Raw genomic sequence first — 72089 nt, forward strand, 5'->3', positions numbered from 1 at the left:
CTCTCACACAGCTCTAACATAGCTCTAACATAGCTCTCACACAGCTCTAACATAGCTCTAACATAGCTCTCACACAGCTCTCACACAGCTCTCACACAGCTCTAACATAGCTCTCACACAGCTCTAACACAGCTCTAACATAGCTCTAACATAGCTCTCACACAACTCTAACATAGCTCTCACATTGCTCTAACACAGCTCTAACATAGCTCTCACAGAGCTCTGACATAGCTCTAACATAGCTCTCACACAGCTCTAACATAGCTCTAACACAGCTCTAACATAGCTCTAACATAGCTCTCACACAGCTCTAACACAGCTCTCACATAGCTCTAACATAGCTCTCACACAGCTCTAACATAGCTCTAACACAGCTCTAACATAGCTCTCACACAGCTCTAACACAGGTCTAACATTCCTCTCACACAGCTTTAACATAGCTCTAACATAGCTCTAACATAGCTCTCACACAGCTCTAACATAGCTCTAACACAGCTCTAACATAGCTCTAACACAGCTCTAACATAGCTCTTACACAGGTCTAACACAGCTCTAACATAGCTCTCACACAGCTCTAACATAGCTCTAACAAAGCTCTAACGTAGCTCTCACACAGCTCTAACACAGGTCTAACATTCCTCTCACACAGCTTTAACATAGCTCTAACGTAGCTCTCACACAGGTCTAACACAGCTCTAACATAGCTCTCACACAGCTCTAACATAGCTCTAACAAAGCTCTAACGTAGCTCTCACACAGCTCTAACACAGGTCTAACATTCCTCTCACATAGCTCTAACATAGCTCTCACACAGCTCTAACATAGCTCTAACACAGCTCTAACACAGCTCGAACATAGCTCTCACACCGCTCTAACATTGCTCTCACACAGCTCTAACATAGCTCTCACACAGCTCTAACAAAGCTCTAACATAGCTCTTACACAGGTCTAACACAGCTCTAACATGGCTCTCACACAGCTCTAACATAGCTCTAACATAGCTCTCACACAGCTCTCACATAGCTCTAACATAGCTCTCACACAGGTCTAACACAGCTCTAACATAGCTCTCACAAAGCTCTAACATAGCTCTCACACAGGTCTAACACAGCTCTAACATAGCTCTAACATAGCTCTCACACAGCTCTAACATAGCTCTAACATAGCTCTAACATAGCTCTCACACAGCTCTAACATAGCTCTAACATAGCTCTCACACAGCTCTAACACAGCTCTCACACAGCTCTCACACAGCTCTAACATAGCTCTAACATAGCTCTCACACAGCTCTAACACAGCTCTCACACAGCTCTAACATAGCTCTAACATAGCTCTCACACAGCTCTAACACAGCTCTAACATAGCTCTAACATAGCTCTCACACAGCTCTAACATAGCTCTAACATAGCTCTAACATAGCTCTCACACAGCTCTAACATAGCTCTCACATAGCTCTAACACAGCTCTAACATAGCTCTAACACAGCTCTCACACAGCTCTAACATAGCTCTAACATAGCTCTCACACAGCTCTCACACAGCTCTCACATAGCTCTAACATAGCTCTCACACAGCTCTAACACAGCTCTAACATAGCTCTAACATAGCTCTCACACAGCTCTAACACAGGTCTAACATTCCTCTCACACAGCTTTAACATAGCTCTAACGTAGCTCTCACACAGGTCTAACACAGCTCTAACATAGCTCTAACATAGCTCTAACATAGCTCTCACACAGCTCTCACACAGCTCTCACATAGCTCTAACATAGCTCTCACACAGCTCTAACATAGCTCTAACATAGCTCTAACATAGCTCTCACACAGCTCTAACATAGCTCTCACACAGCTCTAACATAGCTCTAACACAGCTCTAACATAGCTCTCACACAGCTCTAACACAGGTCTAACATTCCTCTCACACAGCTTTAACATAGCTCTAACATAGCTCTAACATAGCTCTCACACAGCTCTAACATAGCTCTAACACAGCTCTAACATAGCTCTAACACAGCTCTAACATAGCTCTTACACAGGTCTAACACAGCTCTAACATAGCTCTCACACAGCTCTAACATAGCTCTAACAAAGCTCTAACGTAGCTCTCACACAGCTCTAACACAGGTCTAACATTCCTCTCACACAGCTTTAACATAGCTCTAACGTAGCTCTCACACAGGTCTAACACAGCTCTAACATAGCTCTCAAACAGCTCTAACATAGCTCTAACAAAGCTCTAACGTAGCTCTCACACAGCTCTAACACAGGTCTAACATTCCTCTCACACAGCTTTAACATAGCTCTAACGTAGCTCTCACATAGCTCTAACACAGCTCTAACACAGCTCTAACACAGCTCTCACACAGCTCTCACACAGCTCTAACATAGCTCTAACATAGCTCTAACATAGCTCTAACATAGCTCTCACACAGGTCTAACACAGCTCTCACACAGCTCTAACATAGCTCTAACACAGCTCTAACATAGCTCTAACATAGCTCTCACACAGCTCTCACACAGCTCTCACATAGCTCTAACATAGCTCTCACACAGCTCTAACATAGCTCTAACATAGCTCTCACACAGCTCTCACACAGCTCTCACACAGCTCTAACATAGCTCTAACATAGCTCTCACACAGCTCTAACATAGCTCTAACATAGCTCTAACATAGCTCTCACACAGCTCTAACATAGCTCTCACACAGCTCTAACATAGCTCTAACATAGCTCTCACACAGCTCTAACACAGCTCTCACACAGCTCTAACATAGCTCTAACATAGCTCTCACACAGCTCTAACATAGCTCTAACATAGCTCTAACACAGCTCTAACATAGCTCTCACACAGCTCTCACACAGCTCTAACATAGCTCTCACACAGCTCTAACATAGCTCTAACATAGCTCTAACATAGCTCTCACACAGCTCTAACACAGCTCTCACACAGCTCTAACACAGCTCTAACATAGCTCTTACACAGGTCTAACACAGCTCTAACATGGCTCTCACACAGCTCTAACATAGCTCTAACATAGCTCTCACACAGCTCTCACATAGCTCTAACATAGCTCTCACACAGGTCTAACACAGCTCTAACATAGCTCTCACATAGCTCTAACATAGCTCTCACACAGCTCTAACATAGCTCGAACATAGCTCTCACACCGCTCTAACATAGCTCTCACACAGCTCTAACATAGCTCTCACACAGCTCTAACATAGCTCTAACATAGCTCTAACATAGCTCTCACACAGCTCTAACATAGCTCTAACATAGCTCTCACACAGCTCTAACACAGCTCTAACATAGCTCTAACATAGCTCTCACACAGCTCTAACATAGCTCTAACATAGCTCTCACACAGCTCTAACATAGCTCTAACATAGCTCTAACACAGCTCTCACACAGCTCTCACACAGCTCTAACACAGCTCTCACACAGCTCTAACATAGCTCTAACATAGCTCTAACATAGCTCTCACACAGCTCTCACACAGCTCTAACATAGCTCTCACACAGCTCTAACACAGCTCTAACATAGCTCTAACATAGCTCTCACACAGCTCTAACATAGCTCTAACATAGCTCTAACACAGCTCTAACATAGCTCTCACACAGGTCTAACACAGCTCTCACACAGCTCTAACATAGCTCTAACATAGCTCTAACATAGCTCTCACACAGCTCTCACACAGCTCTCACATAGCTCTAACATAGCTCTCACACAGCTCTAACATAGCTCTAACATAGCTCTAACATAGCTCTCACACAGGTCTAACATAGCTCTAACATAGCTCTAACATAGCTCTCACACAGCTCTCACACAGCTCTAACACAGCTCTCACACAGCTCTCACGTAGCTCTAACATAGCTCTCACACAGCTCTAACATAGCTCTAACATAGCTCTAACATAGCTCTCACACAGGTCTAACACAGCTCTAACATAGCTCTAACACAGCTCTAACATAGCTCTAACACAGCTCTAACATAGCTCTCACACAGCTCTAACACAGCTCTAACGTAGCTCTCACACAGGTCTAACACAGCTCTAACATAGCTCTAACACAGCTCTCACACAGGTCTAACACAGCTCTAACATAGCTCTCACACAGCTCTAACATAGCTCTAACACAGCTCTAACATAGCTCTAACACAGCTCTAACATAGCTCTCACACAGCTCTAACACAGCTCTAACGTAGCTCTCACACAGGTCTAACACAGCTCTAACATAGCTCTAACACAGCTCTCACACAGGTCTAACACAGCTCTAACATAGCTCTCACACAGCTCTAACATAGCTCTAACATAGCTCTCACACAGCTCTAACATAGCTCTCACACAGGTCTAACACAGCTCTCACACAGCTCTAACATAGCTCTAACATAGCTCTAAGATAGCTCTAACACAGCTCTCACACAGCTCTCACATAGCTCTAACATAGCTCTCACACAGCTCTAACATAGCTCTAACACAGCTCTAACATAGCTCTAACATAGCTCTAACATAGCTCTCACACAGCTCTCACACAGCTCTAACATAGCTCTAACATAGCTCTCACACAGCTCTAACATAGCTCTAACATAGCTCTAACATAGCTCTCACACAGCTCTAACATAGCTCTCACACAGCTCTAACATAGCTCTCACACAGCTCTAACACAGCTCTCACACAGCTCTAACATAGCTCTAACATAGCTCTAACATAGCTCTAACATAGCTCTCACACAGCTCTCACACAGCTCTAACATAGCTCTAACATAGCTCTCACATAGCTCTAACATAGCTCTCACACAGCTCTAACATAGCTCTAACATAGCTCTCACATAGCTCTAACATAGCTCTCACACAGCTCTAACATAGCTCTCACACAGCTCTCACACAGCTCTAACATAGCTCTAACATAGCTCTCACACAGCTCTAACATAGCTCTAACATAGCTCTCACACAGCTCTCACACAGCTCTCACACAGCTCTAACATAGCTCTCACACAGCTCTAACACAGCTCTAACATAGCTCTAACATAGCTCTCACACAACTCTAACATAGCTCTCACATTGCTCTAACACAGCTCTAACATAGCTCTCACAGAGCTCTGACATAGCTCTAACATAGCTCTCACACAGCTCTAACATAGCTCTAACACAGCTCTAACATAGCTCTAACATAGCTCTCACACTGCTCTAACACAGCTCTCACATAGCTCTAACATAGCTCTCACACAGCTCTAACACAGCTCTAACATAGCTCTCACACAGCTCTAACATAGCTCTAACACAGCTTTAACATAGCTCTTAAGTCCCTCTCATATATTTTTATTTGCCAAATAAAAACAGTTGCATTAGATGAGTTTTCCCCAGTGGTTGCTGGGTAATTTCCTAGTGTGATGTCATCAATTACAACCAGGAAGTGAAATTCTAAATAATATTTATCTTTGGTGCATTTTAGTGTGGTGCGACCTGTCAGAGGGGAGGAGCCTGTTACCTGTCTGAGGGGAGGAGCCTGTTACCCGTCAGAGGGGAGGAGCCTGTTACCTGTCTGAGGGGAGGAGCCTGTTACCTGTCTGAGGGGAGGAGCCTGTTACCTGTCAGAGGGGAGGAGCCTGTTACCTGTCAGAGGGGAGGAGCCTGTTACCTGTCAGAGGGGAGGAGCCTGTTACCTGTCAGAGGGGAGGAGCCTGTTACCTGTCTGAGGGGAGGAGCCTGTTACCTGTCTGAGGGGAGGAGCCTGTTACCTGTCTGAGGGGAGGAGCCTGTTACCCGTCAGAGGGGAGGAGCCTGTTACCTGTCTGAGGGGAGGAGCCTGTTACCTGTCTGAGGGGAGGAGCCTGTTACCTGTCAGAGGGGAGGAGCCTGTTACCTGTCAGAGGGGAGGAGCCTGTTACCTGTCAGAGGGGAGGAGCCTGTTACCTGTCAGAGGGGAGGAGCCTGTTACCTGTCTGAGGGGAGGAGCCTGTTACCTGTCTGAGGGGAGGAGCCTGTTACCTGTCTGAGGGGAGGAGCCTGTTACCTGTCAGAGGGGAGGAGCCTGTTACCTGTCAGAGGGGAGGAGCCTGTTACCTGTCAGAGGGGAGGAGCCTGTTACCTGTCAGAGGGGAGGAGCCTGTTACCTGTCTGAGGGGAGGAGCCTGTTACCTGTCTGAGGGGAGGAGCCTGTTACCTGTCTGAGGGGAGGAGCCTGTTACCTGTCAGAGGGGAGGAGCCTGTTACCTGTCTGAGGGGAGGAGCCTGTTACCTGTCAGAGGGGAGGAGCCTGTTACCTGTCAGAGGAGAGGAGCCTGTTACCTGTCTGAGGGGAGGAGCCTGTTCTACATGTTATCAGTGGCAGGACCATGAGGAGAACATGCAAACTCCGCACAGAAGGGCCACGCAAATAAAAGAAACATTAATAAGCTAAATGTGTCCATTTGTCTAAAAAAACATTAGTCCTAAAGTGTTAGCATAAACTACACTGCAAAACAACCCGTGATAACGCTCGATCATGTGATTAGAATACGTTTGTGAGCTTTATGCTTCTGAGCCACTGCTTCTCGACAGCGCCTCAGTTTTCGCAGTTTTCGCCTTTTATATTAATAATACTTCTTTATTTGGACTCTAATCATCAAAAATACTCTCAGCATCGAGTTTCCTCCCCGGGGCAGCTGGCCACGCCCCTTTGAGCGCGAGAACAATCAACAACACGCCCATGATCAGCAACACGCACATGATCAACAACACGCCCATGATCAACAACACGCCCATGATCAACAACACTCCCAAGATCAATAACATGCCTGTGATCAACAACACGCCCATGATCAGCAACTGATCGACAACACGCCCGTGATCAACAACACGCCCGTGATCAACAACACTCCCAAGATCAACAACATGCCTGTGATCAACAACACGCCCATGATCAGCAACACGCCCATGATCAACAACACGCCCGTGATCAACAACACTCCCAAGATCAATAACATGCCTGTGATCAACAACACGCCCATGATCAGCAACTGATCGACAACACGCCCGTGATCAACAACACGCCCGTGATCAACAACACGCCCATGATCAACAACACGCCCGTGATCAACAACACTCCCAAGATCAACAACATGCCTGTGATCAACAACACGCCCATGATCAACAACACGCCCATGATCAACAACACGCCCATGATCAACAACACGCCCGTGATCAACAACACTCCCAAGATCAACAACATGCCTGTGATCAACAACACGCCCATGATCAACAACACGCCCATGATCAGCAACACGCCCATGATCAGCAACACTCCCAAGATCAACAACATGCCTGTGATCAACAACACGCCCATGATCAGCAACACGCCCATGATCAGCAACTGATCAACAACACACCCATGACCCCAAAACATCCAACTAGGCCCCGCCCACAGTAATAAAGTATCAAATAAACATATAATATTCCACATTTAACACTTTAGCAAAGGTTTCAGCCTCGTTTACTCGTATTTTCTCCTGGAATCGTTTCTCTAAAAGTCAAAAGTATCAAAAGTCAGCTCCAGATACAAATATGAACAAATATTTATTCTTAAAAATATCAAGTCATAAATTTGAACCTGAGCAGTTTTAGACCGTTAAAGACACAGCGACAGAAGAAGCTTTTTACATTCTGTTCTTTTCTTTTTTATTGTGGCACAAACTTTGATCAAATCATTCACTGATGAGTTGTTATGGGGCTGATTCCACGGCAACAGCCTAAACATGATTATAACTATTTAAAGATTCAGCTAAAGAACCACAAAGTCATCTCCAACACAACTGTGGTTTACAACGACGCAAACGTCAAGGCTGTTGTCATAGAAACAGTGTAGTTTGTGTCGTTGTTGTGGTAGAAAAAGTGTAGTTTGTGTGTTGTTGTGGTAGAAACTGTGTAGTTTGTGTTGTTGTGGTAGAAAAAGTGTAGTTTGTGTCGTTGTTATGGTAGAAACGGTGTAGTTTGTGTCGTGGTAGAAACTGGTAGAAACAGTGTAGTTTGTGTCGTTGTTGTGGTAGAAAAAGTGTAGTTTGTGTCATTGTTGTGGTAGAAAAAGTGTAGTTTGTGTCGTTGTTGTGGTAGAAAAAGTGTAGTTTGTGTCGTTGTTGTGGTAGAAAAAGTGTAGTTTGTGTCATTGTTGTGGTAGAAAAAGTGTAGTTTGTTGTTGTGGTAGAAAAAGTGTAGTTTGTGTTGTTGTGGTAGAAAAAGTCTAGTTTGTGTCGTTGTTATAGTAGAAACAATATAGTTTGTCGTTGTCGTGGTAGAAACTGGTAGAAACGGTGTAGTTTGTGTCGTTGTTTTGGTAGAAAAAGTGTAGTTTGTGTCGTTGTTGTGGTAGAAACAGTGTAGTTTGTGTCGTTGTCGTGGTAGAAACAGTAGTTTGTGTCGTTGTGGTAGAAACAGTGTAGTTTGTGTCGTTGTCGTGGTAGAAACAGTGTAGTTTGTGTCGTTGTCGTGGTAGAAACAGTAGTTTGTGTCGTTGTGGTAGAAACAGTGTAGTTTATGTCGTTGTCGTGGTAGAAACAGTGTAGTCTGTGTCGTTGTTGTGGTAAAAACAGTGTAGGTGTTGTTGTGGTGGTGGTGGTGGTGGTGGTGGTAGAAACAGGGTCCAGGTGCTTTTTAAGGTGAATAAATAGAGTTTGTTTGGAGCTTTGGTCTCAGTCGGGCTTGTCCTCTGGGATCTTGGCCCCTTGCACAGCGCCCTCTGCTGGGATCCTGGCCCCTCGCACAGCGCCCTCTGCTGGGATCCTGGCCCCTGCTGGGATCATGGCCCCTCGCACAGCGCCCTCTGCTGGGCTCTGAAACAAGAAAAGAGGAGAAAACAATGCACCTCAAATCCACGAGGGGGCGCCAGAGCTTCGTGTGTAGAACGTGTGCAGTTTGTCAGAAGCAGGTCTTTGCCCGGGCTTTGGACTGACACAACTGTCAACTTTGACCAAGATATTATCATGTTGTTTATATCACGTGTCATATTTATCTCTGTTATTGTTACGTCATCATCTGAAAACATCTGAGTCTCTAAAAGTACTGTAGGAGGTAGAACGTTTAGCGACCAAGCGCCTGTGTTATGGAATCAGCTCCCGACCCATGTTAAATATGCTGACACAGTCTCTTCATTTAAGTCCAGGCTTAAAACGTTCCTCTTCGAAATCGCTTATGGTCAGACTAGTTAGGAACAGAAACATAAACCCACAGCTTTAGCTACGCTGCCCTAGGAGTAACTATGCTGGGGGAAGTATGACAGCTTGAGCACTATCCTCTTCTTCTGACTACTTATGCTATCAAACAATATTTATTTTTTAATTCCACTTGCAAACTGTTCACCGCCTTCTTTTTCTTTCTCTCACTCCTGAGGACCTGTGGACCCAGATGCCCCTCCCCTGGTGAAGTGGTCCCTGCCCCGTGTGGACGGTCCCTCATCTGCTTGAAGAGTGGGTCCAGCTCCAGTCTCCCTCGTGTCCGTCTGTGAGAGTCGGATCTCTCCTTCACTGGAACTCCTCCAGGTTTCTACACTTTTTTCCCAAAGAGGTTTTTTTTGTAGTTTTTCCTGGCCGAGAAGGAGGGTCTAAGGACAGAGGACCCTGGGACATCGTCCCTCGCCACCACAGACATTGTTGATTCGGCCCTCAGAGGCGACTGTTGTCGTGATTTTGGGCCTTACAAAAATAAATTGATTTGATTTGATTTGAAACTGGAACAAATCCCCTCAGACACAGATAAAGAGAGAGAAAAGACTCGAGCTCGAGACCTTCAGAACATCAGAAGAAGAAACATCCTCTTTAGAGTTGAGCTCTAAAAGACTCACCTGGGGCCCCTCGCGCCCCGGGCCGGTCCCAGGCCGGAACAGCACGCGCAGATTGACCAACACAAAGCGTGACAGCGGTGACGTCATAGACACGCGGTCAGAGGGGTCCAGCCGCGTGCGTCCTCCGTCACTGTCACAAACAAACACAACTTTGGCCCGATGCGCGCGCACGGAGATCCGCGTGCACAGCGGCGGGCGCGCGTGCCCGTCAGTGCGTGCGCGTCTCTTCCACGGCACGTGACAGGTCAGAGCCAGGCGTCCCAGGACGAGCCGCTCTCCGCGCGTCAAAGCGTCCCAGAGCGAGGCCGTCTGCACCGGGAGGTCCCGCGCGGTGCTCCCGGTCAGGCGCGCGCTCGGGGCCGTCCAGAGGTTCCGACGACAGCGGAGCACCGCGGATAGAGCCGAGGCGGAGGGCGCGGACGCCATGAGTCCAGCCTGATCCCGCCTGGTCCCGCGAAGCTCTGCGGGGCTGAGACCGGCTCGTGCGCAGAGCAGGGGGTCACGAGGGTCCCCGTGAGGAGGGGTCCGAGGGGGGTCCGAGCCATATTTGCCTCGGGCCCGTCCCACGTCCCACGAGTCCCGAGAGCTGATGAAACAGTGAGCAACAGCACTTTGTCTGAGTTTTAGAGTCTTTTAGAGTCTCTTAGAGTCTTTTAGAGTCTCTTAGAGTCTCTATTAGAGTCTTTTAGAGTCTCTTAGAGTCTTTTAGAGTCTTTTAGAGTCTCTTAGAGTCTTTTAGAGTCTCTTAGAGTCTTTTAGAGTCTTTTAGAGTCTCTTAGAGTCTCTATTAGAGTCTTTTAGAGTCTCTTAGAGTCTTTTAGAGTCTTTTAGAGTCTCTTAGAGTCTTTTAGAGTCTCTTTTAGAGTCTTTTAGAGTCTCTTAGAGTCTCTTTTAGAGTCTTTTAGAGTCTCTTAGAGTCTTTTAGAGTCTTTTAGAGTCTCTTTTAGAGTCTTTTAGAGTCTCTTAGAGTCTCTTTTAGAGTCTTTTAGAGTCTCTTAGAGTCTTTTAGAGTCTCTTTTAGAGTCTTTTAGAGTCTCTTAGTCTTTTAGAGTCTTTTAGAGTCTCTTTTAGAGTCTCTTAGAGTCTCTTAGAGTCTTTTAGAGTCTTTTAGAGTCTCTTAGAGTCTTTTAGAGTCTTAAGAGCCTCGGCCTGACAGTGCAGTACCTGAAGTGGCCACAGGGAGTCCTCAGCACACTGGGGAAAAGCAAAAAATGCAGACTCTGTATTTATCCCAGAAGAGTTTAGTGAGAATAAAAGTTTTGTTCTATAAAAATAATAAAAATAATACGTTGTCTCAGAGAAAAAATGTGGTTGAACCTGTTTTCTGTGCTTCCTCTGACACTCGAGACACTGGAGACACTGGAGACACACTGAAGACACTGGAGACACACTGAAGACACTGGAGACACACTGGAGACACACTGAAGACACTGGAGACACACTGAAGACACTGGAGACACTGGAGACACACTGGAGACACACTGAAGACACTGGAGACACACTGAAGACACTGGAGACACTGGAGGGACACTGGAGACACACTGAAGACACTGGAGACACTGGAGACACACTGAAGACACTGGAGACACACTGAAGACACACTGAAGACACTGGAGACACACTGAAGATACTGGAGACACTGGAGAGATACTGGAGACACAGAAGATACTGGAGGGACACTGGAGACAGAAGATACTGGAGGGACACTGGAGACAGAAGATACTGGAGGGACACTGGAGACACAGAAGATACTGGAGGGACACTGGAGACACTGGAGGGACAGAAGATACTAGAGGGACACTGGAGACACTGGAGAGACACTGGAGGGACAGAAGATACTGGAGGGACACTGGAGCGACACTGGGGACACTGGAGAGACAGAAGATACTGGAGGGACACTGGAGACACAGAAGATACTGGAGGGACACTGGAGACACAGAAGATACTGGAGAGACAGAAGATACTGGAGGGACACTGGAGACACAGAAGATACTGGTGGGACACTGGAGAGACAGAAGACACTGGAGAGACAGAAGATACTGGAGGGACACTGGAGACACAGAAGATACTGGAGAGACAGAAGATACTGGAGGGACACTGGAGACACAGAAGATACTGGAGGGACACTGGAGACACAGAAGATACTGGAGGGACACTGGAGACACAGAAGATACTGGTGGGACACTGGAGAGACAGAAGACACTGGAGAGACAGAAGATACTGGAGGGACACTGGAGACACAGAAGATACTGGTGGGACACTGGAGAGACAGAAGACACTGGAGAGACAGAAGATACTGGAGGGACACTGGAGACACAGAAGATACTGGAGGGACACTGGAGGGGCACTGGAGAGATAGAAGACACTGGAGAGACAGAAGACACTGGAGAGACAGAAGATACTGGTGGGACACTGGAGAGACAGAAGATACTGGAGAGACAGAAGACACTGGAGAGACAGAAGACACTGGAGAGACAGAAGACACTGGAGAGACAGAAGATACTGGTGGGACACTGGAGAGACAGAAGATACTGGAGAGACAGAAGACACTGGAGAGACAGAAGACACTGGAGAGACAGAAGACACTGGAGGGACACTGGAGGGACACTGGAGAGACAGAAGACACTGGAGAGACAGAAGACACTGGAGAGACAGAAGACACTGGAGGGACACTGGAGAGACACTGGTAATAGATGTATATTCTGAAGTAACTGGACAGTGTGAGCAGATGAATAAATCTTAAACTCATGAGTCATAACGACGTAACTAAGACAGTTTATAACAATAAATGATTTAAAGAAGAAAAAAGATGAGTCACAAACTGGAACAAAAATATGTTTATCATAATAAGACGTGAAGTAAGTTCTTAACAAAGTCTTGAACACGACGACAAAGTTCAACTCGACTTAAGGCAGTTTTTTACAGTTTTATTGAAGCAGAAAAATGAAATCACAAGTGGAAATAACTGTCACATTTATGATTTAAACATGTTTGTGACTCCACCTTTTGTCTTTTACAGTTACATTTAAGTACTTTATCACTCGACTTGTGTAAGTATGTAAACTCAAAGTATTTACTCGTAGTGACTCAGTATTACATTTGTTCATGTACTGTGGTTAAAGCGCCACGAAACACGTAGAATATGCAAATGGAGGTAATATATAGTGTATCGTGACAACAGCGCCACCATCAGGCTGCAGAGTGCCGACATCTCCATGGAGACGAGCAGGAAGAGGCTCTCCCGGGCCAAGTATGAGTCAGGTTTGTGATCCGAGGCCGCTCACGTGAAGGACACATGTTTTTAATTTTAATTTTTAAATTATTTTTTATTTTTTTTAAACTTATTCAGTATTGTGTAGTAGTACGAGTATTGTGAGTATTCTCCCCCGCACAGAAAAAATACTATCACTGTCATAAAATAAACGATAGAAACTCACTTGGACAAAAGAGTAAATGATTCACTTTATCCACGTTACAAATATAAATCTCATATTTGATATTTACAGTGATGAATACAAACAAATACAGCGCATACATTTCTCCTTCAGGTTTAAATACTCAAAGACCAAAAGTGCACTCAGGAAAAGGAAGTGGGTGGAGGATTTCACGGTTAGCGTTAGCGTTAGCGTTAGCGTGCAGTGCCGTCAGTTCTCCCGTCACCTCAGAATCATTTCATTTTTACATCACATTTAATACAAAGAGCAATAGAATAACTTTAGTTTCCTTCACAAAATACTTTCACATTTATGGCACTGTGTATTTTAAGGATTGATTGACAGTTCCGGTGGACGGAATTAGCATGGAGACATAAACAAAAGCTAGCTTGCCCTGAAGAACGAACCAGTCTGGTGCTGGTTTATGGTCTTAAAGGGGCAGTACCGGATATTTCATGTCATAAAGTAAAATCTGAGTGTTTTATTCTCTACAAAGCAGGAAGTGCACTGTTAACATGCTGTTTTTTGTTAGCATGCTGTTTTTTGTTAGCATGTCGTTTTTTGTTAGCATGCTGGTTTTTGTTAGCATCCTGCTTTTTGTTAGCATGCTGCTTTTTGTTAGCATGCTGCTTTTTGTTAGGATGCTGTTTTTTGTTAGCATGCTGTTTTTTGTTAGCATGCCTGTTTTTTGTTAGTATGCTGTTTTTGTTAGCATGCTGGTTTTTGTTAACATGCAGGTCTTTGTTAGCATGCTGGTTTTTGTTAGCATGCTGGTTTTGTTAGCATGCTGCTTTTTGTTAGCATGCTGGTCTTTGTTAGCATGCTGGTTTTGTTAGCATGCTGCTTTTTGTTAGCATGCTGGTCTTTGTTAGCTTTACAAAAACTGGCTCTTGCCTGAGAGAGTTGGGGAAAACTCTAAACTCCTTGTGGTGGATCCTTAGGATGCGAGAAAGGCGTTAAAACGGTCAAGCCCTTTTTGAGTAAAAACCAGGCGCTAACTCTAGATCTCTGCATTTGACGTCACAAATCGGAGTTATCTGTATGTTTCTTACTCAACAAGTGTGAAAGAAGCACATTTTTCACTGAGGGAACAATGTTAGAACAGAAAAGCAAACGTAATATGTGTCCTTTAATCCCAGCCATCGTCCTGTCAATACTTGGAACAGTCTGGACAAAGCAGGCGAAGGCCACGCCCCCAGAAGAGCGAAACAGTCACACCGTCGCGCGCGCCGTTACACAAACTTCAGGGCGAGGTCTCTTCCCCCGAGGTCTCTTCCGACGAGGTGTGCGAGGTGTGGTTTCCGTTGGGACCGCCCGGCAGCCTGTGCACGTTGGGGACGATGATGAACGCCAGGATCCCGATGAGCATTAAAATCACCGTGATGGTTATGATCGTCACCACCACCGCGTAGTAACAGCGGTCCGAGCGGAACAGCCGCCGGAGCCGCCTGCGCACCCTGCTCGGCGGCCGGCCCACGTCCACGACCGTCCGCGCCCCATGCTCCAAGTCCACCGGGGCGGCGACCTGCGCGTCCGGGTCCGGCGGTGGCTTTTTCGTGGACAGCGACTTGAGCTTGGTCGGAGTGGTGGGCGCGCCCGGCGGCTGCTTCTTCAGCAGGAGCTTGCCCTTGCTGCGCTTGAACCGTATGGACAGTATTCGCTGCATTTGCGGCGGCAGCTTCTGCAGAATGTCCTGGTTGGTCCCAAGGCGTGGCAGATCTTGCCCGTGCGGGATCTCCGTGACTTCGCGGCAGACGGGGCACGGCAAGCTCTTGACCTCCGCCGACGTGACGTTGATCCGCGCCAGGCACTCCAGGCAAAAGGTGTGTCCGCAGGAGAGCAGCTTGGGCGTCTTGAAATTGTTGTCGTACGAGCAGAAGCAAATGGCGCACTCGGTGTCGTCGATGTCGTTTTCGGGCACGTAGCGCTTCCGCTTCTCGCCGTCGCCGTGCTTGCCGTCCCGCCTCCCGGCCTCCTCGCTGCGCCCCCGCCGTCGCCGGTCTCCTCCGCCACGGCTGCGCTCTCGTCCGCGGCCGCGATCGCCGACGGAATCGATGCTGCGCGACCGGCGGACTTTGGGTTTGTCCTTGCCGCGCGGCGCGTCCCTCCGGTGGTTGGGGTGGGTACTGCTTTTACTGTCGCCGGGCATTTTGGGCTTGACGTTCGGCTGAGGAGCGCACCTGCCGTCGCCCAATCGGTCTCTGGAGTCGCTCATGGTCGATCACAACACCTGGGAAAGAAAGACAAAAGCTCGGTTAGAAAGTGGTATGAACAATATATCGGAAAAGTAGTGATATCACAACATTTCATTCACGCTTTTCCTTTTTACTCTAAATTAGCCTTGATATCGTCTTGTTTTGTCTCGGTCAAAGTCTTAAACTGTTTGCATTGGTCCAGAGTCATGGCTCACGTACTTAACGCAGTCTTAACGTCCCAAATATTCACCGTGATGAGTTTATTCAAGCGCTTTTCACGACTTTTCGAGGCCAAACTTTGCAGATTATGCTTTACTACATGAAATCAATCGCGTGCAACATCTTTGAGTTTTTATTTTGACTCAGTTTGCAAACGTATTAAAGCGGGGACAAAAACGATACTCAAATAACATGGATGTGGCAGGAGGAGCGCATCAGGGCTCGTCCGGTCCCTTTTGCTCTTTTGGAAACGACTTGAAGAGAAGAACATTTGATGGAAAGTGCGATACAAAACCCTGTTTCGTGAGGCGTTTGGCTTCGGCCCGACATATTTGACATACTTTTTCAGAACAGGTGACATTTAAAGGGCCGGTACGTGACGGCGAAAGTGCTGATTCACGACGTCTCTGCGATATTTTCATTCAGGGCGTGTCATGTTTCGTGTTTGTTTTAGCGTGTTTGAGTGACAAAGAGACATTCATGAGTCCATTTTCCAGAGTCACACTTTTAATAACGTTAAGTTGTGACGTTATTGTAGTTGTATTTGTAGTTTACAAAGGTGGAAAGTAACTACGTACAAAAAACACTGTAATTGTGTACATTTTTGGAGTAATTCTGTTTGGAGTTCATTTTTCAACACGTGCTTGTACTGTGTGATTGTGATTAGTTTACATTCAAACATAATGAGTGAGTAGTGAGCGCATCACATCACGCATCGCCCGCTCTGATTGGCCAGCGCTCAGAGAATATGAAGAATATGCAAATTACTGGTTAAAATGACTAAATTCACTTCAAACTCGTACATTAGAAAAAATAAAATACGCAAAATGCAACTAAACCACTATTTTAGCATGCTACTATTCTTTTGCGTCGTTGGTGCCGCAAAACGCAGCAGAAAACATGGACGCACGGGAAGAAGGCGGTCGCGCGGGAAGAAGGCGGTCGCGCGGGAAGAAGGCGGTCGCGCGGGAAGAAGGCGGTCGCGCTGGAAGAAGGCGGTCGCGCGGGAAGAAGGCGGTCGCGCGGGAAGAAGGCGGTCGCGGGGAAGAAGGCGGTCGCGGGGAAGAAGGCGGTCGCGGGGAAGAAGGCGGTCGCGGGGAAGAAGGCGGTCGCGGGGAAGAAGGCGGTCGCGCGGGAAGAAGGCGGTCGCGGGGAAGAAGGCGGTCGCGCGGGAAGAAGGCGGTCGCACAGGAAGGCTGAATATTTTTCAACAAATATTGAAAATTTTCAACAACACATGTAGTACTCTGACATACATGTGTTACACACATGCAGTACTTTCACACACATGCAGTACTTTCACACACATGCAGTACTTTCACACACATGCAGTACTTTCACACACATGCAGTACTTTCACACACATGCAGTACTTTCACACACATGCAGTACTTTCACACACATGCAGTACTTTCACACACATGCAGTACTTTCACACACAAGCAGTACTTTCACACAAATCCAGTACTTTCACACACAAGCAGTACTTTCACACACATGCAGTACTTTCACACACATGCAGTACTTTCACACACATGCAGTACTTTCACACACATGCAGTACTTTCACACAAATCCAGTACTTTCACACACAAGCAGTACTTTCACACAAATCCAGTACTTTCACACACAAGCAGTACTTTCACACACATGCAGTACTTTCACACACATGCAGTACTTTCACACACAAGCAGTACTTTCACACAAATCCAGTACTTTCACACACAAGCAGTACTTTCACACACAAGCAGTACTTTCACACACATACAGTACCTTTTCCACAAATGTTGCACATTACACTTCTTTACACAACTAAACTACATGTCGTTGTTGTTGTTGTTGTTGTTTTATGACGGTTGGTATCCAAGTGTTACATTGCCGCCAGACTTTATTAGAAGTTCTTCTTCCAGTACTTTGGTGTTTCAAAGCCCATGAGTTCAAAGCTCGTTAGAACATGCTCTTCCTCCTCATCCTCGGAGGATGAAGGTGTACATGTGTGTAAAAGTACTACATGTGTGTAGTAAAGACTTTTACTACACCTCCAACCTCTGAGGGTTAGGGTTGATATCCATGTGTAATGTAACACTTGGATATCAACCGCCATAAAACACCAAAGAAGAAGAAGAAGACTTTATTCCTGTTTGGCTTGAGCCATGGAATGGAATGTTCATTCCATGGAATGCTCGAGTCTATTGTTCTTGCCCTGGAGTGCCGGGCCCTGGGGGCCGTGTGGATCCATAAGCTCCATTTTATTGGCGTTGGGGCCGTGTGTGTCCCATGTGTGACTTTCATCCACGTTCAGGGTTCAGAGTCTGAACATGAAGACCAGGAATAAGAAACCAGGGGAAGAACAATAGACTCCAGCATTCCATGGAATGAACATTCCATTCCATGGCTCGAGCTTAACAAGAACAAAGTCTTTACTACACACATGTAGTACTTTTACACACATGTAGTACTTTTACACACATGTAGTACTTTTACACACATGTAGTACTTTTACACACATGTAGTACTTTTACACACATGTAGTACTTTTACGCAAGAATGCAGACACTCACATTATCTAGTTTTTTAATTCTCTGAGTTTCCGCAATGAGCTTCTTTCTAACGTCACGCTTGTGTTTTTGTTTCGGCTCAAATCATTGAACACGTTTAAAACCTTCAAAGAAACAAAACACAACTTAAACAATGTGTGGATTTATTCATATTTTCTTCAAACCCGTGAAGAGGTCGTTGTTCTCCTGAGCCATTCTGTGGTTTGTTCTGTGCGACTTCAACCTGTCGGACCGGTGTTTGTTTGGAGACGTGCACATTCCGACGCCGCGGGGACGAACGCACCGGCGACACTCGAACGCACCGGCGACACTCAAACACACCGGCGACGCCCAAACGAACGCACCGGCGACACTCGAACGCACCTGCGACACTCGAACGCACCTGCGACACTCGAACGCACCTGCGACACTCGAACGCACCGGCGACACTCGAACGCACCTGCGACACTCGAACGCACCGGCGACACTCGAACGCACCTGCGACACTCGAACGCACCGGCGACACTCGAACGCACCGGCGACACTCAAACACACCGACGCCGCGGGGACGAACGCACCTGCGACACTCGAACGCACCGGCGACACTCGAACGCACCTGCGACACTCGAACGCACCGGCGACACTCGAACGCACCGGCGACACTCGAACGCACCGGCGACACTCGAACGCACCGGCGACACTCAAACACACCGGCGACGCCCAAACGAACGCACCTGCGACACTCGAACGCACCGGCGACACTCGAACGCACCTGCGACACTCGAACGCACCGGCGACACTCGAACGCACCTGCGACACTCGAACGCACCTGCGACACTCGAACGCACCGGCGACACTCGAACGCACCAGCGACACTCGAACGCACCGGCGACACTCGAACGCACCTGCGACACTCGAACGCACCTGCGATACTCGAACGCACCTGCGACACTCGAACGCACCTGCGACACTCGAACGCACCGGCGACACTCGAACGCACCTGCGACACTCGAACGCACCTGCGACACTCGTACGCACCGGCGACACTCGAACGCACCTGCGACACTCGAACGCACCTGCGACACTCGAACGCACCGGCGACACTCGAACGCACCTGCGACACTCGAACGCACCTGCGACACTCGAACGCACCTGCGACACTCGAACGCACCTGCGACACTCGAACGCACCTGCGACACTCGAACGCACCGGCGACACTCGAACGCACCGGCGACACTCAAACACACCGGCGACACTCGAACGCACCTGCGACACTCGAACGCACCTGCGACACTCGAACGCACCTGCGACACTCGAACGCACCGGCGACACTCGAACGCACCTGCGACACTCGAACGCACCTGCGACACTCGAACGCACCTGCGACACTCGAACGCACCTGCGACACTCGAACGCACCTGCGACACTCGAACGCACCTGCGACACTCGAACGCACCTGCGACACTCGAACGCACCTGCGACACTCGAACGCACCGGCGACACTCGAACGCACCTGCGACACTCGAACGCACCTGCGACACTCGAACGCACCTGCGACACTCGAACGCACCTGCGACACTCGAACGCACCGGCGACACTTGAACGCACCGGCGACACTTGAACGCACCGGCGACATTCGAACGCACCGGCGACACTCAAACACACCGGCGACACTCAAACACACCGGCGACACTCAAACACACCGGCGACGCCCAAACGAACGCACCTGCGACACTCGAACGCACCTGCGACACTCGAACGCACCTGCGACACTCGAACGCACCTGCGACACTCGAACGCACCTGCGACACTCGAACGCACCTGCGACACTCGAACGCACCTGCGACACTCGAACGCACCGGCGACACTCGAACGCACCTGCGACACTCGAACGCACCTGCGACACTCGAACGCACCTGCGACACTCGAACGCACCTGCGACACTCGAACGCACCGGCGACACTTGAACGCACCGGCGACACTTGAACGCACCGGCGACATTCGAACGCACCGGCGACACTCAAACACACCGGCGACACTCAAACACACCGGCGACGCCCAAACGAACGCACCAGCGACACTCGAACGCACCTGATGAGTCTTTTTTTTCCTAATGTGGCGCAAATCTGTCTTCTCTGTTTTGTGACAGAAAAGCTCTTTGAGGGGCGAGTGCTATGATGCAGTTAGTGTTTTTGTCTCTGTCCTTATTCAAATAAACCAGTCAAATAAATAGTAAAGGCGCTGCAGACAGCGAGTGACGTGAGGTTAAACCATCTCTTATATTATCAGGTTAAACACAGCGACGTGCAGCAGAAAAGAGCAAAAGTGAACGGTTTGAGAACATTTTGCTTCATCATTTCAGGCTACGTTTTCTCCAGGTTTGATCGAGCTTAGGGTCAAACTTAGGGTCAAACTTAGGGTCAAACTTAGGGTCAAACTTACGGTCAAACTTACGGTCAAACTTACGGTCAAACTTACGGTCAAACTTAGGGTGAATGTTAAAGTATAATAGATCATTTTATGACTTGAATCCATATTAGCTTCTTGTGTTTTGTAGCGTCAGTAGTGTCAAAAAGAATCTGAACTAGAACGATACAATTCACGTTTTAATAACGTTTACATATTGTTTTTATACAAATACGCAGGATATCGTGGTATTTTATTTAATGCTATGTGTATTTTGTCCATTTGTTTTCACGGGACCGGCCCAGCGAGTTACAGGTAAAAAAAAAACAGCTCCACTTCCTGCTCCGCCCGTCCTTCTGGGAATTAAACAAGTCTCGTTCAAATAAATCTGGAATTGATGAAAACAATGAGGGAGTTCCAGATGATAATCACAAAGCGTGAGGACATCGGTATGAATATAAAGGTTTAAGGGTCTTTAGAGAGTCTTAAGAGAGTCTTTAGAGGGTCTTTCGGGAGTCTTATGGTCAAACTTACGGTCAAACTTCAGAGAGTCTTTGGGGAGTCTTTGGACGGTCTTTGGAGAGTCTTTGGGGAGTCTAGAGAGTCTTTGGAGAGTATTTGAAGAGTCTTTGGAGAGTCTTTGGAGAGTCTTTGGGGAGTCTTTGGAGGGTCTTTGGAGAGTCTTTAGATAATCCTTAGAGTCTTTGGAGAGTCTTTGGAGAGTCTTTGGGGAGTCTTTGAAAGGTCTTTGGGGAGTCTTTGGGGAGTATTTGTGGAGTATTTGTGGTATCTTTGGAGAGTCATTGGAGAGTCTTTGGAGAGTATTTGGGGAGTCTTTGGGGAGTCTAGAGAGTCTTTGGAGAGTCTTTGGAGAGTCTTTGGGGAGTTTTTAGAGAGTCTTTGGACAGTCTTTGGAGAGTATTTGAAGAGTCTTTGGAGAGTCTTTGGAGAGTCTTTGGGGAGTCTTTGAAAGGTCTTTGGGGAGTCTTTGGAGAGTATTTGGGGAGTCTTTGGAGAGTATTTGGAGGGTCTTTGGGGAGTCTTTGGAGAGTCTTTAGAGGGTCTTTGGGGAGTCTTTGGAGAGTATTTGGAGGGTCTTTGGGGTCTTTGGAGAGTATTTGGAGGGTCTTTGGGGTCTTTGGAGAGTCTTTAGAGGGTCTTTGGGGAGTCTTTGGAGAGTATTTGGAGGGTCTTTGGGGTCTTTGGAGAGTATTTGGAGGGTCTTTGGGGTCTTTGGAGAGTCTTTAGAGGGTCTTTGGGGAGTCTTTGGAGAGTATTTGGAGGGTCTTTGGAGTCTTTGGAGAGTATTTGGAGGGTCTTTGGGGTCTTTGGAGAGTATTTGGAGGGTCTTTGGGGTCTTTGGAGAGTCTTTAGAGGGTCTTTGGGGAGTCTTTGGAGAGTATTTGGAGGGTCTTTGGGGTCTTTGGAGAGTATTTGGAGGGTCTTTGGGGTCTTTGGAGAGTATTTGGAGGGTCTTTGGGGTCTTTGGAGAGTATTTGGAGGGTCTTTGGGGTCTTTGGAGAGTATTTGGAGGGTCTTTAAGTTATGTTAAAAATGTCTTGTTTTGTCATTGAGACGTTCAGGCTTTGTCTAGAATGTTTCACGGCATTAAGCCTAACATACACCTCTATCTCCACGGAAACCCAGGTCCCACAGGTCAGATCTGTGGAGAGGCGAGTCAAGAACAAAGTTTTTAAATGTATTCAAGCAATAACAGCAGGATAGGTTTAATGCCACACTGTGAAACCGTCTCCATGGAGACAAACTCACCTCGCACCTTTAAGAAACGACACTTCTAAAGTATTCGATCACTTTTACAAATAAGGTTCAGAAATCACAAATAGGTTTAAAGCTGCCGGTTTCCATGGCGACGTTATTGTTTTACCTGGAATGTTCCACAGTGCAGCATTAAATCTATATGTTTAGCACAGCGGCAAAATGTTTGAATATTTAACAAACATTTTTCACAATTTAAAAAGTTACAAATGAATTGTTGATTGAGCCGATGGAATCTTATCTGTGCAGAACATGTGACACGTGAAACCGGCTAAACCGGCTCAAAACCTGCAGCACATTTGTCTCAGTTTAGTCTTTTCTAACGACGCAAATGTTTAACACTTTGAAGAATATTTGTGTTTTAAGAGGTTTGTAAAAAGAGGATTTGTGGAACTCGACCCTCGCTCCTGATGTTGCCGTGACAACGTGCGTTTATGGCCCAAAACATGAAGAGTTTACGTTAAAATGAGTTTGTAAAAGTTCTAAATTGAAGCTTAAAGTCGCCTCCACTTTTGTTTATCTAAGGAAGAAAGTCAAACAGACTTTAATGTCTGAATGAGCAAAAGCAGACAATGGACTAAACCAGGACTAAACCAGGACTAAACCAGATCTAAACCAGGACTAAACCAGGACTAAACCAGGACTAAACCAGGACTAAACCAGGACTAAACCAGGACTAAACCAGGACTAAACCAGATCTAAACCAGGACTAAACCAGGACTAAACCAGGACTAAACCAGGACTAAACCAGGTCTAAACCAGGACTAAACCAGGACTAAACCAGGACTAAACCAGATCTAAACCAGGACTAAACCAGGACTAAACCAGGACTAAACCAGGACTAAACCAGGTCTAAACCAGGACTAAACCAGATCTAAACCAGGACTAAACCAGGACTAAACCAGGACTAAACCAGGACTAAACCAGGTCTAAACCAGGACTAAACCAGGTCTAAACCAGGACTAAACCAGATCTAAACCAGGACTAAACCAGGTCTAAACCAGGTCTAAACCAGGACTAAACCAGGACTAAACCAGGACTAAACCAGGTCTAAACCAGGACTAAACCAGGACTAAACCAGGACTAAAACAGGACTAAACCAGGACTAAACCAGATCTAAACCAGGACTAAACCAGGACTAAACCAGGACTAAACCAGATCTAAACCAGGACTAAACCAGGACTAAACCAGAACTAAACCAGAACTAAACCAGGACTAAAACAGGACTAAACCAGGTCTAAACCAGGTCTAAACCAGGACTAAACCAGGTCTAAACCAGGTCTAAACAAGGTCTAAACCAGGACTAAACCAGGACTAAACCAGGACTAAACCAGGTCTAAACCAGGACTAAACCAGATCTAAACCAGGACTAAACCAGGTCTAAACCAGGTCTAAACCAGGACTAAACCAGGACTAAACCAGGACTAAACCAGGACTAAACCAGGTCTAAACCAGGACTAAACCAGGTCTAAACCAGGACTGAACCAGGAATAAACCAGGACTAAACAAGGACTAAACCAGGTCTAAACCAGGACTGAACCAGAACTAAACCAGGTCTAAACAAGGACTAAACCAGGTCTAAACCAGGTCCAAACCAGGTCCAAACCAGGACTAAACCAGATCTAAACCAGGACTAAACCAGGACTAAACCAGGACTAATTCTACAAATAAACAAGGACTGAATAAGGGCTAAACCAGGACTAAACCAGGATTGAACCAGGACTAAACCAGGACTAAACCAGGACTAAACCAGGACTAAACCAGAACTAAACCAGGACTAAACCAGGTCTAAACCAGGACTAAACCAGGTCTAAACCAGGACTAAACAGGAACTAAACCAGGACTAAACAAGGACTAAACCAGGTATAAACCAGGTCTAAACCAGGACTAAACCAGATCTAAACCAGGACTAAACCAGATCTAAACCAGGACTAAACCAGGTCTAAACCAGGACTAAACCAGGACTAAACCAGGACTAAACCAGATCTAAACCAGGACTAAACCTGATCCAAACCAGGACTAAACCAGGTCTAAACCAGGACTAAACCAGGACTAAACCAGATCTAAACCAGGACTAAACCAGGACTAAACCAGGACTAAACCAGGACTAAACCAGATATAAACCAGGACTAAACCTGATCCAAACCAGGACTAAACCAGGTCTAAACCAGGTCTAAACCAGGACTAAACAAGGACTAAACAAGGACTAAACCAGAACTAAACCAGGTCTAAACCAGGACTGAACCAGAACTAAACCAGGTCTAAACAAGGACTAAACCAGGTCTAAACCAGGTCCAAACCAGGTCCAAACCAGGACTAAACCAGATCTAAACCAGGACTAAACCAGGACTAAACCAGGACTAATTCTACAAATAAACAAGGACTGAATAAGGGCTAAACCAGGACTAAACCAGGATTGAACCAGGACTTAACCAGGACTAAACCAGGACTAAACCAGGACTAAACCAGAACTAAACCAGGACTAAACCAGGTCTAAACCAGGTCTAAACCAGGACTAAACCAGGACTAAACCAGAACTAAACCAGGTCTAAACAAGGACTAAAATAGGACTAAAATACAATAGAAAAAGACATTCATTCATAAATCATGATAGAAATCTTGACTGGTTCAAATTTAAATCCTAATCGACTTTCAAACAACGTGAGCCGGTCCAGTTTCAAACATGCACAAACAAACAAACAAACACACACACACACACACACACACACACACACACACACACATACACACACACTCACACACACACACACACACTCACACACACACACACTCACATACACACTCACACACACACACACACACACACACACACACACACACACACACACACACACACACACACACACACACTCTCACCTTCTCTCACCTTCTCTCACCTTCTCTCACCTTCTCTCACCTTCTCTCACCTTCTCTCACCTTCTCTCACCTTCTCTCACCTTCTCTCACTCTGTTGTTGTTGTTGGAGAGTTTATCACAAGAAACTTAAGCCCCGCCCACCCTCGCACGCCCCGCTGCATGTGGCATTTGTCCCTCTCTCTCTTCTCTTTCTTTCTCACTTCAAAACATTATTATCGACCTCAATCACGTCCATAATCTTTTGTTTTAATGTGTCGTTTGTTGCAGCCGTCGCCATGACGCGCTGGACAAAGAGACGCTGCGGGTTAAATCAAGTGTCCACCTTCTTTTAGTTCTAGTTTAGTCTTAAAGTCCACGTGACACATTAAACTGCACTTTTCACTCAGACAAAGGGAACATGATTATATTTCAGATTTGACCAAACATTTTACCTGTTTCTATCCAATTTGGCCATTTCTGTGACGTTTATAATGTCACTTCCTGGTTTGACCAGTGTCAGTAAATGTGACATAGAGGTCATTCTGCAACTGTTACTTAGCAACCATATCGTAAACAAGAACCAGAGTCAATTTAAATCACACAATGTTTATGATTTGACAAATAATTATACAAAGTTTCTCAGCGTTTTTGTTGGAGCGGCTCTTTTTGATGACATCACAGAGGGATTCTGTCACTTCCTGTCATTTTCAACTTTATTAAACTGCAGCTCGACGGATGTGAAACTCTGATCATTCTTTACCTGAAGAACAAACTCACCAAACGACGTCGTCATTAGAAAAACACATTTCAAACAGACTTAAATCAAATAACATCTAAATTGCTCTATTTTCCTTTTTCTCCTTCTCTCTATCCTATGTCCACTCCTCCCTCCTTCTTCTCTCCTCCCCCTCCCCTATCATCCTTTCCTCTCCCCTCCTCCTCTCCCCTCCTCTCTCTTCCCCTCCCCTATCTTCCTCTCCCCCCTCTCCTCCCCTCTCCAGCTCACTCCCCCCCTCCCCTCCTCTCTCCTCCCCCTTCCCCTATCATCCTTTCCCCTCCCTTCCTCTCTCCTCCCCTCCCCTAACTTCCTCTCTCCCTCCTCCCCTTCTCTCTTCCCCTCCCCTCCCACCCTCCCCCTCCTCCCTCTCTTCTTCTGGATGAACAGGTTCGCCCGGTGCAGCTTCTGTCACAACAAAACTCTCGCTGCTCCCGTGACGTCACTCGCCCAGAACCAGTCGTGCGTCTTGTGTTTGCGTGGGACTCGCTGCTGCCGCCTTCAGGTTCACGGGTGAAACTGCTGCGCTGCAAAACCCGCTGTGCGAGTTTGTTTAAAGTCACAGGAGCCGAAAAGAAGAAGAAAATCGATGATGTCACTGAATCCAGAGCTCCAGAAGTGAGGCCCAGAAGTGAGGCCCAGAAGTGAGGCTCAGAAGTGAGGCTCAGAAGTGAGGCCCAGAAGTGAGGCCCAGAAGTGAGGCCCAGAAGTGAGGCTCAGAAGTGAGGCTCAGAAGTGAGGCCCAGAAGTGAGGCCCAGAAGTGAGGCCCAGAAGTGAGGCCCAGAAGTGAGGCCCAGAAGTGAGGCCCAGAAGTGAGGCTCAGAAGTGAGGCCCAGAAGTGAGGCTCAGAAGTGAGGTCCAGAAGTGAGGTCCAGAAGTGAGGTCCAGAAGTGAGGTCCAGAAGTGAGGTCCAGAAGTGAGGTCCAGAAGTGAGGCTCAGAAGTGAGGTCCAGAAGTGAGGTCCAGAAGTGAGGCTCAGAAGTGAGGCTCAGAAGTGAGGCCCAGAAGTGAGGCCCAGAAGTGAGGCCCAGAAGTGAGGCTCAGAAGTGAGGCCCAGAAGTGAGGCCCAGAAGTGAGGCCCAGAAGTGAGGCCCAGAAGTGAGGCCCAGAAGTGAGGCCCAGAAGTGAGGTCCAGAAGTGAGGTCCAGAAGTGAGGTCCAGAAGTGAGGCTCAGAAGTGAGGCTCAGAAGTGAGGTCCAGAAGTGAGGTCCAGAAGTGAGGTCCAGAAGTGAGGTCCAGAAGTGAGGCTCAGAAGTGAGGTCCAGAAGTGAGGTCCAGAAATGTCCATTGTGACGTTTCCTTCAGTTCCAGTTGGAAAGTGTCTTTGGTGGTACAGATTGTAAAGTGTTTCCAGAAAAGGCTCAATGTTGTATTCTCCTTAAGATTAACAGACAATTCAATTAAAACAAATATTAATGTAGATATTTCAGGATTGTTCAATTGGCTGGAGCCCCACAAAACTCAAATATGATTCATAAACATAGCCACGCCCTGAAATATCAGCTTTAAACCTGGAGCTGAAGCAGAAATACTTCACACAAACTAAGATTTTGTGTTTTTTCAAACTGATCAAAAAACAAAGACATCAAATACAAACGAAAAGCCAGAAGTTTTTATTGAAATGAACTTGAACGTTACAAAATCAGAATGAGTGTGTGCAGCGCCCCCTCAGGCAGAAGTGTGCGGTGCATCAGCCGAGCTCGTCTTTGCTCTTGCCCTGTTTGCGTGGCATCTTCTTACTGCTGCTGTCCTCCAGCTCGCGGCTCTTATAATAGTGAGGAGCCACCTCCAGGAGCCAGCTGCTGTCGATCTCTATCACCTGAACACAGCGTTAAGTAAGAGCGTTAAGCACCAGCGGTTATCGGCAGTGTTCAGGCTGAACACAGCGGTCATCGGCAGTGTTCAGGCTGAACACAGCGGTCATCGGCAGTGTTCAGGCTGAACACAGCGGTCATCGGCAGTGTTCAGGCTGAACACAGCGGTCATCGGCAGTGTTCAGGCTGAACACAGCGGTCATCGGCAGTGTTCAGGCTGAACACAGCGGTCATCGGCAGTGTTCAGGCTGAACACAGCGGTCATCGGCAGTGGTCAGGCTGAACACAGCGGTCATCAGCAGTGTTCAGGCTGAACACAGCGGTCATCAGCAGTGTTCAGGCTGAACACAGCGGTCATCAGCAGTGTTCAGTACCTGTCTCATGAACTCTTTGGTGGTGAACACCAGCTCGTGGTAGATCAACCATCTGGGCTGCTCCTCGAACAAGCAGCTGTTTGGATGGACATAGACCGTCTGCTGGTGCTTCACCGTCTTGTATCCTCCTTTACTGAGGCGCGCCGTGTGGTAGAAGTATCCGGCTGTGACCGCCTGTAACCATGACAACCACCACACATTAGAGACGTTTAGACGGCATGTCGCACACTGATGACATCACAGAGCTACACTTCCTGTCGTTTTAAACTAACAAACTGCAGCTTAACAGAAGTGAAACTGTGATATTTACCACAGATGCCCTCCCACTAAACGGAGTGAGCAGTAGAGGAACAGCAGAACCTTCAGAGGGACTTCTGAGCGGACCTTTGGTCATATTTATCATGTGTACAAACAGGAGCTTTTATTCAGGTCAAACTGTGAGAAGTGTAAACAGGATGATCTCCTCGACAGCTCGACTCCTCGTGTTGTGGACGCGTGGCCGGCTCCAGTTGCTCGGGACAAACCTCCACGCGACATGTGATCCGGGACGCGCTCGGCCTTTTGTGAAACGCTCGGTGAGAACACAAAATGTGACACAACGAGCCGAGTGTGAGGAACAGAAGAAGAACAGAAGAAGACGACGCGGCCGCGGCGATGAGTCAGAGTGAAGCTCAAACGTGGCAGAGATCGAGTTCAGGCTGCACCACGTCAACAAACAAACAAACAAACAAACTGCAGCTTATTCATTATATGTTTGTTTGTTTGTTTTGTGATCTAAAACGCTCAAATTAGATTAGAGATAAAGATAGATTTTTAAAATTATTCAGCTTCTTATGGTAAATCTTCAGTTTTTTCATAATGATGAGAAACATTATATAAATCAGTGGAAAATTTAAGCTTTTAAATTAAACATTTTGACAAGGAGAGAGTCAATTGTGGTGTTCTCACTCTCTAAAGGCTGATTAAACTGAGAAACAAATGGAGTAATAAAGTAAATAAATAAAGTAATTTCATATAAGGGCCAGTTTAGGAAGTGGAGCTCTGGTGCTCGACAGGGATTCATTTATGCCAATTTTAATACTTTATCATGTTGGATATTGTTAAATTATCTATATATTAAATAAAGATAGTTTTCAAATGAAATGAACTCACTCTGGACTTTAAAGGACAAATATTCTGTATTGCAGAACTACACACCCTGCATATGTTTGGTGCCCTCTCCTGGCGGCAGAGGGAACTACACACCTTGCGTATGGGCCCCGAGTCGTCGAGCGCGCTCACCACCTCCACCTCGATGCGCTCCATCAGGCCCTCCAGCTGATCGCGCACGTCTCTCGCTCGTCGCATCGATCGGAACTGGATGAAGTTCTCGTAGCACCACTGAGTCGAGAAGCCGCTCTCCACCCACTGCACAAAAACCACACAAACACACACATTAACACACAGACACACACAGACACACACACGCAGACAGACACAAACACACACACACACGCACACGCAGACAGACAAACACACACAGACGCACACGCAGACAGACACAAACACACACACACGCAGACAAACATACACACACGCACACGCAGACAGACAAACACACAGACGCACACGCAGACAGACAAACACACACAGACGCACACGCAGACAGACACAAACACACACACGCACACGCAGACAGACAAACACACACAGACGCACACGCAGACAGACACAAACACACACACGCACACGCAGACAGACAAACACACACAGACGCACACGCAGACAGACACAAACACACACGCACACGCAGACAGACACAAACACACACACACGCAGACAGACAAACACACACAGACGCAGACAGACAAACACACACAGACGCACACGCAGACAGACACAAACACACACACACGCAGACAGACAAACACACACAGACGCAGACAGACAAACACACACAGACGCACACGCAGACAGACACAAACACACACACACACGCACACGCAGACAGACAAACACACACAGACGCACACGCAGACAGACACACGCAGACAGACACAAACACACACACACGCAGACAGACACAAACACACACACACGCAGACAAACATACACACACGCACACGCAGACAGACAAACACACAGACGCACACGCAGACAGACACAAACACACACACACACGCACACGCAGACAGACAAACACACACAGACGCACACGCAGACAGACACAAACACACACACGCACACGCAGACAGACAAACACACACAGACGCACACGCAGACAGACACAAACACACACGCACACGCAGACAGACACAAACACACACACACGCAGACAGACAAACACACACAGACGCAGACAGACAAACACACACAGACACAGACAGACAAACACACGCACACGCAGACAGACACAAACACACACACACGCAGACAGACACAAACACACACACACGCAGACAGACACAAACACACGCACACGCAGACAGACACAAACACACACACACGCAGACAGACACAAACACACACACACGCAGACAGACACAAACACACACACACGCAGACAGACAAACACACACAGACGCACACGCAGACAGACACAAACACGAACACACACACACGCACGCACACGCACACGCACACGCACTATTAAACTCTTAGGCAGGTTTAGGGTCAGTCTGTTTCCTGGAGGCGATGGCATGTGGACCATGTAAGGTTTACGGTTCAACCTACCAAACGTTTACAATAGTGTGTTGGAGCCATGATGTGGGAGGAGCCCTGGACATGTTCATCAGGTACTCATCAGTACAATAGGATGTAAATAGCCCGGTACAGGGCCGTTAGGTACAAAGAAGAGTACTCTCAAGTGAAACTGTAAACCGCCATTATCAGGAGGCTCCGCCCGGTGGGTGGGGCTTACACAGTCGATAAAGTCAACCGAAGCTTTTTCTACAATGGAACCCCCTCCTGGACAAATGAGGGATTACACAGACTAGTAATAGTAGTAGTAATAGAAATAGAAGTAGTGACAGTAATAGTAGTAGCAGTAATAGTAATAGTAGTAATAGTACTATTAGTAGCACAGCAGCAGCTCAGACCTGGTTGTACACGTTGAGCAGTACCAGGTGGTCTCCTCCGGGGACAGTGAAGTTCATTCTGGCGTTGTCGGCATGAACCACTTTGTCTTTGGGTCGATAGAAGATGGAGTTATTCACAGACAACATGGCAGCGATGGACAAGATCTCCTCTGAGCATTTGTACCTGGAACACACCAAGCACACGGGTCACACAAGTCAGAGCGCACGGGTCAGGACACGGAGCGCGGGGGGCGGGACGCGGAACGCGGGGGGCGGGACGCGGAGCGCGGGGGTCGGAGCGCGGGGGTCGGGACGCGGAGCGCGGGGGTCGGGACGCGGAGCGCGGGGGTCGGGACGCGGAGCGCGGGGGTCGGGACGCGGAGCGCGGGGGTCGGGACGCGGAACGCGGGGGTCGGGACACGGAGCGCGGGGGTCGGGACGCAGAGCGCGGGGGTCGGGACGCAGAGCGCGGGGGTCGGGACGCGGAACGCAGGGGTCGGGACACGGAGCGCGGGGGTCGGGACACGGAGCGCGGGGGTCGGGACACGGAGCGCGGGGGTCGGGACACGGAGCGCGGGGGTCGGGACACGGAGCGCGGGGGTCGGGACACGGAGCGCGGGGGTCGGGACACTGAGCGCGGGGGTCGGGACGCGGAGCGCGGGGGTCGGGACGCGGAGCGCGGGGGTCGGGACACGGAGCGCGGGGGTCGGGACGCGGAGCGCGGGGGTCGGGACGCGGAGCGCGGGGGTCGGGACGCGGAGCGCGGGGGTCGGGACGCGGGGGTCGGGACGCGGAACGCGGGGGTCGGGACGCGGAGCGCGGGGGTCGGGACGCGGAGCGCGGGGGTCGGGACGCGGAGCGCGGGGGTCGGGACGCGGAGCGCGGGGGTCGGGACGCGGAGCGCGGGGGTCGGGACGCGGAGCGCGGGGGTCGGGACGCGGAACGCGGGGGTCGGGACACGGAGCGCGGGGGTCGGGACGCAGAGCGCGGGGGTCGGGACGCAGAGCGCGGGGGTCGGGACGCGGAACGCAGGGGTCGGGACACGGAGCGCGGGGGTCGGGACACGGAGCGCGGGGGTCGGGACACGGAGCGCGGGGGTCGGGACACGGAGCGCGGGGGTCGGGACACGGAGCGCGGGGGTCGGGACACGGAGCGCGGGGGTCGGGACACTGAGCGCGGGGGTCGGGACGCGGAGCGCGGGGGTCGGGACGCGGAGCGCGGGGGTCGGGACACGGAGCGCGGGGGTCGGGACGCGGAGCGCGGGGGTCGGGACACGGAGCGCGGGGGTTGGGACGCGGAGCGCGGGGGTCGGGACGCGGGGGTCGGGACGCGGAACGCGGGGGTCGGGACGCGGAGCGCGGGGGTCGGGACGCGGAGCGCGGGGGTCGGGACGCGGAGCGCAGGGGTCGGGACGCGGGGGTCGGGACACGGGAGTCGGGACACGGGAGTCGGGACACGGAACGCGGGTCAGTATGTTTGTGCTGGACTCACTGCTCTGAGGCCAGGATCATCTTGCTGAGCATGGGGTCGACGGGCAGCTCGGCCATTCGACGGCCCAACTGAAAACAAGAACACGGCCCTGCGTCAGTGTAAAGGTGAGCGCCCCCTGGTGGTGGTGTCGTGACACAAACGTCGTAAACTCAGAACAATAAGACGGGTCAAATGCAGCGGACAAACTACACTCTAAACTTAAGGCTTGACATAAAGTCTGGCTCCAGAAGAACATTCTTTTCATAAGGTAACATAACTTTGTCCATCATAGTGGACATCACACGACACAACAATCAGTAAATATGTATTATCTTTGTTTAATATCATCCACATTTTAATTACTGTACATGACATTCTCAATCTCACAGTCTTAACGATGCTTTAATTGTGCTTTGAACTGACATGTTCTAAAAGTACTCAGAAAAGTACAAATAAATACAATACATGTTTTGTGTTTTTTTTGGCGCATCGAAACTTCAAATGTGTATCTAGATTTTAGAGTCTGCTTAAAGTCTTGTTTGACATCGGTGTGAATTACTTTTGGACAGCCCTGCCCCCTGGTGGTCGAGGGCCCTCACTGTGAAAATGTGACCATCCTGATGTCTCTTCTTACCTTGGTGAGCTCCCCCAGGTGGTTGAGGGCCCCGAGCGCGTAGAGCTGCTCCAGAGCCAGGACCAGCGTCTCGTGAGGAGGAGGATCCATGAAGTCAAAATGAATCAGGTCATTTATACCTAAAACAAATGACCACAAGAATATTCAGTGGTTATTACACAGTTATTACATTGTTATTGACTGTCACAGACTTAAGAAAATCCACTTAGTTCTACTGGCAGCAGAGGGAATTACACACACTTCCAAGACGTCCTAATGAAGCAGTGGATGAAGGATTTCTCTGTTTGGCGTCAATCACTGTGATGCTTCTCCTCACAACAATCGTAACTCTACAATTTCATACTGTGCTGTACCGTTACACACTGTACCGTTACACACTGTACCGTTACACACTGTACCGTTACACACTGTACCGTACCGTTACACACTGTACCGTTACACACTGTACCGTACCGTTACACTGTACCGTTACACACTGTACCGTACCGTTACACACTGTACCGTTACACACTGTGCCGTACCGTTACACACTGTACCGTTACACACTGTACCGTACCGTTACACTGTACCGTTACACACTGTGCCGTTACACACTGTACCGTTACACACTGTACCGTTACACACTGTACCGTACCGTTACACACTGTACCGTTACACACTGTACCGTACCGTTACACTGTACCGTTACACACTGTACCGTACCGTTACACACTGTACCGTTACACACTGTACCGTTACACACTGTGCCGTACCGTTACACACTGTACCGTTACACACTGTACCGTACCGTTACACACTGTACCGTTACACACTGTACCGTACCGTTACACTGTACCGTTACACACTGTACCGTACCGTTACACACTGTACCGTTACACACTGTACCGTTACACACTGTGCCGTACCGTTACACACTGTACCGTTACACACTGTACCGTACCGTTACACTGTACCGTTACACACTGTGCCGTTACACACTGTACCGTTACACACTGTACCGTTACACACTGTGCCGTACCGTTACACACTGTACCGTTACATACTATAACTAAAGTCACTCTCTGCAGGAGCTTGTGGCACGAGGCTGCTGGACCTTCACTGACCTAAGCTCTTGAGCAGTAGCACCACGTTGCCCAGGTTGGTCCTCTGTATCTCTGGGACTGTCGTTTCCTCCATCTCGTGTTTGAAGGCCCAGGCCGTGTACAGCCTGAAGCACTTTCCTGCAGCCACGCGGCCCGCACGGCCCGCTCGCTGGTTTGCAGACGCCTGGAGGAAAAGAGACGCACAGCACAAGGTTAGCACCGGCCAACATGGCGTGCGCTTGACCCGTGAACATGGCGTGCGTTTGACCCCCGTGAACATGGCGTGCGCGTGACCCGTGAACATGGCGTGCGCGTGACCCGTGAACATGGCGTGCGCGTGACCCGTGAACATGGCGTGCGTGTGACCCGTGAACATGGCGTGCGTGTGACCCGTGAACATGGCGTGCGCGTGACCCGTGAACATGGTGTGCGCGTGACCCGTGAACATGGCGTGCGTGTGACCCGTGAACATGGCGTGCGTGTGACCCGTGAACATGGCGTGCGTTTTACCCGTGAACATGGCGTGCGCTTTACCCGTGAACATGGCGTGCGCTTTACCCGTGAACATGGCGTGCGCGTGACCCGTGAACATGGCGTGCGTTTTACCCGTGAACATGGCGCGCGCGTGACCCGTGAACATGGCGTGCGTTTTACCCGTGAACATGGCGCGCGCGTGACCCGTGAACATGGCGTGCGTTTTACCCGTGAACATGGCGCGCGCGTGACCCGTGAACATGGCGTGCGTTTTACCCGTGAACATGGCGCGCGCGTGACCCGTGAACATGGCGTGCGTTTTACCCGTGAACATGGCGCGCGCGTGACCCGTGAACATGGCGTGCGTTTTACCCGTGAACATGGCGCGCGCGTGACCCGTGAACATGGCGTGCGTTTTACCCGTGAACATGGCGTGACGATGAGCGACTCCATCCCCGTTCGCGCGTTGTAGCTCTTCTGTTTACAAAAGCCCGGGTCGATCACGTAAATTATGCCGTCGATGGTCAGCGACGTCTCGGCGATGTTGGTTGCCACGACGACCTAAAGGACGACAGCAAAGAAAAGATTGTGAATTAAAATCATTATGACGGCCGCGGATACGAGCTCGCGGCGGGGTCATGGTTCAACTGCCTCCTGCACAGTTTGGTTTTGGGGTTTCCAGATAACAATGTCCAGACGATGTTATGTCGTTACCGTTGAAGTGACCGCGTGAACGTTTCTCAAGCCGTCGTACCTTGCGGGCGCCCGGAGGAGTCGGGGAGAAGATCTTGGCCTGCATGTCCGAGGGGAGGTTGGCGTAGATGGGCAGAATGACCAGCTCGGCGATCTTGGAGCCCAGACGGCGACATCGCTCCTGCAGCAGCTCGCAGCACGTTTCGATCTCCTCCTGAAGAGCACAGAAGGTGGAAATATGAAATATGACGACGACTGAATGCTTCAAAATATAGAAGAGAGATGCACCGATCAATCGGCCGCCGATTAAAAAGCCGGTTTTATGTCCAATTGGCGACCGGCCGGTCACTGTCGTAATTTCCGGTTTTCGGCCGATCCAAACTGACCCGCATGCTCAACGCGCCCAGAGCTAAACAACATTTTGGGCGTTTTCCACTCTAGACGCTTTGACAGGCGTATAAGCTTCAAGGCGTTTTTTTTTTGGCGCAGCAGCCAATCAGAGATGACGCTCCTTTTTGTTCCTGTTCTGTATCTAACTATATTAATATATATATATAAATAAATATATAATATATAATTAGATACAGAACAGGAACAAAAAGGAACTTTTTATAAATAGTCATTTACTTTTCTATTTTTCCACAAAATAAATTACATTTTAGATTATAAAACGTGTGTACTGTTTACATGCACCTTTTTCATATATATAATACTGGGTAGTTTGCGGGAAAATCAGTGGCTAGATAGAAAATCGGTATCGGCCAAGAATTTCGCAATCGGTGCATGTCTAATACAGAATATTGTGTAAAAGTGACCTGTCCAGTGAGGAAGACCAGAACGTCCCCTGGAGACTGAGTGACGTGGATCTGAAGGACGGACACAACGCAGGCCTCGAGGTAATCGGCCTCTGGAGCCTGGAACACAGAGAGGAGTCAAACCCACAACCTCCCAAACACACACACACACACACAGAGAAGGAGTCAAATCCACAACCTCCCACACACACACACACAGAGAGAGAAGGAGTCAAACCCACAACCTCCCACACACACACACACAGAGAAGGAGTCAAACCCACAACCTCCCACACACACACACACACACAGAGAGAAGGAGTCAAACCCACAACCTCCCACACACACACACACACACAGAGAGAAGGAGTCAAACCCACACACACACAGAGAGAAGGAGTCACACACACACACACACACACACACACACACACACACACACACACACACACACACACACACACACACACACACACACACACACACACACACACACACACACACACACACACACACACACACACACACACACACACACACACACACACACACACACACACACACACACACAGAGAGGAGTCAAACCCACACACACACACACACACAGAGAGAGAGAAGGAGTCAAACCCACACACACACACACACACACAGAGAGAAGGAGTCAAACCCACACACACACACACACACACAGAGAGAAGGAGTCAAACCCACAACCTCCCACACACACACACACACACAGAGAAGGAGTCAAACCCACAACCTCCCACACACACACACACAGAGAGAGAAGGAGTCAAACCCACAACCTCCCAAACACACACACACAGAGAGAGAAGGAGTCAAACCCACAACCTCCCACACACACACACACACAGAGAGAGAAGGAGTCAAACCCACAACCTCCCACACACACACACACAGAGAGAGAAGGAGTCAAACCCACAACCTCCCACACACACACACACACAGAGAGAGAAGGAGTCAATCCCACAACCTCCCACACACACACACACAGAGAGAGAAGGAGTCAAACCCACAACCTCCCACACACACACACACACACACACACAGAGAGAGAAGGAGTCAAACCCACAACCTCCCACACACACACACAGAGAGAGAAGGAGTCAAACCCACAACCTCCCACACACACACACACAGAGAGAGAAGGAGTCAAACCCACAACCTCCCACACACACACACAGAGAGAGGAGTCAAACCCACAACCTCCCACACACACACAGAGAGAGAAGGAGTCAAACCCACAACCTCCCACACACACACACACACACACACACACAGAGAGAAGGAGTCAAACCCACAACCTCCCACACACAGAGAGAAGGAGTCAAACCCACACACACACACACACACACACACACACACACAGAGAGAGAAGGAGTCAAACCCACACACACACACACACACACACACACAGAGAGAGGAGTCAAACCCACACACACACACAGAGAGAGAAGGAGTCAAACCCACACACACACACACACACAGAGAGAGAGAAGGAGTCAAACCCACACACACACACACACACACAGAGAGAAGGAGTCAAACCCACAACCTCCCACACACACACACACACAGAGAGAAGGAGTCAAACCCACAACCTCCCACACACACACACACAGAGAAGGAGTCAAACCCACAACCTCCCACACACACACACACAGAGAGAGAAGGAGTCAAACCCACAACCTCCCACACACACACACACACAGAGAGAGAAGGAGTCAAACCCACAACCTCCCACACACACACACACAGAGAGAGAAGGAGTCAAACCCACAACCTCCCACACACACACACACACACACACACACAGAGAGAGAAGGAGTCAAACCCACAACCTCCCACACACACACACAGAGAGAGAAGGAGTCAAACCCACAACCTCCCACACACACACACACAGAGAGAGAAGGAGTCAAACCCACAACCTCCCACACACACACACAGAGAGGAGTCAAACCCACAACCTCCCACACACACACAGAGAGAGAAGGAGTCAAACCCACAACCTCCCACACACACACAGAGAGAAGGAGTCAAACCCACAACCTCCCACACACACACAGAGAGAGAAGGAGTCAAACCCACAACCTCCCACACACACACAGAGAGAGAAGGAGTCAAACCCACAACCTCCCACACACACACAGAGAGGGAGTCAAACCCACAACCACACACACAGAGAAGGAGTCAAACCCACAACCACACACACAGAGAAGGAGTCAAACCCACAACCACACACACAGAGAAGGAGTCAAACCCACAACCACACACACAGAGAAGGAGTCAAACCCACAACCACACACACACACACACACACACACACACACACACAGAGAGAGAGAAGGAGTCAAACCCACAACCACACACACACACACAGAGAGAGAAGGAGTCAAACCCACAACCACACACAGAGAGAGAGGAGTCAAACCCACAACCACACACACACACACACACACACACACACACACACACACAGAGAGAGAGAGAAGGAGTCAAACCCACAACCACACACACACACACACACACACAGAGAGAGAAGGAGTCAAACCCACAACCACACACACACACACACAGAGAGAAGGAGTCAAACCCACAACCACACACACACACACACACAGAGAGAGAGAGAAGGAGTCAAACCCACAACCACACACACACACAGAGAGAGAAGGAGTCAAACCCACAACCACACACACACACACAGAGAGAGAAGGAGTCAAACCCACAACCACACACACACACACACACACACAGAGAGAAGGAGTCAAACCCACAACCACACACACACACAGAGAGAAGGAGTCAAACCCACAACCACACACACACACACAGAGAAGGAGTCAAACCCACAACCACACACACACACAGAGAGAAGGAGTCAAACCCACAACCACACACACACACACACACAGAGAGAAGGAGTCAAACCCACAACCACACACACACACAGAGAGAAGGAGTCAAACCCACAACCACACACACACAGAAGGAGTCAAACCCACAACCACACACACACACAGAGAGAAGGAGTCAAACCCACAACCACACACACACACACACACACACACACACACACAGAGAAGGAGTCAAACCCACAACCACACACACACACACACACACACACACACACACAGAGAGAAGGAGTCAAACCCACAACCTCCCACACACACACACACACACACACACAGAGAGAAGGAGTCAAACCCACAACCTCCCACACACACACACACAGAGAGAAGGAGTCAAACCCACAACCTCCCACACACACACACACACACACACACAGAGAGAAGGAGTCAAACCCACAACCTCCCACACACACACACACACACAGAGAGAAGGAGTCAAACCCACAACCTCCCACACACACACAGAGAGAGAAGGAGTCAAACCCACAACCTCCCACACACACACAGAGAGGGAGTCAAACCCACAACCACACACACAGAGAGAGAAGGAGTCAAACCCACAACCACACACACAGAGAGAGAAGGAGTCAAACCCACAACCACACACACAGAGAGAGAAGGAGTCAAACCCACAACCACACACACACACACAGAGAGAAGGAGTCAAACCCACAACCACACACACACACACACACACAGAGAAGGAGTCAAACCCACAACCACACACACACACAGAGAGAAGGAGTCAAACCCACAACCACACACACACACACAGAGAAGGAGTCAAACCCACAACCACACACACACACAGAGAAGGAGTCAAACCCACAACCACACACACACACACACACACACACACACAGAGAGAAGGAGTCAAACCCACAACCACACACACACACACACACACACACACACAGAGAGAAGGAGTCAAACCCACAACCACACACACACACACACACACACACACACACACACACACACACACACACACACACACACACAGAGAGAAGGAGTCAAACCCACAACCACACACACACACACACACACACACACACACACACACACACACACACACACACACACACACACACACACACACACACACACACACACACACACACACACACACACACACACACACACACACACACACACCTTGGTGTAGAAGATGTCGACAGGAAAGCGTCGTCCTGGGATCCTGAAGACCGGAGCGTCGTCGAAGAAGCAGGAGAAGCGCTCCGTGTCCAGAGTGGCACTGGCCACCAGGACTTTGAGGTCAGATCTGAAGCGAGCGATGTCTTTGATCAAACCGAACAGAATGTCTGTGTGGAGTGTGCGCTCGTGTGCCTCATCGATGATCACCACACTGCAGAGGTCAAAGGAGGTCAGATCATTACAGGACTGTGCCACAGCCGCCCCGGGGCAGACTGAGCCTACACACGTCACAATGACATCACCTGTAGCTGGCCAGGTCGGGCTCCGTGAGGAACTCCCTCAGTAACATCCCGTCAGTCATGTATTTAAGCACCGTCCTCTCCGACGTGCAGTCCTCAAAACGAATACTGTAGCCCACCTGAGAGGGGGAGGACGAGAGGAGAGGGGGAGGACGAGAGGAGAGGGGGAGGACGAGAGGAGAGGGGGAGGACGAGAGGAGAGGGGGAGGACGAGAGGAGAGGGGGAGGACGAGAGGAGAGAGGGAGGACGAGAGGAGAGAGGGAGGACGAGAGGAGAGAGGGAGGACGAGAGGAGAGAGGGAGGACGAGAGGAGAGAGGGAGGACGAGAGGAGAGAGAGAAGAGAGGGAAGGGAACGAGAATAAAAAAGTGAAAAAGACAAAGAGATACATACACACATGGTCTTATAATCCAGACCTCGTTTCCTAGTTTGACGCTGGTTTCCTCGGCGACGCGCGCTGCCACAGACATGGCTGCCACTCTGCGCGGCTGAGTGCAGCCGATCTTCATCCCTCCTTTAGTGTAGCCCTGGACACAAAGTGTTAAACTCTCAGAGCAGGACGGGGCCACACAGAGCAGGACGGGGCCACACAGAGCAGGACGGGGCCACACAGAGCAGGACGGGGCCACACAGAGCAGGACGGGGCCACACAGAGCAGGACGGGGCCACACAGAGCAGGACGGGGCCACACAGAGCAGGACGGGGCCACACAGAGCAGGACGGGGCCACACAGAGCAGGACGGGGCCACACAGAGCAGGACGGGGCCACACAGAGCAGGACGGGGCCACACAGAGCAGGACGGGGCCACACAGAGCAGGACGGGGCCACACAGAGCAGGACGGGGCCACACAGAGCAGGACGGGGCCACACAGAGCAGGACGGGGCCACACAGTGTCATACATGTCATTTCTCTGCCTTACTTTGTTCACATTTATCTCATGATCACATTTATCTCATGAGAGGCGTTTGCAGTGTGGGTCCAGCAGGGGTCACTCACGTCCTCTATGAGGTACTGATAGTGATGCAGACCTAAACCCACGTTCAGGTTCAAGTCCGGATTCGAATCCAGAGGTTTAGGTTCAGGTCCGGACCTAATGAATCCGGCTGAACTCATGCCATATTTGCATAATGTTATAACAGCATAACACAAGACACTTGGCTAAATTAAGTTGAAGACACATGAACGAGGACGACTATCAAAACACAAGGCTTAACTGCAGACTGGAATAAACTCAATTTATCTGGTTTATTCACTGTTTATTAACAGAAGTTACAACTTACAAATCACAAGCTGCTAACTAGCTAACACACATTCATGTGTTTTACTAGAGGAACAAGAGCAAGTTGAGTATTGGTATTGGAGCAGCTGTTTCAGCCGATACTATGTTTGTCCAGTGTGTTACTGGTTTGACTGGGCTGTTCCCACACCTGAAGTTTAATGCTTTAGATACATTTACACTCTTTAATTTTGCAGATCCATTGGCATCAAAGTCATGTAAAAACCTTCAAAAACTAGCATAACAGTCAACTAGAACCACTATAAATCAATCAACTTAGCTGTATCAAAAATAGAATATGAAAATATTTTACACTACACACAATACATCATATTAACAGCATTAAACACAAGACCATATTTAACAACTGTAGAATATAAATACTATTACAAAATATAAGCTCCAATTAATGAACCCAGCAATTAAACAATATTACTTTGACTTAGTATTTACTTAGATGTATAAATAAGTATATTGCACATTAACCCACTGAAATAAATGCTACATCACAACATAACAGTTATTTTATTCAATATCGTAGCGTCTCTAGTCTGCGTGCGCGGTCTCTGGGGCGGAGCTAAGAGCGGCTCAGGAGACCAGGTAGTGTTTGATGTTCCTGTTCCATCACCATGGTAACGGCCAACAGTAACCAACTCTGTTCAAGAAATAAAGTGACAACTTGTGAGCACTAAACCAGCATTACTGACCTGAGCGAGAAGTTACAATATTTACACCCAAACCAAAGCACAACCCGCTCCTAACGTCTTAAACTAACTCACGGAGCGGCACAAGCGGCGACGGTTCAATTAAGCCAGCGATCTTCCCGAATGTTCGGTCTCTCGCGTCTTTAAACTCATTGCGCCGGCTTCAACTTCTGCCGCGGGGAAGACGCGTGCGTCGCTGATGCTCCGGGTCATTGACAGCGATGTCAGTGTTTACGTCTTTTCCAGCGCAAATTTCGCGATCTATGGAAGGTTTAGGATGGTTTAGATTCTAGAACGTAAAGGATATAGAATGAGTGGTGGTTTTAATGAGTCCAGAACCGAATCACCGGGGTTTCGGTTTTTTTGGACCTGAACCGAAACGTTTTTACAAGTCCGGATCCGGTCCGTCGTAGCGGTACGCATCCCTAGGTACTGAGCAGGGGTCACTCACGTCCTCTATGAGGTACTGAGCAGGGGTCACTCACGTCCTCTATGAGGTACTGAGCAGGGGTCACTCACGTCCTCTATGAGGTACTGAGCAGGGGTCACTCACGTCCTCTATGAGGTACTGAGCAGGGGTCACTCACGTCCTCTATGAGGTACTGAGCAGGGGTCACTCACGTCCTCTATGAGGTACTGAGCAGGGGTCACTCACGTCCTCTATGAGGTACTGAGCAGGGGTCACTCACGTCCTCTATGAGGTACTGGGGGATCTGGGTGGTCTTCCCTGAGCCCGTCTCGCCCTCGATCACCAGGATCTGGTGCTGGGTGATGGCTCGCAGCAGGTCCTCTCTGTAGGGGAAGATGGGCAGGCTGCGGCGGACCTCCTGCATCGACAGCTTCTTCAGGTCGGACTGGGACTGACTGGGCTCCTCCTCCTGCACATGACACACACACAAACAACACACCTTTAGCTTTATTATTATGTGTCTAGAACAGCTCAGTGATGACAATGTGAATACAACATGGAAACTGAAGTGTACTTTACTTTGAACCCTGTGGTCATTACAACGGTGCAGTGTGTAGTGTGTAGTGCAGTGTGTAGTGTGTAGTGTAGTGTGTAGTGCAGTGTGTAGTGTGTAGTGCAGTGTGTAGAGCAGTGTGTAGAGCAGTGTGTAGTGTGTAGTGTAGTGTGTAGTGCAGTGTGTAGTGCAGTGTGTAGTGTGTAGTGTAGTGTGTAGTGCAGTGTGTAGTGCAGTGTGTAGTGCAGTGTGTAGTGCAGTGTGTAGTGTGTAGTGTAGTGTGTAGTGTAGTGTGTAGTGCAGTGTGTAGTGCAGTGTGTAGTGTGTAGTGTAGTGTGTAGTGCAGTGTGTAGAGCAGTGTGTAGAGCAGTGTGTAGTGTGTAGTGTAGTGTGTAGTGCAGTGTGTAGTGCAGTGTGTAGTGCAGTGTGTAGTGTGTAGTGCAGTGTGTAGTGTGTAGTGCAGTGTGTAGTGTGTAGTGCAGTGTGTAGTGTGTAGTGCAGTGTGTAGTGTGCAGTGTGTAGAGCAGTGTGTAGAGCAGTGTGTAGTGTGTAGTGTAGTGTGTAGTGCAGTGTGTAGTGTGTAGTGTAGTGTGTAGTGCAGTGTGTAGTGCAGTGTGTAGTGTGTAGTGCAGTGTGTAGTGCAGTGTGTAGTGTGCAGTGCAGTGTGTAGTGTGTAGTGCAGTGTGTAGTGTGCAGTGTGTAGAGCAGTGTGTAGTGTGTAGAGCAGTGTGTAGTGTAGTGTGTAGTGTAGTGTGTAGTGCAGTGTGTAGTGTGTAGTGCAGTGTGTAGAGCAGTGTGTAGTGTGTAGTGTGTAGTGTAGTGTGTAGTGTAGTGTGTAGTGCAGTGTGTAGTGTGTAGTGTGTAGTGTGTAGTGCAGTGTGTAGTGTGTAGTGCAGTGTGTAGTGTGTAGTGCAGTGTGTAGTGTGTAGTGCAGTGTGTAGTGTGTAGTGCAGTGTGTAGTGTGTAGTGCAGTGTGTAGAGCAGTGTGTAGTGTGTAGAGCAGTGTGTAGTGTGTAGTGTAGTGTGTAGTGCAGTGTGTAGTGCAGTGTGTAGTGTGTAGTGCAGTGTGTAGTGTAGTGTGTAGTGCAGTGTGTAGTGTGTAGTGCAGTGTGTAGTGTAGTGTGTAGAGCAGTGTGTAGAGCAGTGTGTAGTGTGTAGTGTAGTGTGTAGTGCAGTGTGTAGTGCAGTGTGTAGTGTGTAGTGCAGTGTGTAGTGTGTAGTGCAGTGTGTAGTGTAGTGTGTAGTGCAGTGTGTAGTGTGTAGTGCAGTGTGTAGTGTAGTGTGTAGAGCAGTGTGTAGAGCAGTGTGTAGTGTAGTGTGTAGTGCAGTGTGTAGTGCAGTGTGTAGTGCGTAGTGTGTAGTGCAGTGTGTAGTGCAGTGTGTAGTGCAGTGTGTGTAGTGCAGTGTGTGTAGTGCAGTGTGTGTAGTGCAGTGTGTGTAGTGCAGTGTGTAGCGTGTAGCGTGTAGTGTGTAGTATGTAGTGTGTGGTGCAGTGTGTAGCGAGCAGTGTGTAGCGAGCAGTGTGTAGCATGTAGTGTGTAGAGCAGTGTGTAGCATGTAGTGTGTAGCATGTAGTGTGTAGCATGTAGTGTGTAGAGCAGTGTGTAGCATGTAGTGTGTAGCATGTAGTGTGTAGCATGTAGTGTGTAGAGCAGTGTGTAGCATGTAGTGTGTAGCATGTAGTGTGTAGCATGTAGTGTGTGGCGTGTTCCCCGGGGTCCTGGCGTTTACCCTGTCGGTGAGCGTCCCCTTCATGGTGATGGCGTTGCTGACAAAGTCGATCATCTCGTCCTCCTCCAGGAGGAGCTGGTACCGCTCCTGCTCCTGCCGGACCCCCAGCTCGCGCTCCCGCTTCGCCCCGAAGCTCAGCGCCGCCGTCCGGAGCCGCTCTTCCTCCCACTTGCCCTGCTCGCCGCCCAGCTCCAGCGGCGTCTCCTCCAGCTCCAGGTCTCTCTGAGGGACGTCCTGAGGGAGCGAGAGGGGGGAGAACCGTCACGTACATACCAAAGAAGACGAGCGACTAATACGCGGCGCTCCCGAAGCCCACCTTGCTCCTTTTCTCCTCGGGCATGTAGTACCGGTTCTTCCGCTCCTCCTGCTCCCGCGCTCCGGCCGTCTTGTAATCCTTGGCCAGGTCCCGCAGCGTGCGCTTGTACTCCAGCTCCTTCCTCTCGCGCTCCGTCAGGTTGTCGGAGGAGAACAGGTACTCCTCGTCCTTGATCTCCGCCTCCAGGTCCTCCAGCTTCTCCTCCTCGCGCTTCTTCAGGTAGTCCCAACGCGAGCGCTTCCTCAACTCCGGCAGCTGGAAGGCAAAAAGGTCTGTTTAGTTTGGGGACGAGATTAAAAAAGAGATGTAAAAGTGAGAGGGGGATGAGCGAGGACATGTACGGAGGAGATCGACATGTTGAGGTCGTGGATAGAGGTGTCCTCGTTTAACCCAAGAACCCTCAGGAAATGCTTCACTGAGGGAAAACATTTGGACAGGTTAATTTGAGCTTTATTTCCAAATACTTGTAATACACAATCGCGCCACCAGAGAGCGTGTAAGTGCTCCCGTCGCACACAAGACTGCTCAGAGTGAAAAAACTCTCGCTATAAGTGTAATAATGAGGGATTTCTCTCATTAAGACCGAGACTGTTCAGATCTTTGTCACTTTCCTGGGAAGAGACGGATATTTTATCAGCTCAAGCTTAGTAACTTTACACTTCGGGTCTTTAGAGTAAAACGTTGCAACTAGGGATGCGTACCGCTACGACGGACCGGATCTGGACTTAAAAACTTAAAAACGTTTCGGTTCAGGTCCAAAAAAACCGAAACCCCGGTGATTCGGTTCTGGACTCAAATACTATATCCTTTTTGTTCTAGAATCTAGACCATCTTAGACCTTCCATTGATCGCGAAATTCGCGCCGCAAAAGACGTTAACACTGCCATGCGCCGCCGTCAATTGCGCACACAGACCCTAATTAGTGACGCACGAGTCTTCCGGGCATAAGTTGAAGCCAGCGAAATAAGTTTAAAGATGCGAGAGACGGGAGAGACGGGAACACCTCGTACGTGTCGAGCTGTGCAGAACCGTGTGTCCACATGTGAACATTGAAGTGAAGCCGGTGAGATCGCTGGCTTTATCTGAACTGTTTTAAGCTGTGGCCGCCGCGTGCGATGTTGTGATGGTTAATGTGCTGCGTGCGTGGCGTGTTAAAGGGGCGGGGCCAGCGTGGGGTCTTGTCTGGGTCTTTGGTCTGGGTGTAAATATGAATGAAATAACTTAAGTGTTATGTTGTGGTATGATGTATTTGGCATTAAGTAAATACAAAGTAAAGTCAAGTAATATTGCTTAATTGCTGCATTCATTAATTGGACTTCATATTTTGTAATAGTATTTGTATTCTACAGTTGTTAAATATGGTCTGGTATTTAATGCTGCTAATATGATTATTTTGATTTAAATATTTTTGACTTTTATGCTAGTTTTTGTTATTTTATACTGTGACTTAATTATTTACACTGGTGTATTGTCTGTTTGAAGGTTTTTACCTGACTTTTGATGCCAATGGATCTGTAACATTAAAGAGTGGAAATGTGTCTAAAGGCAAAACATTGTATCAGATGAAACAGCTGCTTTGACCCTTGACCCAGACTGACCCTGTCAACAATACTCAACATGCTTTTGTTGTTGAGTTGAGTCTTGAGTTGTTCCTCAAGTACTGTGTGTTAACTATTAAGTTATAGTTTAGCAGCTAGCTAGTAGCTTGAGATTTGTATGTTGTAACTTCTGTTAAAAAACAGTGAATAAAGCAATCAAAAAAAAAAGTGGCTTTCAATCTGCAGTTAAGCCTTGTGTTTGATAGTCATCCTTGTTCAAGGGTCTTCAACTTAATTTAGCCAAGTAGCTTGTGTTATGCTGTTATAACATTATGCATTATGGTTTAGGTCCGGACCTAATGAGTCCGGACCTGAACCTAAACCTGTGGATTCGAATCCAGACTTGAACCTGAACATGGGTTTAGGTATGTATCCCTAGTTGCAACGCATGATTATGATCCGACTGATTTATGGTTAAAAAAATGTTTTGCAGCGTTGGCGGTGAAGGCAGAAGATGAAGAGGAGGGAAAACATTTGGACAGGTCAATTTGCGCATTTTTTCCACTACTTGTAATACACAATCGCGCCACCAGAGAGCGTGTAAGCGCTCCCCTCGCACAACAAGACTGCTCAGAGTGAAAAGAATCTAGCTAAAACTGTAATAATAATAAAGACCGAGACTGTTCAGATCTTTGTCACTTTCCTGGGAAACGACAGATATTTTAACAGGTCAGACTAAGGCAAGTGGCTAACGTTAGCGACTTTACACTTGCAATGCATGACTATGATTCGACTGAATATTTCGTGGAGTTAGCGGTGAACCAAGAAGATGAAGAGGAGGGAAATGGACCCACCATGTTCCTCTGGTCGTCTTCAGCCATCTTCAGCCTCTTCTGAGCCTCTTCGTACGCCTGAAACGGACGAAATAAAACGATGAGTGAAACCTGCAATATTTGTATTGTTGTTGCACTTGATAAGGGCCGGGCGATGTTACAGTACGATATTAAAGGAGAACCAGGTAACGTTTCACCTTATTTAACGTCTTTCTAAATCCCTGTGGTGGTTAAATATGTATTTAGGGGCATTTGAAGCGTCTGTCGTCGCCACCCCGGCTGTCTCGAGGCAGAAAACCAGCTTTCAACTCTCCTGAGAAACCCTGGCCCTTTTTTTATATTTGACAATGTTTAATGATTTCATATCTGATTACACAGATCAAAAAACAAGATGTTGCGTCCGTTCTCTGACACTGTAATTCCACAAGAAAGCTGCAGAGGGAGCTCTATCACCAAAGTTATTGTAGTTCTGCTTCCAATTAGCACCTTGTGATTTGGTTTTCGCCAAAAAAGCCACCGCGATCAGATCACGATGCGACGTTTAGCCTCACCAGCGCCACCTAGTTATTCACACATGTAGTTGCCACTCTCGTCACTAATACCGTATTTTCCGGAGTATAAGTCGCACCAGCCATAAAATGCATAATAGAGGAGAAACAAACATATATAAGTCGCACTGGAGTATGAAATACGGTTGCAAGTATAAAATACCATCACATAAAAGTCGCTCCGGAGTATGAGTATAAGTACAAGTATTTAAGTATAAGTCGCACCCCGGCCAAAACTATGAAAAAAAGGTGCAACTTATAGTCTATTACTTATAGAAAAACTGATCTTAATCTCTTCGTGCTCTGACCTTCTTGTCCGTGCGCTCGCCGATGTTCCGCGTCTTGTCTTTATCCTTCTGCCTCATCCTCTCGGCGAAGGCGTCCCTCTCCTCCAGGTCGTGCAGCCGCTCCCTCTCCTCCTTCTCCCACTCCTCCTCTTCCTCCTCCTCTTTGTCCTGCTTCATGCTCTTCTGATCTGACGAGCTCCTGCGGGAACAGAGAGGAAGAGTTCATCTCGTGTGTGTGAACCTGCTGCATAAACGCCGGCGCTCTGATAACTGCAGTACTTCTTAGGCTGCTCCTCTTCGCTGGACGACTCGCTGTCCTTCTTCTGCCGGATGTTCCTCCTCTTCTTCCCTCCTCCTCGCTCCTTCGCTCTGTCGCGTTTGTTCTTCCGGGCAGCGGCCTCCCTCGCTCCGTCGTTGTCGCCGTCGCTGTCTTCCAGGAGGGTGTACGTCTGGTTCTTCCTGTCCATCTCCAGCGCCTCTCGCTCCAGAGCCCGAGCCGGCTTCTCCACCACCACCTTCTGAGGGATCTACGGCCGGAACAGAGGAGAAGAAGAAGCGATCGTTTGGTTTATCGGTTATTCGGGTTCTGTGAAGAGGATGAAGAGGAAGACGAAAAGAAGAAGAAGAGTAAGAAGAAGGACTCAATTTGTTTCATCAGTTACTCGGGTTCTGTGAAGAGGAAGGAGAAGAGGAAAAGAAGAAGTGGCAGAAGAAGACGTAGATGTGTTAGATTAGTTTTATTTTTGTCCTTAGGGTTAGAGTCGATTCATTTAGGACATAAAACTGTGGGTTTTTGAAAACGATATATGCAGGGGAGACGAGGAGAGGAGGAGACGAGGAGAGGAGGAGACGAGGAGAGGAGGAGACAAGGAGAGGAGGAGACAAGGAGAGGAGGAGACAAGGAGAGGGGAAGACAAGGAGAGGGGAAGATGAGGCGACGGTAAGACGAGGAGACAAGGAGAGGAGAAAGGAGGAGGAGGAAACAAGGAGAGGGGACAGGAAGACGAGGAGACAAGGAGAGGAGGAGAAAGGAGGAGGAGGAGACAAGGAGACGGGGATACTGGAAGACGAGGAGACAAGGAGAGGAGGAGCCGGGGAGACAAGGAGAGGAGGAAACAAGGAGAGGAGGAAACAAGGAGAGGAGGAAACAAGGAGAGGAGGAAACAAGGAGAGGAGGAGACAAGGAGGGGAGGAGACAAGGAGAGAAGGAGACGGGAAGACGAGGAGACAAGGAGAGCAGAAGACGAGGAGACAAGGAGAGGAGGAGACGGGGAGACAAGGAGAGGGGAGATGAGGAGACAAGGAGACGAGGAGAGGAGGAGACGGGAAGACAAGGAGAGGAGGAGACGAGAGGACAAGGAAAGGAGGAGACGGGTAGACGAGGAGACAAGGAGAGGAGAGGACGGGGAGAGGAGGAGACAAGGAGAGGAGGAGACGGGGAGAAAAGGAGACGATGAGACGGGGAGACAAGCAGAGGAGGAGACGGGAAGACGAGGAGACAAGGAGAGGAGGAGAAAGGGAGACGAGGAGAGGAGGAGACGAGCAGACGGGGACATTAGGAGACAGGCTGAGTACCTTGGCGTAGAGCTCGTGGGCGAAGCCCGTCACGCTCGGGTCGATGTCGATGGTTCCCGTCTGCTGGAGTCGGTTCACGAAGTCGTCGGCGCAGGACGACTTCCGGGCGAGACCGATCATGAACTGAGACACGTAGCGGTCGCTGAGGCCCAGGAGGTCGTGGAGCCGGTCGCTCACCCACTGCTCCAGCGCCGCCATCGCTCTGAGGAGAACACACACCATCACACTCAACGTCGTCACGGCAACGCACATCACGCTCAATGTTGTCACGGCAACGTAGCTGTGTAACTCGATGTCAGGGTTGTGTTCAGTGATATTAAGTCACAATATAATCGACGAAACAATGAAGAACGTGGCATTTCAAGAAACATGATGTTGTTTTTATTTAATTTGGAAAAAAAAAATATAGTATAGTGTTTTATAGTTCAGTAAAAATAAATAAATAAATAACCCTAAACCTCCATGTTTGTTCTCACGATCATCTTTAAACTAAAAGTGGGACTCGTGACGTGCCTGTCCAGAAGTGGCACCGACACTTGGCTGGTTGCTGTGGTTACAATGCCCTGTCTTTTTTTAGGGTGAAAAGTGACACATTCGAAAGATGAACTAAACTAATGCCACTTTTAAAGACTTGTAACCAGAGTTTTTAAAGGTTCACTGCGTAATTTCTACCTCCGGCTCGTTACTTTCCCTGAAAATTTGACACAATACAACAGTGAACGTAGTAAATTTATTGTAATTGAAACACGGATGTTTCTTTTGCTCAAGAATCCCTGGAAATACACGCATTCTTACAGCGAGCGTGATCGCCTCTGCGCAGATCTGACTTGTAACTCGCCAGCTCGTCTCAATGGACAGTTATATATATATGGCTTATATATAAGCCAGAATGTGAAATATTTCAGAAAGCAAAGATACTACACAATATAATATACCAGCCCCGGACTTAGCATCGTGTGCATAACTTTTGCGCCCTTTTCTAATCCTCTGCAAACAATATTATACAAATCGTGCGAATATTTATGCACTTTGAATAGTTAAATTACAAAGTACAAGACTCTCACAGAACGCGGCCGTAGAGGGAGGATAAATGATGGAATAAAAGTCATATTTCTTACAGTTTTGTGCTTTGTTGTTGTGGTAGAGGGGCGTTAGCTCCGGAGGCTAATTCAGACCTAATAAAAGACTGTTTTAGCTCCAAACGTCACCGTCTCTGCCGTGCCCGCTGTGCCCACATTCACGCGACCTCGTGGTGTGACTCTCGAACGGACTGTGGCTTTTTATTCACAGAAAAGTGGCTTAAATCTTGGCTAAATCCGTCATGTTTTCAACTTCATGCGCGCTCTTGACCCAAGCAGGAAGTGCGTCACAATGTCCTTGCCCGGGTTTGTTCGTTCACTTCCGCTTCTGCGGGTTCCGCTGCGTGATCTATTATTGTTGTAAAGTTTTTTTTATTTAATTTTATTGTGCAAAGGTCAAAGCAATTTACATACAAGCACACAATAGATACAATTATAGTATTAAAAGTTTACTAAATACATCTTCTAAAATAATAAAAAGGCATCAGCAGTTTATGTCGGTGTAATCCCTCATTCGTCCAGGCGTGTTCCATTGTAGAAAAAGCTTCAGTTGTAGTCATCTGGACTCAGTTAGAAAAAATAGACGTTTCGACTCTCATCCAAGAGTCATTGTCAATAAAAGAATTTAGATCGAGAACTCCGATATTTATACTGTTCTGTGGTACTTCAGGAAGGCTCCGCCCAATGGCGGAGCCTTCCTGAAGTAGAAAGAGTTGTTTGTTTCAACAGAAACTCCCCCATTGTATCTACCGAGCTAGCCTATTCAGAATTTTAATGGGCTATTAGAATCCTCTTTGTCTTTGTGAGACCCTGGCTCAACCACCCTGAGTACCTGATTAACATCTACATGTCCTGGTCCTGGTCCTCTACCTTTCCAGGGGTTCAGTAACCCATTATAGATACCAGCAAGATTGAATCTTAGCCCTCCATTCCTGTTTAAAGAAGGTCTTTCTTTTTTAACAAAAAATAGCTTCCTTAACTCCTCTTTCAAACCATCTTTTCTCCCTGCTTAAAACCTTCACCTCACCGTCTTCAAACGAGTGATTAGAGGCTTCAAGATGGAGATGCACGGCGCTCTGTGGTCCTGAACTTGTATTTCTTCTGTGCTGATAGAGCCTCTTGTGCAGAGGCTGTTTTGTCTCACCTATGTAACGTTCTTTACAACTTTCTTCACTGCATTGGATCGAATAAACTACATTGCTCTGTTTTTGAGTCGGCAACTTGTCCTTTGGGTGAACCAGTTTTTGTCTTAAAGTGTTTCCTGGTTTAAAATAAACAGGGACTTCGTGTTGTCTAAAAATTCTCTGCAGTTTTTCCGACAGGCCAGACACATAAGGGATAGAAACACCCTTCCTTCTCTGTTCAGTTTCCCTTTTGTCCTGCTTCTTGGTTCTCTTCACTCTGTTGAGAGCCCAAGCGGGGTAACCACAGGCTGAGAGGGCATTTCGGACATGTTTTTCCTCTTTCTTCTTGCCCTCTGAGCTGGTGGGCACACCTTGAGCTCTGTGTTGTAAGGTTCTGATCACACCCAGCTTGTGCTGTAGTGGGTGGTTGGAGCCAAAGAGCAGATACTGGTCCGTGTGTGTAGGTTTCCTATATACTTCTATTTGGAGTTTCCCGTCCTCTCCTCTGATCGTGGAACAATCAAGAAAGGCCAAGCGATTCTCCTTAGCGTCTTCTCTTGTAAACCTGATATGTGGGTCCACAGCATTGATGTGATCAGAGAAGGTTTCCAGCTCTTGTTTCTTGATTGTTACAAAAGTATCATCGACATAGCGAAGCCACAGTTTTGGGGCTATGCCTGAGAAAGAGGCCAGAATTTTGGGCCTAAAACCTTGGATTTAGTTCAGGAACTCGAATCTGTAGCCAGGAAACTAGCAGACAACAGGAATCACTTGAGGTTCAATCTTAGATGCAGACAGAACAATATGATCCCGAAGAGCCTGCAGATCAAATCACCGGTCAGAGGACACAGAGCAGAGAAGATTTGGAGAAGGAGCCTTATGCAGATGCTCAGTGAAAGGATCCAGGAAAACAACGTCAGAATTGAGAAATTGAAAGACAGAACAGGAACTTTACAGGAGAAATTAACCAGCATACTCCCTGAAGAAGCTTTCAAAAGAGTGCTGGAGTTTACACAGACAGCACAAGAAGCACAGCACAAGAAGAGCAAGGAACGCCAAATCAAAAAGAATGCAGGTGAGGTCGAGCTAGACATTAGGACTGAGACAGACAAATTAGCGACCAGCAAAAACAATTGGATTAAGAACCTATCAGATCGTGTTCTGACACAGGCAGAAAAGGAGGTGCTCTCTAAAGGGCTCAACTTTTCTGTCACCTCTAAACACATCCCTACAGAGGACTTACATCACAGCCACTGAAACGGCAATTAGGAACAACAAAATGACTGAATCGGAGGCTGCAGACCTGAGGTTACGTGTCACAGCGACCCTGAAGAGTGCCAAACCACCGCCTTCAAATATCACATCTGAAGAGAGAAAAGCACTTTCAGCACTGGAAAAAGATCATAGCATCAACATCCTCCCAGCAGACAAGGGACGTTGCACTGTGATTCTCAACGCAGCTGATTACGAAGCCAAAGTCCACACCCTCCTCGAGGACACGACCACATACGAGCGCTTGAAAAGAGATCCGACCAGTGGCTACAAGAAGAAAGTGATAGACTGTTTACAAAGGCTGGAAAAAGAGGAAGCGATAGACCGGCCTCTGTATTACAGACTGTATCCTGGTGAAGCCATGCCCTGCATTTATGGCCTTCCAAAAATACACAAAAAGGATGTTCCACTCAGACCCATAGTGTGCAGCACAGATTCCATCACTTACAATGTGGCCAAGCATTTAACAACTATATTGGCTCCGCTTGTGGGGAATTCGGTACATCATGTGGAAAACACGCACAACTTTGTGGATAAAGTGAAACATCTCCAACTGGACCCAGATGACCTCATGGTTTCATATGATGTTGTGTCCCTGTTCACCTGCATCCCGACCTCTGATGCAGTAGCAGCGGTGAGGATTGTAATGGCAGAAAATGGGTCATGTCATGTCATTATAATGTTGTTTTAGGCCATGACATGTCACGGAATTAATATCTGTGTTGTTCTCCTGTGTGCAGATGGGATAAGAATATGAGGTCCTGATTATACTGAATATCTACTGTCCGGCGCCTCTTAATCATCAATTAATGCGTCAGGACCTGATTCGGTGTGGAAATGGTCTTTGATTAAGCCTCTGAAGAGAGAGCTGGAACCGTCACAGACGTGATAGTCTGGTCTATCTCTTTTTGAGCTGATTTGGGTTGTGATTATGTTATGTTTGTTACCACCTATAAAAGGTGTACTTTGTAAATTGTAAAGTTAGGTAGGGACAGAACGAACTTGTCTTAGGGAGAGAGAGGGTGTTTATCCACTGTGCACGTGAATAAACTTCCACCTTTTGAGAGAGACCGAGAGACTCTGTTTCTGCTTCAAGTTATAGCCTGGTTACTCTTTACTTGATCATTGTTTACAGGAAACCGCCGTAACAGGATCAGACTGCAGGAAGACACCACCTACAGGAAAGGACCAAACTGACACCTGATCACATATGTAAACTGTTGGACATCTGTCTGAACACCACTTACTTTCAATTCCGGGGACAATTTTACAGACAGATTCATGGCTGTGCCATGGGCTCGCCCGTCTCTCCCATAGTGGCCAACCTGTACATGGAGCACTTTGAGAAGAAGGCACTGTCCTCATTCTCAGGCACAGCTCCAAAACTGTGGCTCCGCTAAGTCGATGATACTTTTGTAACAATCAAGAAACAAGAGCTGGAAACCTTCTCTGATCACATCAATGCTGTGAACCCACATATCAGGTTTACAAGAGAAGACGCTAAGGAGAATCGCTTGGCCTTTCTTGATTGTTCCACGATCAGAGGAGAGGACGGGAAACTCCAAATAGAGGTATATAGGAAACCTACACACACAGACCAGTATCTGCTCTTTGGCTCCAACCACCCACTACAGCACAAGCTGGGGGTGATCAGAACCTTACAACACAGAGCTCAAGGTGTGCCCACCAGCTCAGAGGGCAAGAAGAAAGAGGAAAAACATGTCCGTAATGCCCTCTCAGCCTGTGGTTACCCCGCTTGGGCTCTCAACAGAGTGAAGAGAACCAAGAAGCAGGACAAAAGGGAAACTGAACAGAGAAGGAAGGGTGTTTCTATCCCTTATGTGTCTGGCCTGTCGGAAAAACTGCAGAGAATTTTTAGACAACACGAAGTCCCTGTTTATTTTAAACCAGGAAACACTTTAAGACAAAAACTGGTTCACCCTAAGGACAAGTTGCCGACTCAAAAACAGAGCAATGTAGTTTATTCGATCCAATGCAGTGAAGAAAGTTGTAAAGAACGTTACATAGGTGAGACAAAACAGCCTCTACACAAGAGGCTTTATCAGCACAGAAGAAATACAAGTTCAGGACCTCAGAGTGCCGTGCATCTCCATCTTGAAGCCTCTAATCACTCGTTTGAAGACGGTGAGGTGAAGGTTTTAAGCAGGAGAAAAGATGGTTTGAAAGAGGAGTCAAGGAAGCTATTTTTTGTTAAAAAAGAAAGACCTTCTTTAAACAGGAATGGAGGGCTAAGATTCAATCTTGCTGGTATCTATAATGGGATACTGAACCCCTGGAAAGGTAGAGGACCAGGACCAGGACATTTAGATGCTAATCAGGTACTCAGGGTGGTTGAGCCAGGGTCTCACAAAGACAAAGAGGATTCTAATAGCCCATTAAAATTCTGAATAGGCTCGGTAGATACAATGGGGGAGTTTCTGTTGAAACAAACAACTCTTTCTACTTCAGGAAGGCTCCTCCCAATGGGCGGGACTTACCACAGAACAGTATTAATCGATCTAAATTCTTTTATTGACAATGACTCTTGGATGAGAGTCGAAACATCTATTTTTTCTAACTGAGTCCAGATGACTACAACTGAAGCTTTTTCTACTATCAGCAGTTTAGACAAAATCCTTCAACAAATTCACTCTTATTTTTTGAATAATTGACTGAGGATAGATACATTTTAAATTCAGTTTTAAAGCACGCAATATTAGTTTTTTTGGTTTTTCCACTTAAAGATAAGATAAGATATTCCTTTATTGTCCACACATGGGGAAATTTCATTGTTGCAACGCAGGTAGATACAGAGGAAAAGGACAGATAACTTATAGGAAGTTTGAAAAACACTCTTAATAGAAGAACTCTTGTAAACAAAAACTCTTACAAACAAAATCTCCTATAGACCGAACCTCTCATTTCTTAATAAGGAATGGAGGGGAAAAATAAAGATAAAATAAAATAAAAACAGCTAGCGTAAGACAAAATAATACTAATAATAATGGTAAAATAAACACTCTATTTTCATCAGTTATATGCACATGAATGTGACATTATTGCATGTGAGTACGACAGTAATTGCCCATAAATATGACGGTATTGTGAATATGATATTTACCCATAATGTTTAGAATGTTTATCAAATGAAAGGTCTCACTTGGTATATTTTGAGTAGCTATGAGAATATTCATCGATCCTATGAGAATATCTTGCTTTGTAAAATGTTTCTGCTGCTGACAAAAGTCACATGGCTCAACTACAAAGCCAAACATTCCCCTTAAGAAGAACGACAGTGTTGTATGTAACGTCATAAAACACCAAAGAAGAAGAAGAAGTAGTTGAGTATTTTAAATTTCTTTTCCTTTTGGCAATATTGGCTATTTTATAAATTTCCAGCAATTCCAATAATTTATCTTTTTGTAATAATCATGGTAGAATTTACATTTTCTGTCTGTAATGATGAAATCTTCAACTTGTAGATTGGGCAGTTTGATTTGAACTTTGGAAAATAAAATGGTTCTTTTTATGAACTGTTTCAGAGCGGTTGGAATTGCCTTAGATATTTTTCCGAAATCCTTTTCAGAACAATTCATTTAAAATATTCTTTTGAAATTCTCCAAATTTACTATTTCACCATTTGGATCCATAATGTCCTGTACAAATATCACATTTTGGTCAAACTAGTGATGATTGAAAAGTGTCTCTTTGTTTGAAACAATGACCCTGTTACTCCACAAGGGGGCGCAATGAGGGGTGGAATTATGGGTAAATATCATTTTCCAGTGACGCAACATTTGTTTGTGCAATTCAGAAATCCAAAAAGGTCATTTAGAAATATCAAAGTCACATTTTAATTGGAAATCTAGATACTTCTTAGAATATGAAATTGCTGTTAGAAAGTGTCCCCAAAACACGCTTCTTCTTCTTCTTCTTCTTCTTCTTCTTCTTCTTCTTAAAAAAAGCGAGGAAACTCTTCTTCTCAGTCATAAATCGTGCTTCAGTTTGTGTTTTCTCCGTTTGCTTCTTCACAGTTTGAACAGCTTCTGCATAAGAAACCCGCTTCTCTCACCCGCTTAACTTCCTCTTCCCTTTTCTGTCTTGTACACTCACGAGCTCCAGTACGAGGCCCCCAGAGCGATGCAGACATAAGGGCTCCAGGGGCTCCAGGGGCTCCAGGGGCTCCAGGGGGTCTTCACTCTCACACTGAGACCCGGGTCGAGGTCATTCCACAGCTGTTACCATAGCAACCAGACTGTAAACAAGAGCCCAAACTCCACATAAATGACACAACAGTTCTGACCTGACACAATAACACCATAAAACACCTTTCTTTAGTCCAGCCATGGTTTAAACTGTCTCTGTGGCGCACACTGATGACATCACACTGATGACATCACAGAGGGATTCAGCTCTACTTTTTGTCATTTTAAACGCAGATTTTTCAAAATTCCTTCACAAACTGCAATTTAACGGAAGTAAAACTGTGATATATGTTTACCACAGGTTCATTACCACCAAACTAACTTATATAAATACATGTTTTTTAAATGAAACAGGAGAATCTTCATATGGACTTTAAATGGACAAATAAAGTCACACATTTTATAGGTCATTTTGGTTACGTTTGTGGTTTTTTGAAAGGCACTTTACAGTATGTTATTGAGACTGTGGTAACAGAAGTAGCAACATAAATGACAAATATAGTGACTTTTATATGTTTGTGACAATACAACAATAGAACGGATCATGTGTTTGTCCAGTTTTGTTTTCAGCTTCTTTTTAGACACAAACACTGAGCTCACACGGACAAAGCACGATTAAAAGAACACAGTCAAATGCCGTCTTCCTGTTCCTGAACAATCAAAAATGCATTTCAAACATGTGCATTTCAAACTATCGTCCTCTCAAACCAGTTTATCAGCTCTTATTATGTGTCGTAACCTTAGTTCATTTTTATAAACTGTATTTAATTTTTACTCTTATGAATCTACACTTCGAGATGATTTTTATTCAGAGTATATTAAAAAAAAGTATGAAAAATATAAACTATTTACACTAAATCTAACCCTAATTTTTCACACTTTCTACACTGCATTCTTGCACCTCAGCATTGTTACCATGACATTTGACAACAAAGACTATTTGTAGTACATTTATTCGCTATTTTTATGCAACTTTCTGTGATTATTTATCTATTTTAATTATTGTTTTCTCCTTTCCCCATTCTTTTCTCTCATTTATTTATCCCTTGGCTTTTAGTTATTCTATTTTTTCCAGATATAGAGGTGGAACTGCTCTCTTTCACTTAGTGGTTTTCTGTATATTATTTATTGTGCGTTCACATTAAGACACAGGATTTTAAAAAAGAAAAGGAAAAAAAGTTAAATTTCCCCCTAAAAAATAAAAAAAAAGTTTTCATTATTTTATCATACTCTATACATGCAAAAAACATTCCTTTAGCCTCTATTTTAGCCTGTATTTTAGCCTGTTTTAGCCTGTATTTTAGCCTGTTTTAGCCTGTATTTTAGCCTGTTTTAGCCTGTATTCTAGCCTGTATTTTAGACTCTATTTTAGCCTGTATTTTAGCCTGTTTTAGCCTGTATTTTAGCCTGTTTTAGCCTATATTTTAGCCCCTGCACACATCTGTCCTGGTGTGACTCGTGTGGTGAGTAGGAGTGGTTTGAAGTATATTTGCGTCGCAGGAGGAAGTGTGTCTCAGAGCTCCAGGACTCACTCGCCGCCGACATGAGCTCGCTCGCCGCGCTCCTGCTGCTCCTGCTGCTCCTGTCGTGGTCGGTCTGTGGCTCCGGAGCCCACAGACCGGTCGTCATCGTGCACGGACTCTTCGACGGGCCGCGAGACTTCAGAAAGCTCACGCGCTTCATCCAGGAGGTGAGAAGGTGTCGCCGTCACACCACAGACTGTTCTTTACACATGCTTTAAACAATAGAAATAATAGTAATAATAAGAAGAAAAGCCTTTATTTTAGTACTTTTTTAATCCGGAGCTTGGATATTTCTTTCAAAAACAGTACATCTCCTGCAGAGTTATTGTGTATTATTGAAATGCAATGGTTTTTAATGTCCCAGGAGTGTTTTTAAGTCATTTATTCTCTGACTTGTGTGTTCCTCTGTTGTTTTTGTTATTTTTATCAACCGGTATTTTATGCTATTTATCTTGCTTTTATTTGTTCTTGTTGTTTAAAGTAAATTTGTTATTCTACTTTGCTGAATTTTAGAGCTAAATGTTTTATATTTCTTTTACGAGAAGCGTTCTTGTTCATCATGTGTGTTAAATAAAGTTGGATCAGATTCATTTAGTGCTGTTTTATCTCACATCTGTCACTGTTTTCCGGTCGTTTAATAGTTATTTTGTTGTTTTTGATCCGTGTGAACCGCTGTGGTCAGGTTCACCCCGGGACAGAAGTGACCGCTCTGGACATGTTCAATGGGGTCAAGAGTCTCTGGCCCCTGTGGACTCAGGTCAAGAGCTTCAGGTCCGAGCTCGAGGCCCGACTGAACCAGAGCAAAGACGGAGCCCATCTCATCTGCTTCTCTCAAGGTACGAACCAGGGCTAAACCAGGGCTAAACCAGGGCTAAACCAGGACTAAACCAGGTCTAAACCAGGTCTAAACCAGGACTAAAACAGGTCTAAACCAGGACTAAACCAGGGCTAAACCAGGTCTAAACCAGGTCTAAACCAGGACTAAAACAGGTCTAAACCAGGACTAAACCAGGGCTAAACCAGGGCTAAACCAGGTCTAAACCAGAACTAAAACAGGTCTAAACCAGGACTAAACCAGGGCTAAACCAGGGCTAAACCAGGTCTAAACCAGGACTAAAACAGGTCTAAACCAGGACTAAACCAGGACTAAACCAGGACTAAACCAGGTCTAAACCAGGTCTAAACCAGGACTAAAACAGGTCTAAACCAGGACTAAACCAGGACTAAACCAGGACTAAAACAGGACTAAACCAGGGCTAAACCAGGTCTAAACCAGGGCTAAACCAGGGCTAAACCAGGGCTAAACCAGGACTAAACCAGGTCTAAACCAGGACTAAAACAGGTCTAAACCAGGACTAAACCAGGGCTAAACCAGGGCTAAACCAGGTCTAAACCAGGACTAAAACAGGTCTAAACCAGGACTAAACCAGGACTAAACCAGGACTAAACCAGGTCTAAACCAGGTCTAAACCAGGACTAAAACAGGTCTAAACCAGGACTAAACCAGGACTAAACCAGGACTAAAACAGGACTAAACCAGGGCTAAACCAGGTCTAAACCAGGACTAAACCAGGGCTAAACCAGGTCTAAACCAGGTCTAAACCAGGTCTAAACCAGGACTAAACCAGGACTAAAACAGGTCTAAACCAGGACTAAACCAGGACTAAACCAGGGCTAAACCAGGTCTAAACCAGGTCTAAACCAGGACTAAACCAGGACTAAAACAGGTCCAAACCAGGACTAAACCAGGACTAAACCAGGGCTAAACCAGGTCTAAACCAGGACTAAAACAGGTCTAAACCAGGACTAAACCAGGACTAAACCAGGGCTAAACCAGGTCTAAACCAGGACTAAAACAGGACTAAACCAGGGCTAAACCAGGGCTAAACCAGGGCTGAACCAGGTCTAAACCAGAACTAAAACAGGTCTAAACCAGGACTAAAACAGGTCTAAACCAGGACTAAACCAGGACTAAACCAGGGCTAAACCAGGACTAAACCAGGGCTAAACCAGGTCTAAACCAGGACTAAAACAGGTCTAAACCAGGACTAAACCAGGACTAAACCAGGTCTAAACCAGAACTAAAACAGGTCTAAACCAGGACTAAAACAGGTCTAAACCAGGACTAAACCAGGACTAAACCAGGACTAAAACAGGACTAAACCAGGGCTAAACCAGGTCTAAACCAGGACTAAACCAGGGCTAAACCAGGTCTAAACAAGGTCTAAACCAGGACTAAAACAGGTCTAAACCAGGACTAAACCAGGACTAAACCATGTCTAAACCAGGTCTAAACCAGGACTAAACCAGGACTAAACCAGGGCTAAACCAGGTCTAAACCAGGACTAAAACAGGTCTAAACCAGGACTAAACCAGGACTAAACCAGGACTAAACCAGGTCTAAACCAGGACTAAAACAGGACTAAACCAGGGCTAAACCAGGGCTAAACCAGGGCTGAACCAGGTCTAAACCAGAACTAAAACAGGTCTAAACCAGGACTAAAACAGGTCTAAACCAGGACTAAACCAGGGCTAAACCAGGACTAAACCAGGGCTAAACCAGGTCTAAACCAGGACTAAACCAGGGCTAAACCAGGTCTAAACCAGGTCTAAACCAGGTCTAAACCAGGACTAAACCAGGACTAAAACAGGTCTAAACCAGGACTAAACCAGGACTAAACCAGGGCTAAACCAGGTCTAAACCAGGTCTAAACCAGGTCTAAACCAGGGCTGAACCAGGTCTAAACCAGGACTAAAACAGGTCCAAACCAGGACTAAACCAGGACTAAACCAGGGCTAAACCAGGTCTAAACCAGGACTAAAACAGGTCTAAACCAGGACTAAACCAGGACTAAACCAGGGCTAAACCAGGTCTAAACCAGGACTAAACCAGGACTAAACCAGGTCTAAACCAGGACTAAAACAGGTCTAAACCAGGTCTAAACCAGGACTAAACCAGGGTTAAACCAGGGCTAAACCAGGTCTAAACCAGGACTAAACCAGGACTAAACCAGGTCTAAAACAGGTCTAAACCAGGACTAAAACAGGTCTAAACCAGGACTAAACCAGGACTAAACCAGGACTAAACCAGGACTAAACCAGGACTAAACCAGGGCTAAACCAGGTCTAAACCAGGACTAAACCAGGACTAAACCAGGTCTAAACCAGGACTAAAACAGGTCTAAACCAGGACTAAACCAGGACTAAACCAGGACTAAACCAGGACTAAACCAGGTCTAAACCAGGACTAAACCAGGTCTAAACCAGGACTAAACCAGGTCTAAACCAGGACTAAAACAGGTCTAAACCAGGACTAAACCAGGTCTAAACCAGGTCTAAACCAGGTCTAAACCAGGACTAAACCAGGACTAAACCAGGTCTAAAACAGGTCTAAACCAGGTCTAAACCAGGTCTAAACCAGGACTAAAACAGGTCTAAACCAGGACTAAACCAGGTCTAAAACAGGTCTAAACCAGGTCTAAATCAGGACTAAACCAGGTCTAAACCAGGTCTAAAACAGGATTAAACCAGGTCTAAACCAGGTCTAAAACAGGATTAAACCAGGTCTAAACCAGGTCTAAACCAGGACTAAACCAGGTCTAAAACAGGATTAAACCAGGTCTAAACCAGGTCTAAACCAGGACTAAAGCAGCTGACCTAAACCATAACCAGGACATTAAACTTGTTAGTTTGTTTTACTGAGAAAACAGAAGTGAATGGTTGTGATCTAGAAGTGACATTTCTCAGATCTGGTTTTGCGACTCGACTTCTGCTTTGGCTGAACCTGAACGCTCAGTGACCACAAGCACCTGCTCTGTGGTCTGAACCTGAACGCTCAGTGACCACAAGCACCTGCTCTGTGGTCTGAACCTGAACGCTCAGTGACCACAAGCACCTGCTCTGTGGTCTGAACCTGAACGCTCAGTGACCACAAGCACCTGCTCTGTGGTCTGAACCTGAACGCTCAGTGCGGCGCGTAGAGAGCGAGAAAACATCACGTACCACAAGTCAACGGAACAGAAGAAGAAGAAGAAGAAGAAGAAGAAGAAGAAGAAAATAAAATAAATACCCTAATTACACAAAGTCAAGTTGCCCCATGTCCAAAGTAAACGTCCCATTCAGTCCAGAGTCCATTTTCCGTCCGTCCACGATGATGTCGGTCCAGTCGTCGGCTCAGTTTGTTCCCTGTCGCCAGGTGCTTGTGCCAAAAGTATCCACTGACTGTGTCCATGGCCAGAGTCCTGAGGCCAAAGTGCAAAGTTCTGAAATCGAGTGAGACGATGATAAAGCAGCTCTAAAGCAGCTCTAAACCAGGTCTAAACTAGGTCTAAACTGGTCTAAAGCAGCTCTAAAGCAGCTCTAAAGCAGGTCTAAAGCAGGTTTAAACCAGGTCTAAACCAGGTCTAAACTAGGTCTAAACTGGTCTAAAGCAGGTCTAAAGCAGCTCTAAAGCAGGTCTAAAGCAGGTTTAAACCAGGTCTAAACCAGGTCTAAACCAGGTCTAAACCAGGTCTAAACTGGTCTAAAGCAGGTCTAAAGCAGCTCTAAAGCAGCTCTAAAGCAGGTCTAAACCAGGTCTAAACCAGGTCTAAACCAGGTCTAAACCAGGTCTAAACCAGGTCTAAACTGGTCTAAAGCAGGTCTAAAGCAGCTCTAAAGCAGCTCTAAAGCAGGTCTAAACCAGGTCTAAACCAGGTCTAAACTAGGTCTAAACTGGTCTAAAGCCGGTCTAAAGCAGGTCTAAAGCAGGTCTAAAGCAGGTCTAAAGCAGCTCTAAAGCAGCTCTAAAGCAGGTCTAAAGCAGGTCTAAAGCAGGTCTAAAGCAGGTCTAAAGCAGCTCTAAAGCAGCTCTAAAGCAGGTCTAAAGCAGCTCTAAAGCAGGTCTAAACTAGGTCTAAACTGGTCTAAAGCCGGTCTAAAGCAGCTCTAAAGCAGGTCTAAAGCAGGTCTAAAGCAGCTCTAAAGCAGCTCTAAAGCAGGTCTAAACTGGTCAAAAGCAGGTCTAAAGCAGGTCTAAAGCAGGTCTAAACTGGTCTAAAGCAGGTCTAAAGCAGGTCTAAAGCAGGTCTAAAGCAGGTCTAAAGCAGGTCTAAAGCAGGTCTAAACCCGGTCTAAACCAGGTCTAAACTAGGTCTAAACTGGTCTAAAGCAGGTCTAAAGCAGGTCTAAAGCAGGTCTAAAGCAGGTCTAAACTAGGTCTAAACTGGTCTAAAGCAGGTCTAAAGCAGGTCTAAACCAGGTCTAAACCAGGTCTAAACTAGGTCTAAACTGGTCTAAAGCCGGTCTAAAGCAGGTCTAAAGCAGGTCTAAACCAGGTCTAAAGCAGGTCTAAAGCAGGTCTAAACCAGGTCTAAACTAGGTCTAAACTGGTCTAAAGCAGGACTAAAGCAGCTCTAAAGCAGCTCTAAAGCAGCTCTAAACCAGGTCTAAACTAGGTCTAAACTGGTCTAAAGCAGGTCTAAAGCAGGTCTAAAGCAGGTCTAAAGCTGGTCTAAAGCAGGTCTAAAGCTGGTCTAAACTAGGTCTAAACAGGTCTAAAGCAGGTCTAAAGCAGGTCTAAAGCTGGTCTAAACTAGGTCTAAACTGGTCTAAAGCAGGTCTAAAGCAGGTCTAAACCAGGTCTAAAGCAGGTCCAAAGCAGGTCTAAACCAGGTCTAAACTAGGTCTAAACTGGTCTAAAGCAGCTCTAAACCAGGTCTAAACTAGGTCTAAACTGGTCTAAAGCAGGACTAAAGCAGGTCTAACGCAGATCTAAAGCAGCTCTAAAGCAGCTCTAAACCAGGTCTAAACTAGGTCTAAACTGGTCTAAAGCAGGTCTAAAGCAGGTCTAAAGCAGGTCTAAAGCTGGTCTAAACCAGGTCTAAAGCAGGTCTAAAGCAGGTCTAAAGCAGCTCTAAAGCAGCTCTAAAGCAGCTCTAAAGCAGCTCTAAAGCAGGTCTAAAGCAGTTCTAAAGCAGGTCTAAACCAGCTCTAAAGCAGCTCTAAAGCAGCTCTAAAGCAGCTCTAAAGCAGGTCTAAAGCAGCTCTAAAGCAGCTCTAAAGCAGGTCTAAAGCAGCTCTAAAGCAGCTCTAAAGCAGCTCTAAAGCAGCTCTAAAGCAGCTCTAAAGCAGCTCTAAAGCAGGTCTAAAGCAGTTCTAAAGCAGCTCTAAAGCAGTTCTAAAGCAGCTCTAAAGCAGCTCTAAAGCAGCTCTAAAGCAGCTCTAAAGCAGCTCTAAAGCAGGTCTAAAGCAGTTCTAAAGCAGCTCTAAAGCAGTTCTAAAGCAGCTCTAAAGCAGCTCTAAAGCAGCTCTAAAGCAGCTCTAAAGCAGGTCTAAAGCAGTTCTAAAGCAGCTCTAAAGCAGCTCTAAAGCAGCTCTAAAGCAGGTCTAAAGCAGCTCTAAAGCAGCTCGAAAGCAGCTCTAAAGCAGGTCTAAACCAGCTCTAAAGCAGCTCTAAAGCAGCTCTAAAGCAGCTCTAAAGCAGCTCTAAAGCAGCTCTAAAGCAGGTCTAAAGCAGTTTTAAAGCAGCTCTAAAGCAGGTCTAAAGCAGCTCTAAAGCAGCTCTAAAGCAGGTCTAAAGCAGGTCTAAAGCAGCTCTAAAGCAGGTCTAAAGCAGTTCTAAAGCAGCTCTAAAGCAGGTCTAAAGCAGGTCTAAAGCAGCTCTAAAGCAGGTCTAAAGCAGGTCTAAAGCAGGTCTAAACCAGGTCTAAAGCAGGTCTAAAGCAGGTCTAAAGCAGCTCTAAAGCAGCTCTAAAGCAGCTCTAAAGCAGCTCTAAAGCAGCTCTAAAGCAGGTCTAAAGCAGTTCTAAAGCAGGTCTAAACCAGCTCTAAAGCAGCTCTAAAGCAGCTCTAAAGCAGCTCTAAAGCAGCTCTAAAGCAGCTCTAAAGCAGCTCTAAAGCAGCTCTAAAGCAGGTCTAAAGCAGCTCTAAAGCAGCTCTAAAGCAGCGCTAAAGCAGCTCTAAAGCAGCTCTAAAGCAGGTCTAAAGCAGTTCTAAAGCAGCTCTAAAGCAGTTCTAAAGCAGCTCTAAAGCAGCTCTAAAGCAGGTCTAAAGCAGTTCTAAAGCAGCTCTAAAGCAGCTCTAAAGCAGCTCTAAAGCAGGTCTAAAGCAGTTCTAAAGCAGCTCTAAAGCAGCTCTAAAGCAGGTCTAAAGCAGCTCTAAAGCAGCTCTAAAGCAGCTCTAAAGCAGCTCTAAAGCAGCTCTAAAGCAGCTCTAAAGCAGGTCTAAACCAGCTCTAAAGCAGCTCTAAAGCAGCTCTAAAGCAGGTCTAAAGCAGCTCTAAAGCAGCTCTAAAGCAGCTCTAAAGCAGCTCTAAAGCAGCTCTAAAGCAGGTCTAAAGCAGTTTTAAAGCAGCTCTAAAGCAGGTCTAAAGCAGCTCTAAAGCAGCTCTAAAGCAGCTCTAAAGCAGCTCTAAAGCAGCTCTAAAGCAGCTCTAAAGCAGGTCTAAACCAGCTCTAAAGCAGCTCTAAAGCAGCTCTAAAGCAGGTCTAAAGCAGCTCTAAAGCAGCTCTAAAGCAGCTCTAAAGCAGCTCTAAAGCAGGTCTAAAGCAGTTTTAAAGCAGCTCTAAAGCAGCTCTAAAGCAGGTCTAAAGCAGCTCTAAAGCAGCTCTAAAGCAGCTCTAAAGCAGGTCTAAACCAGCTCTAAAGCAGCTCTAAAGCAGCTCTAAAGCAGGTCTAAAGCAGCTCTAAAGCAGCTCTAAAGCAGCTCTAAAGCAGCTCTAAAGCAGCTCTAAAGCAGCTCTAAAGCAGGTCTAAAGCAGGTCTAAAGCAGGTCTAAAGCAGCTCTAAAGCAGCTCTAAAGCAGCTCTAAAGCAGCTCTAAAGCAGCTCTAAAGCAGGTCTAAAGCAGCTCTAAAGCAGCTCTAAAGCAGCTCTAAAGCAGCTCTAAAGCAGCTCTAAAGCAGCTCTAAAGCAGGTCTAAAGCAGTTCTAAAGCAGCTCTAAAGCAGCTCTAAAGCAGCTCTAAAGCAGGTCTAAAGCAGGTCTAAAGCAGCTCTAAAGCAGGTCTAAAGCAGTTCTAAAGCAGCTCTAAAGCAGGTCTAAAGCAGGTCTAAAGCAGCTCTAAAGCAGGTCTAAAGCAGGTCTAAAGCAGGTCTAAACCAGGTCTAAAGCAGGTCTAAAGCAGGTCTAAAGCAGCTCTAAAGCAGCTCTAAAGCAGCTCTAAAGCAGCTCTAAAGCAGCTCTAAAGCAGGTCTAAAGCAGTTCTAAAGCAGGTCTAAACCAGCTCTAAAGCAGCTCTAAAGCAGCTCTAAAGCAGCTCTAAAGCAGCTCTAAAGCAGCTCTAAAGCAGGTCTAAAGCAGCTCTAAAGCAGCTCTAAAGCAGCGCTAAAGCAGCTCTAAAGCAGCTCTAAAGCAGGTCTAAAGCAGTTCTAAAGCAGGTCTAAAGCAGGTCTAAAGCAGGTCTAAAGCAGCTCTAAAGCAGCTCTAAAGCAGCTCTAAAGCAGCTCTAAAGCAGCTCTAAAGCAGCTCTAAAGCAGCTCTAAAGCAGCTCTAAAGCAGGTCTAAAGCAGTTCTAAAGCAGCTCTAAAGCAGCTCTAAAGCAGGTCTAAAGCAGTTCTAAAGCAGCTCTAAAGCAGCTCTAAAGCAGCTCTAAATCTCCCCTGTGACGGGTGTTTCTTCTCTTTCAGGTGGAGTGATCTGCAGAGCGCTGCTGTCTGTCATCCCGAACCACAATGTCCACTCGTTCATCTCTCTGTCCGCTCCCCTGGCCGGGCAGTACGGAGGTCAGACCGCTCAGAGCTTTAGTCCTAACCCTGACCCTAACCCAGAGGTCAGAGGTCAGACCGCTCAGAGCTTTAGTCCTAACCCTGACCCTAACCCAGAGGTCAGAGGTCAGACCGCTCAGAGCTTTAGTCCTAACCCTGACCCTAACCCAGAGGTCAGAGGTCAGACCGCTCAGAGCTTTAGTCCTAACCCTGACCCTAACCCAGAGGTCAGAGGTCAGACCGCTCAGAGCTTTAGTCCTAACCCTGACCCTAACCCAGAGGTCAGAGGTCAGACCGCTCAGAGCTTTAGTTCTTTGTAACTCTGTAACTGCAGGGCGGAGCTAGAGGAAAAAAGATTAAATTATGTCAAATTGTAAAGATTGATGACAGTTCTTATTTTCATCTGTGAGGTTAGATTATGTCACAGACTGTATTTTCCTGTCAGTGGAATGTCAATGTTAGAATAAGTAGGTGCAAAAACATCTTTCCTTAAATAACGAACAGTAAGTCAGACGTTTTGTCCTTTTGTTTTTCAGACACAGATTATTTAAAAAAGGTTTTCCCCAAATTCCTGAAAAAGAACGTGTACAAAATGTGCTACAACAAAGTGGGTCAAGACGTGTCCATCTGCCAGTACTGGAACGGTCAGAGCTCAAATACACTCACCTGTCACTCACCTGTCACTCACCTGTCACTCACACTCACCTGTCACTCACCTGTCACTCACCTGTCACTCACACTCACCTGTCACTCACCTGTCACTCACATGTCACTCACCTGTCACTCACACTCACCTGTCACTCACCTGTCACTCACCTGTCACTCACACTCACCTGTCACTCACCTGTCACTCACATGTCACTCACCTGTCACTCACACTCACCTGTCACTCACCTGTCACTCACCTGTCACTCACCTGTCACTCACACTCACCTGTCACTCACCTGTCACTCACATGTCACTCACCTGTCACTCACCTGTCACTCACACTCACCTGTCACTCACCTGTCACTCACCTGTCACTCACATGTCACTCACCTGTCACTCACCTGTCACTCACACTCACCTGTCACTCACCTGTCACTCACATGTCACTCACCTGTCACTCACCTGTCACTCACACTCACCTGTCACTCACCTGTCACTCACCTGTCACTCACATGTCACTCACCTGTCACTCACCTGTCACTCACACTCACCTGTCACTCACCTGTCACTCACCTGTTACTCACTCACATGTCACTCACATGTCACTCACCTGTCACTCACCTGTCACTCACCTGTCACTCACATGTCACTCACACTCACCTGTCACTCACCTGTCACTCACCTGTCACTCACATGTCACTCACCTGTCACTCACCTGTCACTCACATGTCACTCACACTCACTTGTCACTCACCTGTCACTCACCTGTCACTCACATGTCACTCACCTGTCACTCACATGTCACTCACACTCACCTGTCACTCACCTGTCACTCACCTGTCACTCACATGTCACTCACCTGTCACTCACCTGTCACTCACCTGTCACTCACATGTCACTCACACTCACTTGTCACTCACCTGTCACTCACATGTCACTCACCTGTCACTCACCTGTCACTCACATGTCACTCACACTCACCTGTCACTCACCTGTCACTCACCTGTCACTCACATGTCACTCACCTGTCACTCACCTGTCACTCACCTGTCACTCACATGTCACTCACACTCACTTGTCACTCACATGTCACTCACAATTCACTCACACTCACCTGTCACTCACCTGTCACTCACATGTCACTCACCTGTCACTCACACTCACCTGTCACTCACCTGTCACTCACCTGTCACTCACCTGTCACTCACACTCACCTGTCACTCACCTGTCACTCACATGTCACTCACCTGTCACTCACCTGTCACTCACACTCACCTGTCACTCACCTGTCACTCACCTGTCACTCACCTGTCACTCACCTGTCACTCACCTGTCACTCACACTCACCTGTCACTCACCTGTCACTCACATGTCACTCACCTGTCACTCACCTGTCACTCACACTCACCTGTCACTCACCTGTCACTCACCTGTCACTCACATGTCACTCACCTGTCACTCACCTGTCACTCACACTCACCTGTCACTCACCTGTCACTCACCTGTTACTCACTCACATGTCACTCACATGTCACTCACCTGTCACTCACCTGTCACTCACCTGTCACTCACATGTCACTCACACTCACCTGTCACTCACCTGTCACTCACCTGTCACTCACATGTCACTCACCTGTCACTCACCTGTCACTCACATGTCACTCACATGTCACTCACCTGTCACTCACCTGTCACTCACCTGTCACTCACCTGTCACTCACATGTCACTCACCTGTCACTCACCTGTCACTCACCTGTCACTCACATGTCACTCACACTCACTTGTCACTCACATGTCACTCACAATTCACTCACACTCACCTGTCACTCACCTCTCACTCACATGTCACTCACCTGTCACTCACACTCACCTGTCACTCACCTGTCACTCACCTGTCACTCACCTGTCACTCACATGTCACTCACACTCACTTGTCACTCACATGTCACTCACAATTCACTCACACTCACCTGTCACTCACCTGTCACTCACATGTCACTCACATGTCAATCACTTTCACACAAATACATGAAGTTTACGTCGTATGTGGAATGCTTCACATCCTCAGATCCACATCAGAGAAACAAGTACCTGAAATACTGCAACTTCCTGCCACGGATCGACGGAGAAACTCCACATAAAGATACAAACGGTACTAAACCAGGACTAAACCAGGTCTAAACAAAGTCTAAACCAGGACTAAACCAGGTCTAAACAAAGTCTAAACCAGGACTAAACCAGGTCTAAACAAAGTCTAAACCAGGACTAAACCAGGTCTAAACAAAGTCTAAACCAGGACTAAACCAGGTCTAAACAAAGTCTAAACCAGGACTAAACCAGGACTAACAAACAATCATCAGAACCAGACAGTTGTGTGGACAACTGAACAACTTTCTTTGGTAAATGGTGTGATTTGCTGTTATGTCCAGTGACTCAAACCCTCAGCAGCTCTGACCCTTCTCTTTCCTGTGCCACCCTCAGCAGGTCTGACCCTTCTCTTTCCTGTGCCACCCTCAGCAGGTCTGACCCTTCTCTTTCCTGTGCCACCCTCAGCAGGTCTGACCCTTCTCTTTCCTGTGCCACCCTCAGCAGCTCTGACCCTTCTCTTTCCTGTGCCACCCTCAGCAGCTCTGACCCTTCTCTTTCCGGTGCCACCCTCAGCAGCTCTGACCCTTCTCTTTCCTGTGCCACCCTCAGCAGCTCTGACCCTTCTCTTTCCTGTGCCACCCTCAGCAGGTCTGACCCTTCTCTTTCCTGTGCCACCCTCAGCAGGTCTGACCCTTCTCTTTCCTGTGCCACCCTCAGCAGCTCTGACCCTTCTCTTTCCTGTGCCACCCTCAGCAGCTCTGACCCTTCTCTTTCCTGTGCCACCCTCAGCAGCTCTGACCCTTCTCTTTCCTGTGCCACCCTCAGCAGCTCTGACCCTTCTCTTTCCTGTGCCACCCTCAGCAGCTCTGACCCTTCTCTTTCCGGTGCCACCCTCAGCAGGTCTGACCC

At 47.4% G+C, this 72089-nt stretch overlaps 3 protein-coding genes across 3 annotated transcripts in view; 1 reads left to right on the plus strand and 2 right to left on the minus strand.

Annotated features, from left to right (window-relative positions):
* Nucleotides 1-13263: 13263 nt before the first annotated feature.
* rnf183 (ring finger protein 183) lies at nt 13264-15456 on the minus strand. The gene has a single exon (XM_072460685.1). The coding sequence runs from the start codon at nt 15454-15456 to the stop codon at nt 14485-14487; it is 972 nt and encodes a 323-aa protein (XP_072316786.1). The 3' UTR covers nt 13264-14484.
* A 12187-nt stretch (nt 15457-27643) lies between these two features.
* dhx16 (DEAH (Asp-Glu-Ala-His) box polypeptide 16) lies at nt 27644-51906 on the minus strand. Its single transcript, XM_072461595.1, has 21 exons — nt 51677-51906; nt 50559-50760; nt 49263-49510; nt 49005-49182; nt 48170-48226; nt 45778-46032; nt 45462-45695; nt 43458-43646; nt 41203-41313; nt 40790-40905; nt 40488-40698; nt 36418-36516; nt 35664-35816; nt 35330-35470; nt 34457-34619; nt 33354-33472; nt 32741-32808; nt 31271-31433; nt 29439-29600; nt 28194-28367; nt 27644-27824 (listed from the first exon to the last, which is right to left on the minus strand). Exons 2-21 carry the CDS (start codon nt 50754-50756, stop codon nt 27696-27698), a joined length of 3168 nt encoding a protein of 1055 aa, XP_072317696.1. The 5' UTR covers nt 50757-50760; nt 51677-51906; the 3' UTR covers nt 27644-27695.
* Nucleotides 51907-59776: 7870 nt separating this feature from the next.
* LOC140374649 (lysosomal thioesterase PPT2-A-like) overlaps nt 59777-72089 on the plus strand; it is a 14761-nt gene continuing 2448 nt past the window's right edge. Inside the window, exons 1-5 of the mRNA XM_072461606.1 lie at nt 59777-59928; nt 60444-60597; nt 68366-68461; nt 68980-69087; nt 71161-71244. Coding sequence (XP_072317707.1) covers nt 59782-59928; nt 60444-60597; nt 68366-68461; nt 68980-69087; nt 71161-71244 — 589 coding nt within the window. The 5' untranslated portion in view covers nt 59777-59781. The remainder of the gene's footprint in view (nt 59929-60443; nt 60598-68365; nt 68462-68979; nt 69088-71160; nt 71245-72089) is intronic.

The sequence above is a fragment of the Eucyclogobius newberryi genome, unplaced genomic scaffold, assembly GCF_026437365.1.
Source record: "Eucyclogobius newberryi isolate DKJ021-1_F unplaced genomic scaffold, fEucNew1.0.hap1 SCAF_3, whole genome shotgun sequence".
In the NCBI taxonomy this organism is placed as follows: domain Eukaryota; kingdom Metazoa; phylum Chordata; class Actinopteri; order Gobiiformes; family Gobiidae; genus Eucyclogobius; species Eucyclogobius newberryi.

Coding starts and splice junctions, on each gene's coding strand:
- dhx16 (XM_072461595.1), bottom strand. CDS start 50,756: ATGGCGGCGCTGGAGCAGTGGGTGAGCGACCGGCTCCACGACCTCCTG. Junction 48,227..49,004: donor GCGAGCGCACGGACAAGAAG/GTCAGAGCACGA, acceptor CGTCCGTTTCAG/GCGTACGAAGAGGCTCAGAA. Junction 43,647..45,461: donor AGGGGACGCTCACCGACAGG/GTAAACGCCAGG, acceptor TGTCATGTGCAG/GAGGAGGAGCCCAGTCAGTC.
- rnf183 (XM_072460685.1), bottom strand. CDS start 15,456: ATGAGCGACTCCAGAGACCGATTGGGCGACGGCAGGTGCGCTCCTCAG.